Raw genomic sequence first — 72,089 nt, forward strand, 5'->3', positions numbered from 1 at the left:
CTGAAGATCTTAAGCCGTTTTGAGCCTGGGCTCCTAAACCACTGCGGAGCGTCGTCTTCCCCTGAACATTAACATGCAGCAGTGTCTTTATGACATCACATATAGGGCACATTTTCAAACGACTCAGTTCAGTGAGGGTGAATATTGTGAGAGGAGAATTGGAAGAATGCGCCAATATGAGAATTTTGAGACATAGATCATATTAATATAAGTTCACATAGCTAGGAAACAATGCTAAACACTCAAAAAGGCCATTTATAAGATAGTTCCCCTTTAATAATCGTGATTTCAATATCAATCGGAATAATCGTGATTATATGATTTTTGCCATAATGGAGCAGCCGTGTGTGTGTGCGTGTCTGTGTGTGCGTGTGTGTGTGTGTGAGAGCGTGTGTGTGCGTGTGTGTGTGTGTGTGTGCATGTCTGTCTGTGTGTGCATGTCTGTGTGCGTGTGTGTGTGTGTGAGAGCGTGTGTGTGCGTGTGTGTGTGTGTGCATGTCTGTCTGTGTGTGCATGTCTGTGTGTGTGTGTGTGTGTGTAACCCTCTCCTCTCTCCTCCCTGCAGGCTGTGCGAGGCGGACGCCAGGGGCTCCAGCGTGGTGGGTCTGAGTCCGAGCGGCTGGGGCTGCGTGTGGGAGCTGGGGGGTCGGCGGGGGGGGGGGGGCCGGGGCCGGGGCCGTCCGGGGCCCGGAGGGAGAGGGCTGGCAGCTGGCGCGCTGGGGGGGTCGGGACACCCTTCTCACGGGACACCACAACGGAGACCTCAGCTTGTACCACTACACACCGCCGTGACACACTGCACTCTATCGTGACACACTACACACTATCGTGACACACTGCACTCTCTAGCTCTCGGACACCCCAAGCCCCGGGTGGCAGTGAGGGTTGGGACGCGTGAACACTTTCGGCAACCAACATGCATGTAGTCACTGTGTGTTGTTGTAGCCACCGGGTAAATCGCGATTTTTTATTAGTTTGTCATGACAAACCAATTACATAATCCAACATATGTGTAAAGGCACAACATATTCCAGTTAATGGTATATTTTTTTAATGATTCGTTACGGCGCAATCACTTCCATACTTCCATGCGTTCGGGACCTCCATGTTTTGGGGGTATTCATCAGAAAAATCGGATCCGGGATTCGGCTCCCATCAGTCGAGCAAGAACTGCGGGTTTTCAGCCTCTCTCCTCTCTCCTGGAGCTTAAGGGGGAGCTTAGTATTCCTGCCTCTGAGGAGCGCGTCGCGGCTCATGCGCATGCGTGCGCTCGGCCAATCAGAGCAATTCAGAGCAACGCGGAAGTGCATGTTGGTTGCCTAAAGTGTTCACGCGGTTGGGACAGAGGGTCTTAAAGGAACAGGCCAATATTATAGGAAATGCGCTCACCGTCTTCTCCGGAGTCAGACAAGAAGATAGATACCAAATTTGCCTCTCGTTCATTAGAAAGCTATCCGGCTGCAAGTTAGCCTAGTTTAGCACAAATTAATGGATACGGACTAGCTAGCCTATAGCTTTTGGCCAAAAACACCCCTCCCGGAGTATTAAGCTAGGCTAGTTGTTGAGGCGGCTGGGTGGCGCAGCGGACATTGCGCTCGTCACCAACGCAAGAGACACCGGGTTTGACTCCGGCTGTCGGCGCTGCCTCCGGCTTGGGCCGGCCGTCATACTAACTCAATTGGCAGAGTTAGCGGGTGGAAGTCGATGGGGTGGTTGTGGACAGCGACTCCTACAGGTCGGTTGGGGGACGCCTGCACAGCAGAGACAGGAAATGGCGGGGGTAGTGTGAGCCTCCCACACGTTACACCTCGCCAATGAGAGTCCGCGCTGGCAGGTGAAAAGATGTGACAGGCTGCCTCCTCGTGTACCGGAGGGGACACGTGATGCAAGGCTTCTATCCTCCCTACAACCGGCCGGTGGGGGGCATATGCGAGCAACGTTCAAGACAGGGGAGGGAAGAATTGGCACAATGGAATTGGGATGGGAGAACAATTTTAAAAAGAGGAGAAAAAGTGGATAAAGAAAAAAGCTAGGCTAGTTGTCCGTATTCCGCTTCCGTCCATTTGTGCCGAGCTAGGCTAGCTTACAGCCGGATAGTTTTCTACTGAACCCACAGAGAGGAAACTGGTATCTATCTTCTTGTCTGACTCTGGAGAAGATGGTAAGAGCATTTCCCATCATGTTGACGCGTTCTTTTTAAGGCCAACGGTAGATCACCACAGAGGACTGTTCTACGCCTTCAGAAAGCTCCATGAAAGGCAGGTTTTATACGGTTCAGCTGAACATTTTAGCACACGATGCACATTTATGGAGCATTATTTATCAAAGTAAGTTAAAGTACTCAGGGATGCACCCACGCCACTTCTTAACTAGCGAAACAGATGCTGAGTAGTAACCTTTACGCACGGAGTACCACTCTGGTCCATCACTTCTACATCTAGCCTGTTATCTGATACCAGTAGCAACATGTTAGCCTGTTATCTGATACCAGTAGCAACATGTTAGCCTGTTATCTGATACCAGTATCATCATGTTAGCCTGATATCTGATACCAGTATCAACATGTTAGCCTGATATCTGATACCAGTAGCAACATGTTAGCCTGATATCTGATACCAGTAGCACCATGTTAGCCTGATATCTGATACCAGTAGCAACATGTTAGCCTGATATCTGATACCAGTAGCACCATGTTAGCCTGATATCTGATACCAGTAGCACCATGTTAGCCTGATATCTGATACCAGTATCATCATGTTAGCCTGATATCTGATACCAGTAGCAACATGTTAGCCTGTTATCTGATACCAGTAGCAGCATGTTAGCCTGATATCTGATACCAGTATCATCATGTTAGCCTGATATCTGATACCAGTAGCAACATGTTATCAGCTTGATATCTGATACCAGTATCATCATGTTATCAGCCTGATATCTGATACCAGTATCAACATGTTAGCCTGATATCTGATACCAGTATCATCATGTTAGCCTGATATCTGATACCAGTATCATCATGTTAGCCTGATATCTGATACCAGTATCATCATGTTAGCCTGATATCTGACACCAGTATCAACATGTTAGCAGCCTGATATCTGATACCAGTAGCAACATGTTAGCAGCCTGATATCTAATACCAGTATCATCATGTTAGCCTGATATCTGATACCAGTATCATCATGTTAGCCTGATATCTGATACCATTATCAACATGTTAGCCTGATATCTGATACCAGTATCATCATGTTAGCAGCCTGATATCTGATACCAGTATCATCATGTTAGCAGCCTGATATCTGATACCAGTAGCACCATGTTAGCCTGATATCTGATACCAGTAGCACCATGTTAGCAGCCTGATATTTGATACCAGAGAGCCCCTGCTGCCACAGACGGCACGGCAACAAACACTGCAGAGAAGTAGAACGAACACACGTAGGTTTGACTGAGTAGCACCTGGATGTTTTTAATGCTGCTGCTGCTTTTGTCTTTTTGAGTCTTGAACTGTTCAACCAAGACTTGAAGGGTTCCATTTGTTGAAAGACGTTTTCTAAAGTGTTATCAAATGTTTGTGTTGAATATTGATGTTCAAAATATATTAAATGTTTGTGTTGAATATACATGTTCAAAATATATTAAATGTGTGTGTATTTCTGTGAGTTTGTGGTGTTACCAGTATGTATTTTATTTTATTTATGTATTTATTGACAGATATTGTCCAGTGCAGTTTGTACAAATTGAGCAGTAATTGTGTGTGGGGGGTCTGTCCTCGACAAAATAAATTCTTAACTAATCGATTTGTTGATTCAATCGACAAATCTGTCAAATTGTATTTCCCCCACATACAATCATGCAGAAAGACCAGTTTAAATAATGTCATAGTTACCAGAGATAGCTTTTCAGAAAAATATATCATTCAGCTTGGGGAAAAAGCATAAAGATGGACTAACAAAGTCTTGGTCTAACAACAAGCTGAGCCATTAATGGAGCGGGCAAGTGTTTCTCCTCAGACAACCCACCTTGACTATATAAACACAGCCACTGTACAGGAAGACAACCCACCTCTGACTATATAAACACAGCCACTGTACAGGAAGACAACCCACCTCTGACTATATATATATTGGTCCACTCGCCGCTTACTTGAAGCCAAGCTCAAGAAATCTGGGGGTCATCTTTGATCAGTTTCTAAATTTTAACGAACACTTAAAGTCACCAACCCGGTCTTGTTTTTTCCAACTAAGAAATGTTGCAAAATTGTGCCCCAATATCCCATATCACTGTCTTGAACAGGTTATTCATGTTTTTATTTCCTCAAGAATTGACTATTGCAATTCTCTGTTCACTTGCCTTGACAAAGCAGCTTTGGCTAAACTTCAAATCATTCAGAATTCGGCCGCCAGATTGTTAACCAGAACCAAACGCAGAGAACACATTACCCCTGTATTAGCCACGCTACATTGGCTACCTGTAAAATACAGGATTGATTTAAAAATTGCGCTCACCACCTACAAGGCTTTAAAGGGTGAAGCCCCAAGCTACATTGCTGAGCTTATAACCCCTTACTGCCCTAATAGGGCTCTCCACTCCTCCGACCAAGGAGCGCTCGTCGTCCCCTGGACCAAACTAAAAACCAAGGGTGACCGGGCTTTTTCAGTCGTAGCACCCAAGCTATGGAATCAGCTACCTTATGAAATCAGGTCTGCTGTTAGTGTGGAGTCTTTCAAACAAGGTCTCAGAACCTTTTTATACAGTGAGGCTTTTAATTGATCATGTATGTGGTATAACATGTGTGTATGTGTGATTGTATTTTTATTTATCTATTTTTGAAGTATTCTACAATCTTGTATGTGATGTCACATTGTATGTATTCTATTCTGATTAACCTTTTACTGCCTGTAAAGCACTTTGTGATTTTAATCTGGAAAAGTGCTATATAATTTTTGTTTACCTTACCTTACCTTACCTATATAAACACAGCCACTGACTGTAGAGGAAGGTCACCTGTGTGTCCAGCAGTTCACACTGTTGATAATAGTCTTACTGGTAAATAACATGGCAGGCTTCATTGAAGCTGTCATGGCCAACTGTGTCCTGTAGGGGGAGCCAGAGGCTGCTGGTTGATATGGCAACATTCATTCAGTGGCTCTTTGGTTTAGTTATTAGTAGGTATTTTATGCACTGAAGGTTTTTTTTTTAAGTATAATTTGTCCCCTTAGCACACAGGCCTGGTGAGGTTACTGTGGTCATTTTGTTTGGTTTGCCGTGGACGGTGGTTGTGTTAAGACCCCCTAATTCAGGGAGGGGCAACTGGCGGCCCGCGGGCCGCATGCGGCCCTCACCGACGTTCCATGCGGCCCCAGGCCAATAAAAAAAAAAAAAGTATAATATTTTTTTTATTTTTTTGTATTGTATTCGACTAAGAAGAGTTGGCAGTCAACTATGGCTCCTTTCGATCGATTAGTCGACTATTTGACTAATAGGGGTCAGCCCTAGTGTGCACATATTCAACGCTGTTGAAAGTGCCGTGCAGCAATATGGGGGTTTTGATAAACTGTCGGCTGTTGTTACCGATGGATTCGCCGGGCTTCTAAGGCAGAGTGGCGTTGAGTGTCCAATACTGCACTGCATTATACATCAGGTAAGTTCGCTAACATAATTTCCATCTATTGTGCGTCACTATAATGACCAATGCGAGTCGAGTGTAGTCAAATTATATGCGAGAGTCGTTAAATCGTTTTTCTTTTTTTTTATCTGATATAGGAGGCTCTCTGTGCCAAGAAGCTTGAATACAGCCATGTTATGGATTTGGTTACCAAGGTTACCAATCTAATTCGTGGAGGCAACAGGTCACTAAACCATAGAAAGTTTGTCTCCTTTTTGGAAGAGATGGACACTGATTATGGCGACTTGCAGCTACACACAGAAATCCGATGGCTGAGCCGTCGGAAAGTACAGGAGCGACATTGAAACACTGCAAATGCAATTCAATGATCGGTTTGAAGATTTCAACGGCATGCAGTCACGGATAGCGCTGTTTGCCGGCCCCCTCACCGCTACGGTGTCAGAGCAGCCCCCACCGTTGCAGCTTGAACTGTGCGAGCTACAGTCAGATCCTTTTTTTCAAGCAAAGAGAAATGAGAGGGGAATTTCGTTTTGGAAACTGCTACCTGAGCCCCGCTTCCCACTCCTCAGGGACTTTGCCCTCTCTATGGCCAGTATGTTTGGGAGCACATACATACGTGAGAGCAATTTCTCAAACATGAAGCACATCAAGTCAAAGGAGAGAAACAGGCTGTCGGATGAAACATTATTTCATCTGATACAGATTGCATGCACAAACATTGAAGTTGACATTCCTGCTATTGTGCGCCAAATGGAGAGACCACAAGTGTCTCATTAAAGACAGGGGGGGGAGGAGATGATGAAGAGGTGTAGAGGGGGGGAAGGAGATGATGAAGAGGTGTAGAGAGGGGGGGGAGAGATGATGAAGAGGTGTAGAGAGGGGGGGGAGATGATGGAGAGGTGTAGAGAGGGGACCATTATTATTATTATAACCATTATTGACCCACTGTGGGGTGAGGGTGAATGTCATGCCAGTTTGATAAAGGGTCAATGGGAGGCATGTAGTATTGCACTTTACTTTACTTGCACTTTACTTGTTTACTTTTGTAGTGTTCAGATAACACTAATAACACAAACACAAAGCAGCATTCCTGCTGCATTTCACTACAACAGTAAATCAAAAGTGCAATAATAAATGATTTTGTTAAATGTATAAACTTGTATCCTGCTACTAAACAAAACATTCCTGAGTGCTTCATATCCATAACATGCATTTCAGTGTTATGTTTTGTTTAGTAGCAGGATAAAAGTTTATACATTTAACAAAATCATTTATTATTGCATTTTTGATTTACTGTTGTAGTGAAATGCAGCAGGAATGCTGCTTTGTGTTTGTTGAGCAGTGGGCTTTAAGTTCATACATTTATTTTAATAGAAGCCTTAATTATAATTGATCATTTTTGTATATATTTGGGGTTACAGCAATACTTTTAAATTCAGCTGTTTATAAATTCATAAAGTTGAAATTGCATTACTAAATGCATTTGAAATGGAATAAAAACAAAGTTACAACACATTATAATTGTTTATATACCTTATTTATCACATCTGTGACTATTATGGGCTATTTGAGTGATGGGGTACTACTGGCGGGACTGCCGATAAACAATGCGGCCCCCCAGATTGATTGTGGACATTTTGTGGCCCTCACCATATACAAAGTTGCCCACCCCTGCCCTAATTGATAAGATCTTGTCCCTGGGACCCCCATCTGAGATTTTCATTAATTTAATCCACAATTCTATAACTGTTGGTACTGTAGCTGAGATGACATGAGTGGTCAGAATAGTAATTCTTGTGTATTCTCTCATTGGTCAGAATAGTCATTGTATATTCTCTCATTGGTCAGAATAGTCATTCTTGTGTATTCTCTCATTGGTCAGAAGATTAGTTCCCTGGGATGTTAAGCTAAGAAGTCTGCTAAGAAGGATATATTATTTATTATTATTATTTTATTTCATTGTGTTTTCAGCCGTAGTTGCACTTTTGTTGCAACCCCAGTTATCCCATTAGTTCCCCCAAACTTACTGTAGGTCTGTTATGTTAAGCTAAGAAGTCTGCTAAGAAGCATAATTATTTATTATTATTATTTCATTGGGTTTTTAGCCCTAGCTGCACTTTTGTTGCAACCCGTTATCCCATTAGTTCCCCCAAACGTAGGTATGTTAGGAAGCATAATTATTTATTATTATTTTTATTTCATTGGGTTTTTAGCCCTAGTTGCACTTTTGTTGCAACCCCATTAGTTCCCCAAAAAATCTTCTAAGAAGCATATATTATTTATTATTATTTTATTTCATTGGGTTTTTAGCCCTAGTTGCACTTTGTTTATTTCATGTTTTTAACAGTGCATGAAAGATTGTGTATTAGTGCAATATATATTTTTTAATAAATCATAGTGGTTAAAAAATTTGGGTCACGACTTAATGACTAAGGAAAATGTTGGGTCCCGAGGCTAGACCAGTTGAGAACCACTGCTCCAAATGATCACACGCAAAAGGGCACACCAAGTGACTTACACACAAGTTTTTTTTAATTTTTTTACCATGTATGGTTTGTATATAGATAGTTGAATATAGTCTACAAATCTAGTATGGCTGGAGAAGCCAGGAAAAACAAGCATCTAACGTTTTTCTGAATGTATGTACATTTTAAAAAGCTGACAAGAATATGAATAAACGAGATGGGTTGATCCCATTCAACTCAATGTCGGCCGAACTTGAAAGTTTCCACACAGACGTGATGACCCTTGTGAGACATCAGGAAGTTGGCACGTTAAAACCCAGCCTTTGCCGTGGCAACACACCAGCTCTCTCGTCACCAAGCCAAAACTATTTCCAACGTAGTCAAACATTCTATGCACGCAGCCATTTAGAGGTATAAGCAGCCATGGTGGGGGGGGGGGGGTCGTCAAACATTCTGGGTGAACTCCTCCATCTCTAGCTGAAGTTACCGGTATATGGTCTCAGTCAGGTTAAGGTTATGAAACACCAGGAGGACACGGAAACAGGAAGTCCTGGGGACGCTCCCCTGCCAAGCCATCACTCAACAATGTAATTACAATAGAAATGTTTGACACAAGAGCCATCTACCAGCGGTGCCTGTCCTGCTCATCACAGATAATGACTCATCTTAAATCATCCATGACCACAGAAATGCCACACACCCTTGTTATTGTGCAACCTGGCAGACGCACAATGACCCAGTTGTTGTGAAGAGTGAAAACACCTGTGTATTTAATCAGCCTGGGAAGATTTGCCGTGTCCCTGCATGCTTTAATAAAACTAATAATGGGCCCTTTCGACACTACAGGGTAAACACAGGTGTAACTAATCACATTAATTATGGCTGTTGTCCTTCAGGCGAGGCAGGGCTCTGGTGTTGTGAATGCCATCTCACTGTAAATGGCTTTCGTTTCACCCGAGGCGACAGTGGCTTGGAGATGTTGAAGTGTGTGAGAATGAGAGTAACAAATTGGAAAGCGCTTTGGATAAATGCTGTCCATTATCTGAATGGAACCCCAATATGTTAATTACACACGCATTTACCCTGTGATGACATGTCAAATGGCCACTGTGAAAAGGGCCCATTAGTGATAAATAAAAAATGTAAAATGATCTCTTTTTCTGAACAAATCTTTATTCAAAACGTGACGGGAATTTAAAACATCTTTACAACATTTAAAAATGCACAAGTCAACTGTACAAGAAGAGTCTTCTCGTAAGACGAGGAACACAAAAAAACAAACATCTAAAACATTAAAATAGATAAACGTGAAAAAATAGAATAGGTAAAAAGGAACCAGAGAAGGAAACATGTACATGATGAGACCATCGTAAAAACATGGTCCGGTTCAGAAAGACAAGACGCGTCCTCCTGCAAAACCCCACGTCCACCAACGCACAACTGGCACGAGAAGTCCATCAGATGCCCGTTGCATGATGGGAGTGTCTGGTTCCATGGAGGCTTGAGAAACGGGACAAACTGAAGCTGCATCCTTCGCAGTTATTAAAAACCCACGGGTCCCCACCCTCTGTTACATCATCACCGCAGGGGAGAGGCGCTGGGTACGACTGCGAGGAGAGCCTTTTCCCAGGGGAGACCGTAGAGCGGTTATTTAATATTTAACATATATACAATATATGGAAAAGGATACATTTATTTGAGCACATTTACAGACGAAGATAAAACAATTCACAATTCACCCACATTCGCTCCGACGTTAAGACGCAGGGTGAGCTTCTCGGGTCTCCCCAGGAAGCAGGTGCTGATTTAGGCTAAAAGGCTTGGCGACACGGGGTGGGGCAGGGGGTCTCAGTGTGCCGCGGAGGGCTTGTCGGCCAGGACCCGCTCCACCATGAGCTTGGCGTAGCGCATGCGGCTCATCAGCTCCTTGCTGCAGCCGAACTCCTCCAGCAGGGACAGCTTGTAAGTGCGGAACTCTCGCTTCTCGTCGATGTAGGTCACCGCGGCCATCAGGGGGCACAGGATCAGCTTGGTGTGGTCCTGGAGAGAGGGGAGGATAAGAGAGGGGAAGATAAAGATCAGCATGGACGGAGCGGAGGAGGGGGAGGTAGTCTGGAGGTCTGGAAAACATTGAGTGAAGCCAGCGTCAGCATCAGGGTTTCCATTGTCCGGTAATTTGTTTTTTTTACCGGGGAAATCTGTTGAAGTCCGACATATTTAAATATCGCCGGTCATAATGTCCTGTGAAAATAATTCCCTCTAAGCACAATTTGAAATAGTATTAAAATAGTTACATTAGTTTCATTGTTGCTTCACCAAGCAGGTCTAATAATGACAACGATGTGTCAGCGGGAGCTTGGTGCTAGAAGCATGAAACTGCAGAGCCGCAGAGCTCACAGAGCTGTGCCCGCACAGTGCAATACTCCAATTCAGCCATTTGGCAATTCAGCTGTTGGGTGGGTGGCGCTGCCGAGCGGTCCCCAGACCAGACCTGAAAGCACCGCTGGCTCTGCAGCTCTGCAGTTGCTCGTTTATCGCTTCGTTGGGACTGGGAGGCGGAGATAGTCATCACGCAAACCCACGACAATGTTGCCGTCTCTCTCTCAGTAGTGCCAAATTTCTCAGTTGTTCGCTTGATATAATTAATACAAATGTCCAATATAACGGAATTCGTTAGCTCATAAAAATGTGATTACAACAGACTGCTGTTTATTAATGTCGGGCCGACTGCCCACAGACACCTATTTGATTTCAAGTCGGCAGCAGCACGGAGTCTCGACTTATTTTATTTGAAATATATTAATGACTGTATATACGAAAAAGTAGCCTAGTTTTAAGTTAAAATATTATAATGCCTTGAGGATGTCATTCTTTATATAGCCTGCCTATAAATTGTTTTTAAGCTCAATAAACTCTGACCGGAATTGATCCCATTTGTCCGGTAGATTGAAATCTTGTAGGGCACGGAGACCGGCAACAATTTTTTTCTAACGGAAACCCTGGTCAGCATGTCGGCCGCAGATGGTTTCGGTAATCGTCCAGTTCTGCCAATGCTAGTTCTTTTGCTGGAAAGAAAAAGTCTCTGCCCCCTTTTTAACCACAAGTTTTTCCAGTCTTTTTAAACAAAAAGAAAGGTTGACTTGACAGACCGCTGTTAAAAGGTCTTTCAGGAGAATGTGAGCTCCTGAACTTAAACGCATTGAGGCACCCAAGAACCTGTGTTCCTTTTCCAGTTTCGCAATTAGCTTTAATTTAGTTTTAGGAGATTAAATTGGGATTATTACCTGTAGCATATAATCCTAGGCTATAACCTGTAGCCTATAATCCTAGTATATGACATGTAGCCTATAACCCTCGGCTATGAAAAAGGAATAAAACAAGAGAAATCACGCTGAAAATCACTGAGGAACTGAAGGAAGGAGAGGGGGAGAGAGACTAAGTGAAAGGAGAGGGAGAGATGAGACAAAGTGATGGTTAAGGGATGTAGCGTGGTCTTATTCTCCACTGACCTGGAAGAAGTTGATCTGCACCGTGCCGTTGGTGAGGTACAGGACGATGGCGCTCTTGGTCCTGAACCAGCGGAACAGGTAAGGCAGCCTCGCCAGCTCGTCTCCGTCCCGACGTGCGATGTTGGCGCCGGCCTTCAGCAGGTGTTCACTCATGTAGTTACGGAAGTACTTCAGCAGCGTGATCTAAAGACAAGAGGACAAGACAATGTGACGAGAGGAGACAAGACAATGTGACCGAGAGACGACAAGACAATGTGACCGAGAGACGACAAGAAGACAATGTGACGAGAGGAGACAAGAGGGTCAAGACAATGTGACCGAGAGGAGACAAGACAATGTGACCGAGAGACGACAAGAGGGTCAAGACAATGTGACGAGAGGAGACAATAGGACCAAGACTGATCTAGAGAAGACAATAGGACAAGACTATGTGATCTAGAGGCACTAGAGAAGACGATAGGACAAGACTACGTGACCTAGAGAAGACGATAGGACAAGACTGTGACCTAGAGGGGCCAGAAGGAGGAGCGGGTCAAAGCGCACAGCGACGGTTGTGAGGATCCAGTTAATAGCACAGAATGTTAGGGGTGCACCGATATGAAAATTGGCCACCGATACCGATTGTTCAACTAACACAATCGGCCGATACCGATAATTGTGGCAAAAAATAAGTATTTTTAATTTTTTTTTAATTTTTTTTAATTTTTTTAATGAAACTACTGTATATTTGTATGTGTGTTTGTATTTGTAGGCCTCTTTACTTACTTAAAAAAGGAAACATCAAGAAATATGTTTATGGTATCACTGATCCCTCTCCCAGTATCGTCTGGCGGCCTGCAGAGGGATACTATTTTCTCAACCAGAGCTTTCAACCAATGCAATGGAACCATTCTGGCGGCCTGCAGCAGGATACTATTCTCTCAACCAGAGCTTTCAACCAATGCAATGGAACCATTTTGATTGACAGTCGATTCGGCCAATTACGCCACACCGCTAGCACCCACCTCCTGCTTACCACCAAGCGTTTATTCATTTTTCTACTTCGGGGCATGCCGCCATTGATCTGCTTGCGAGAATGCGAGTCAAACTTAGAACCACAACAAGCTAATACGTTAGCTGCCCGGCAGTGCCCGCCGACCAGCGCGCTCCACAGGATGGCCAAACGAGACACAATGATTTTACTGCAACAAATTTTATAATAAAACAAAGCCTTTCTATACATTTGTCTGGTTGAAAACTTTATTAACAGATTGCAGAATGTGTAGTTGGGTACGGAATGAGCAACGGAATGTAACCGAGCTATGCACGGCTTGCTTGCTATCTTCGGGTAAATACTATGCTGATGTAATTGAACGTGTAACTAACTATAATAACGTTAATGCCACAAAACGAATGTTTGTGTCATTTTAACAGCAGATACTTTCTTAAATGCCATCCTCCCGACAGAGCGGTGTTGATGGGGAGCTCTGATGGATTCGCTTGGTTGTGTTATTAACATTGAACAGCTAACCGAAAGCTAGGGTTAACTAATGTTAAAGGTTTAGCCATAACGTTACGTTGGCTAAAGTTGGGGCTATTCTTAATCCAGTAATAATGGCTGCAGACCTGCAAGCAAAGTACAGCAAGTTGGCAAAGGAGTATTCCAACGTAAATCACATTTTCACCAGTAACGTTAGTCTTCTGCCTCCCGGCTATGAACGGACTCGGAGTAATGCCTTGCTGCTATGGGTAATAATAATATGCTGATGTTATTGTCCGTGTAACACTAACTATATAACGTTAATGCCACAAAACGAATGCCTTGTTAATCATAAATAGTAACTTTGATGCAGTAGCTTGTGTGTGTGTGGGGGGGACGGCGGGCGTTGTGCAGGTAGGTCGCGAGTGAATTTTTTTTTTTTGCCTTTTGACGCTACACAAATGGATGGTTAGTTATCGGCGACTGCTATCGGCACATTTGAGCTTATCGGCCGATACCGATACCCGACCGATATATCGGTGCACCCCTACAGAATGTAGACAGGCAGGCAACTCTGCAAGCAACACATCTACTAAAATGGGGGTTCCTGGGACTCTCAAAGCAGGGGTTACCGACTGATGACAGTGTATTTTAATTTAACAGTATTGGGTACCGTAATTCCTCTAATAGTAACCCCGGCTTGTATTTGTTTCAACTGTAGCGGGTACCAGGCTTGTATTAGGAGGAGGCCTGTATAAGAGGGAGGCCTATATTTCAAATTTTCAAACGGATCATAATGAATAAATCAACATTTTGTGTCAGTTTGAACCCAGTAAAATGTACTGGGTTCATTTATTGAAACCAAATACTGTATGAAATAGTAAACAGTGCAATTACAGGTGGTCACTGGTCATTTCAACGTTTTCAAAGTGAAATCAAGTAACTTTACCTTAGCAGCTCAGTATGCAGCTCAGTATATTAGTAACCCGGCTTGTATTAGGAGGCCGGCTTATAATTGCTTAGCTCAAGAGCGCACCCGGCCATTAATAGAGACCCGGCTTGTATTTGAGACCCGGTTACTATTAGAGGAATTACGGTATATTAAAATAGATATTTATGAAAACCGTTAAGGGAAAGGTGTGACGCAGGCTATTTTTGTTTTCTTCAAGCAGAATTACCAAGCATATCTTACCTACATTGAAATGTACTTGAAGTGTGCTGCTGTATTATGTAGTCAGATACACAATTAAATGACTCAGATCGGGGGGGAAACTTGATCGTGACATCCCTAGTTACTGATCTAGAATCAGCTTCAGCGTTTTATTTTTAGGGGAATAAGGTCGAGAACAAGTGTTCCTGGGTCACTGACCCAAGATCAGCCCTGCGTACTCTGGGAAGCTTTGTGACTATGGGGCTCCAGGGGGTAACAACTAGGGGTGGGAATCAGATACGATATTATCCTCATAAGCCTCACGATACGATATAATCACGATACGTTAGTTTTGCGATTGAAAATAAATTGCGATATGCCGAGTATTGTGATATTAATATTGCGATATATTGGCTTTTTTCAACTGCAAAGTAAAACGTTGTCAACATGTTAAAGTGTTCAGTCTGTTCATCTCACTTCAATCATTTCTACTGCAGCAAATTTTCTCAAGCAGACAGATGTCAACACTGTAATCGGTGTTAACTGAACCGTTTGTATTACAGTCATATTCCAACTTAACTGAATGCACAGTTGCACACGTGTGCGTGGACTACTGTACTATTACAGGTATTGAAATGAACAATACAACTTCCTTATTCATATTCCAACTTAACTGAATGCACACGTGTGTGTGCGTGGACTACTGTACTATTACAGGTATTGAAATAAACAATGCAACTTCCTTAAAAAAATTAAATAAAAGTGCATAATAAAATATCAATACTTGGCGTCCTTGTATTGATAACAGTATCGTCACGCAAAGTAACGCAATACTGTATCGATATTAACGACAATATTAACTCCACCACTAGTAACAACGGCCCAGTGCAGGGGGTGCAACAACCCACCTTCTTGGCCAGGGTGGAGGGGTAGGTGCGCACGCTGAAGTAGGACTCGGCCGCCACCTTGTCGATGTACTGCAGGCTGTCGCCGTCGGCGTACATGATGAGACGCGTGAAGTCATTGTACAGAACGCCCACGCTGTTGTCACACAGCTGGTAACCTGAAACACACGCCGGGCAAACATCAGAACACAGCAGGTAACCTGAAACACACGACGTCAGAACACAACAGGTAACCTGAAACGCAAGCCGTCAGACATCAAGACTCTTAACACTTTTGAGTGCCAGCCACGAGAAATCTCGTTATTTCATGCCATGCGTTGAGTGCCAAGGACAAGAAATCTTGTTATTTAATCGTTATTGCTTTGCTTTCATTAGCGATAACTAGGGCTGGGCGATATAACGATAAATATCGCGATATATTTTAATAATCGATGTCGAATATCGAAATAATTTTTTTTTTTTTTTTTTTACCTGCAACAGGGCGGTTTTAAAACCAGAGACAGTGGACAGACTTGTCTTTCTTGCCTGCAACTTAAAGTAATGGCTTTGCTTGTCCAAATGACAATACTGACCAAATTCAGATTTCTTTTTCTCTTGTCCATTTATTTTGTTTGCTTTCTAATTTAAAATACATTTTGAAACCGTCTGTACACAGTAGGCTATGTGTGCTAGCAGAACTAGACTCCAGTCACGAGTCACGGTGCACATGTGCGGTGGTTTGTCCACCAAAAAAGCGCCAAAAGATCGAAAATAAACTAGCAGAGCCAGAACTGTTCAACTCCTCTGGAGCCACAGCCAGCAGAGAAGCCGGTTTACTTTAGCTTTTAAACCAGCTGCAGCCTGAGAACTGGAGTGTGAGGGGATGTAACACTAAAGATGGCGGCAATGACAAAGAATTGCTGCAAAATAAACATACATCTGTTGTTAAAAAAAAAAAAAAAAAAAAAAAATATACTTATAACAATTCGATAATTATCGATATCGAGAAATAAAATAAAATTATCATATCGTTATCGCGATATGATTTTTTTCCATATCGCCCAGCCCTAGCGATAACTATTCATTTTTCATCATTCTAGCCTCACGTTATCATTGGGACTGTCTCTGAGCTCGAACAGGGAAAATACCGCCCCCTATCGTCTCCCGGATGGTAATGCACCCATTGGATTGGACTGAATGAAAATGCATGAGAAAAGAAAACTCCAGAATCCACATTTTACTTCTCAGGCATGTAACCCGAGCCGATCGGATTCATTGTGAACCCTCAGAACGCGTGGAATGTGTTTCGGGTACCCAGCGGTGAATCAATAAACGCGATCGATATTTGGAATGGCGATCAGGAATTGGAATAAATTTTTTGCACAACATCTGATGTGAGCAGAGGTGCGTTCCTCATATCAACTCTGATTGCATGCACGCTAATGAGGCCACGTGCACGCGCATAAATGTTCCCTCGCTTAAGCACAGACTAAAGACAATGCCTAATTGCCTCTACGAATGGAATGCAACACATTTCATTCACAAGTTAGGTGTGAATGTATCTGAGAACGTATTTAACACATCTGACGACCGGCGCTATTGATATGCAAAGTAGCCCAGGTGGGTACTTATAGAGAGTGCAGCGCATGCCATCTAGCGTTTATTTGAAAACGATTCATAAATAGGCCGAAAAATGACAACGTGTTTTTTGTGTATTCCACTAAAGGGAGATTATCACAGAATCTTTTTTTTCTGAAAATTTCAAAAACGTTTTTTTCCAAAACGGTATAAAACGAAAATGTACCGATGAAAACATTATTAAGAGACTTTCTAAAAAGCTAACAGGGAAATAAATCCCACATGTTGTAAACAATATTTATAATATTATTCAATAATAAAGTATGTAAAGTAGGGCGTTCTTACCTAATCCATATTTATCAGAGTAGTCCACCCACTTGCTGATCCAGAAGATGGGGATGCAGGCAGGATCCTCGGCCTCCTCTGGAGACGGACAAAACGAGGGAACGTTACACCATGTCAACATGAGGGACTGTTACACCAAGTCAACATGAGGGAACGTTACACTATGTACCACGTCAACATGAGGGAACGTTACACCAAGTCAACATGAGGGAACTTTACACTATGTACCACGTCAACATGAGGGAACGTTACACCAAGTCAACATGAGGGAACGTTACACTATGTACCACGTCAACATGAGGGAACGTTACACTAAGTCAACATGAGGGAACGTTACACCAAGTCAACACCGTGTAGTCAACACGAGGGAACGTTAACACTGTGTAACACGTCAACACACTCCTCTGCAGAGCATCAGCAGTGCACAGATTTATATATCGATTCACAAGGTCCGGATTTGATTTCAATAATTACATTACGCGTTTAACCCTTTCACTGCCGCACTACCAAACGGTTAACCCTTTCACTGCGACAATACACAGAAGGTTAACCCTTTTGTTACAAAGGGTCAGATTAAACCGAATATATATATTTATTGCTTGAGATCCCTTGTATAATATTTGTATATCGTTTGATATCCCTTGTATATTATTTGTATATATATACACGGAATATCCCTTTACCTGGGTACAAACCAGACCATAATATTCGCTCTCCTATTGGACAGCGACCCCTAGGCGCCATCGGCCAAGCCCCCAACGGCAAGTTCAAAGGCAACTCCGTGCATGTCTCAACATGTCCAGGGTCTGCGCAGTAATACGAGACAGAACTGAGGTTGGCACTAGATAATTCACCTTACGTATAAATACGGCGCAGGTGTAAACAGCAGCAATTCGTTCATTACTAGTAAAGCCTTCACCACGAGACAACGTGCAGTGAAGTGAGCAACTTTGCCTCTGAATAGAGCCTTGAGAACCGCGTGCGAATAGATTGCTAAAGTGTCAAGAGTTTAACGCAGTACCGTTGAGTTCGACTTATTCTAATGTGAAGTAATAGTCTATCATTTATAGTGTATCGTGCGGCTACCGTTCTTAAGTGACCAGCATTACCACCGGTTCGTCGTGTATATAGCTAGTGCACTCATCCAGGCTGGGCGGCCTAAACTCGTCCCCCACCCGAGGAGTCCTAGACGAGAACCGTTGGATATGTACACCGGAGAACCTACACCGGCGACTGCAGAACCTTTTCTGGTTGGATTATATTGCTTTGGTACCGTGACTGCTGGAGCAGAGAACCGTCGACCCCACTATCGTTTGGGATCTACCCCCCGTGAGGACCACACTCGAGCCCGCCTCTAGGAAGAGGCTGGCTAGCTGTCTTCCATGCTGTCGAGCATACTGGATTATAGCTGTTGCTTTGTCTACTGATCAAGGGAGTACTGCACTGGCTCCTGTATCTGGAACCTCGTTATTCCTCGTTGACCCAGACTTTGTACCCGAACATTCCTCTACCCCGGCCGGCCTTACACCCGGAGGGAACCCCCCAGTGTCTCCAGCTGGTACTAGTGTGCCCTATGTAATTGCTATACCACAGGTGGCGTCAGTTTAGACCCATCTTAGTATTCATACTATTCTCATTGACTTACGCTCTTGACTTACTTTAAGTGTGTTCTTCGCCATACAAGCGCGAGCATAATTCTCAATCTGTAACCTAACGTTGCTTGCTTGATAATAATAAATACCCTCTAAATAGAACTTTATGTGTCATTGCCGTATTCTTGTGTGGGTGTTCACCATATATATTCATGTACTGTATGGCCAGTAATTAAAGTACATAACTAGTAGTGGTTTAATATACCATACTCTTCAATACAGTCAGGGAATTGTACCCCTCAGTTACACCTTTCACTTCCACATGGCAGCAGGTTAACCCCTTCACTGCCACACTACCAACGGTAACAGTCATATTTGTACAGTGTGTGTAATGAGCTGCTCTAGTATTTGGACTAGTGCAGTCAGGCGATTTTAATCTAATTAATTACACGATTTGTAATTAATTAATCTCATAACCATTTTAGGCCCGATTCTATAATCATATTTCAAATTGCATGTGTCGGGATGGCAGAATTCAGTACTGCATCTACAAAACCTTCCGTTTAATAATCTTCCATTTATTAATTTGCTTCGATTTTTCAGGTCGGTCAATTTTAGCATGGTGTTATTCAGTCAAAGATAAAAAAAATTAATTGATACTCATTTGGTTCATTACAATTTACTCAAGCCTAGTAACAGCAGTATTTCTGACACTGGGAATACATTTCCTGAGATCCATAGAATCGGATACCAAAAAAGTCTGTAAATGTATATTCTACGTTCTTATGGAAAAATATTTAAAAAAGAAATTGAATTTTGAGTTTATTTTCATAACACGATAATTTGCTGTGTACGGTAATTAATCAATCTAATTAACGCGATAAACTGACAGCCCTAATTTGTACAGTATGTGTAATGAGATCCTCTAGTATTTGTACAGTATGTGTAATGAGCTGCTCTAGTATTTGTACAGTATGTGTAATGAGTTCCTCTAGTATTTGTACAGTAGGTGTAATGAGCTCCTCTAGTATTTGTACAGTATGTGTAATGAGTTCCTCTAGTATTTGTACAGTACGTGTAATGAGCTGCTCTAGTATTTGTACAGTATGTGTAATGAGCTGCTCTAGTATTTGTACAGTATGTGTAATGAGCTCCTCTAGTATTTGTACAGTATGCGTAATGAGTTCCTCTAGTATTTGTACAGTAGGTGTAATGAGCGCTCCTCTAGTAGTTGTACAGTATGTGTAATGAGCTCCTAGTATTTGTACAGCATGTGTAATGAGCTCCTCTAGTAGTTGTACAGTATGTGTAATGAGCTCCTCTAGTAGTTGTACAGTATGTGTAATGAGCTCCTCTAGTAGTTGTACAGTATGTGTAATGAGCGCTCCTCTAGTATTTTTACAGTATGTGTAATGAGTTCGTCTAGTTTCCACAAAAAGATATTGGCATTAAAATGTGATATCGGAAATTATCGGTATCGGTTTTCAAAAAAAGAATATATATATATATTTTTTTTTTTTCTTTATTTCTATAACCTTTATTTACCCAGGCAAGCAAGTAAGAACAAATTCTGATTTTATTTATTGTCAAAAGTATGCATAATGTTGTGTTAATTCCAAAACAAGAGATATGTAATGTTAATTACCTGAAATTATTCCGTTTTTTGGGGGGGAAACCCTGCATATATCGGTATCGGAAATTAAGAGTTGGACAATATCGATAAAAAAGCCAATATTTACCATGAAATATCTACAGCAAGAATTCTGGGTCTCAATGAATCCAAAATGTCAATGTGGTTAGAAGTGGTGGAGAGAATAAAAGCTAGCTTATAATGGTAGTGTCTGGTTAGGTGCGAGGGATAGTGGAGGTACTTCTCAAGGTGGGGTCCGGGAGGGGGGGGTTCGAGCTGAGCATATGTGTGTAGTTTTTTTTAGATAACAGGTATTAGGGGTATATCTTATATAAGACAACTAACTAAAATGTGATCTCATTGGATGTGCCCTGACAATTAATGCTTGTATATCTTATCGTGTGTTGTCATGTTTGTTTATATGTTTGTTTAAAAAATAATAAAATAAAATACAAAAAAAAAAGAGCCAATATCGAGCATCCCTACTTTGTACCAATGGGAGATTTTTTTGGGATGTTATTTCTTCTTCCTGTCAAAACGACTCAGATTACACAGATGTTATCCTCAAGGTGCAGGTTTGTTCTCACCTTGGCGAATGAGCGGCTTATCCGACGGCTTGGCGGCCATGAAGGTGTTGAGCTGCTGGAGCATGTCAGTCAGGTGCCAGTCTGTCGACTCTGCCACCTCCCTGCACACACACACCATGTCAACCCACATTACCACTGTGTCATTTCTCACTTCTGTAGAACTGAAGCAAATGGGATGTAAAGGTTTAACAGGGAATGAGTTGTTCACTCAAAAACCCTCCTTCGACGAGGCGTTTATCCTTCATTGTGTTTTTGGGTTGATATTTAGATATCGACAGATCATACAACACAAGTACAGTACAACGAAAAGAAGTTCGGCATCCAACCAGAATGCAAATGTAACAGTAAAGTGCAATAGTAATATACAGGTGATTAAACTCACTGGGTATAAAATATATAAATTAGTACTAGCGAGTAATGGTGCTAAACAGATGTATGTACAGAGTTGTATTATTATTAACACTTTCAATGCTGGAGATCGGTGCACGATTTAGTGCTTCCTTGCCACCACCCACTTCAATGATAGCTCTCATATTTGCAAACGCATAAACTACGTCTAAAATTATGGCTAAAATCTGGCCGTCGCTCATCAATGACTTGTTTGCAGTCAACATTGTCGAAACGGATTCTTTTTTTAATAATCGGTTCATTTCCGTTTTATACCATTTTGAAAAACGCTCGTATTTTTTTTTACAGAAAATATAAAGACTCTGATAATCGCAATAAACAAATACAATGGTATGTTAACCACTAACGACATCCCACCGGGGGCTGTTTTTTTTCACAATCTAATACAATTTTTTTTTTTTTTTTACAAGTCGATTATTAATTTCAATATCGAATATTCGTTGAAAGCTCTACAAGTACAATTAGTTACTGACTACATCACCCCTGAGTGGAACATGGAAAGCCAAACTTTCCCCCAGTGTACCGAAAACCCGTACCGAACGGTGATTTGTATGTACCGTTACACCCCTACTATTTACTGTAGGGATCATTTCTTTGAGGCAGAACAGATTTCCCCTAACCGATACACAAAAACATTTACTGAATTAAATTAGTCACTGAATAAGCAAAACTACTGGTATAAAAAAAAAAAAAAGGTAACAATGGCCAAAAATGTTTTTGGACCGACAATATTGTCTGCAGATATATCGTTGCATCACTAATTTACAATTAGGATAATCCAATGAAGTGTGCGTCAGTGTCTTCACTCACCTTTGTAAAGGCTCTTCTTTCATGTCCATTTTATCAGAGTCTGTTGAAAGAGAAGCACAGTTAAGTCAGGGCACCTCTTCTAGACCCTGTACAGCTAGTCAGGACACAACATGTAGTTTAGTCCATTAGGCACATGTGTTGTAGAACAGAACATCTTTATTGTCAAGCACGTGTTAGATGTACAAGAAACCCAGTGTAGTACAGTGTAGTTTCCCCGTCAGTGTAATACAGTGTAGTTTCCCCATCAGTGTAAGTGTAGTACAGTGTAGTTTCCCGTCAGTCTAATACAGTATAGTTTCCCCATCAGTGAAGTACAGTGTAGTTTCCCCATCAGTGAAGTACAGTATAGTTTCCCCATCAGTGAAGTACAGTGTAGTTTCCCCATCAGTGAAGTACAGTATAGTTTCCCCATCAGTGAAGTACAGTGTAGTTTCCCCATCAGTCTAGTTCAGTGTAGTTTCCCCATCAGTGAAGTACAGTGTAGTTTCCCCATCAGTGTAGTTTCCCCATCAGTGAAGTACAGTGTAGTTTCCCCATCAGTGAAGTACAGTGTAGTTTCCCCATCAGTGTAGTTTGCCCATCAGTGTAGTACAGTGTAGTTTCCCCATCAGTGCAGTACAGTGTAGTTTCCCCATCAGTCTAGTACAGTGTAGTTTCCCCGTCAGTGTAATTTCCCCATCAGTGTAGTCCAGTAGATATCCCTGGCTGGGACCTGGGTCTCTATGCATCACTGGGGGTGTTACTCAGCACCAGTACCTTTGTTGTTGAGTGCTGTGAGAGGGCGCCGCTGGCCGGCCTCCAGGGAGGAGGGTGCGATGGAGAAGCGGGGGGGCACGGTGAGGCAGGTGGTGGGCAGGCGGGTGGGGATGTAGCCGCTGGTGAAGAAGGCGTCTCCCCCCAGCTCGGTGATGGTGGGCCGCTGGGCGGGGTCCGCGTGCAGCATGCGCTTGATCAGGGTGGAGGCGGCGGGGTTGATGTGCTGCAGGGAGGAGGGTTCAGGGGAGGTGGTCGAGAAGGAAAGAATAGAGATGAGACACAAAACAACAAGATTAGATTCAAATGTATTGCCACGGTTACACAGCATAAACTAAAAGAAGCGGGCCAGAGTGCAAATCTAACAGTAAAGTGCATTAACAATATACAAGTGATATCAAGCTACTGGTAATATTTGTACAGTATAATCATGCTATACAGTGAAACAGGTATAAATATACAAGGGCAGTAAACCATACTGGACAGTAGGGGTGTAACGATGCGACTCGATTATTCAGGCAACGATTCAATGCATCATGAAATCCCTTAATTTTACCACGATTTGATGAATTTTCTATTAGTTAATTCCCAAAAAAAAATTGATTACACATGAATGGACTATAGGTCAATAAAAACAATACACAAAAAACATTGAAACAAATTTCATTAGAATCAATGCATTTCGGTTAATCGATGCATCGTTACACCCCTACTGGACAGTGGTATAACTTTTAGGTATGGCATATATACAGGTTATGTGAACAGGGATATATACAGATATATCCTACAATTATAGATAAATGTATAATAGTATTATTGTACATGGCTATAATATATGGTCGGTCGACTATAGGATGTGGTAGGTAGTTGTGATTACAGTGCAAGACTGTTGTACTGTGAAAGCAGTAGATGAGTATAGTAAACAGTAGTAGTGTGTTAAAACTTAAGTTTTACTTTATATAAACCCGCCCTGAAAGTCAAAAAGCAGATTTCAGTCGATATGGATATAATAATCAAATCTTAGGGTGATATAAGTTTTAAAATTGAAGAGGCTGGAGCCAACACACCCATCCCAACTGTTTTCACTTCTCTAAAGTAAATAGCCAGAGGGCAACAACAATCTAATGCAGTGAATCCAGACTTCAGAAAGCAGGGAAAATATGAACCAGCGTATTATTTCCAATATGTAGTGTAAATGTGTAGCTTAGCCTAAGGTTATACTAAATGTATGGTTGTTCTTAAGTTTTTTGTGCGCATAGCAACGTACCCATGGGATGGTGTAATTGTTTTTCTTGATGCGGTTGTAAGTCTCCTTCAGGCACGACGTCTCAAATGGAGGCTTCCCCACCAACAGGGTGTAGCTAAGGAGGAGAGAGCCTGGTTAACATGGTGTGTATGAGGAGAGAGCCTGGTTAACATGGTGTATATGAGGAGAGAGCCTGGTTAACATGGTGTATATGAGGAGAGAGCCTGGTTAACATGGTGTATAGGAGGAGAGAGCCTGGTTAACATGGTGTATAGGAGGAGAGAGCCTGGTTAACATGGTGTGTATGAGGAGAGAGCCTGGTTAACATGGTGTGTATGAGGAGAGACCCTGGTTAACATGGTGTGTATGAGGAGAGAGCCTGGTTAACATGGTGTATATGAGGAGAGTCTGGTTAACATGGTGTACAGGAGGAGATAGCCTGGTTAACATGGTGTGTATGAGGAGAGAGCCTGGTTAACATGGTGTATATGAGGAGAGACCCTGGTTAACATGGTGTATATGAGGAGAGACCCTGGTTAACATGGTGTGTATGAGGAGAGAGTCTGGTTAACATGGTGTACAGGAGGAGAGAGCCTGGTTAACATGGTGTATATGAGGAGAGACCCTGGTTAACATAGTGTACAGGAGGAGAGAGCCTGGTTAACATGGTGTACAGGAGGAGAGCCTGGTTAACATGGTGTACAGGAGGAGAGAGCCTGGTTAACATGGTGTATATGAGGAGAGAGCCTGGTTAACATGGTGTATATATGAGGAGAGAGCCTGGTTAACATGGTGTGTATGAGGAGAGAGCCTGGTTAACATGGTGTGTATGAAGAGAGAGCCTGGTTAACATGGTGTGTATGAAGAGAGAGCCTGGTTAACATGGTGTGTATGAGGAGAGAGCCTGGTTAACATGGTGTGTATGAGGAGAGAGCCTGGTTAACATGGTGTATATATATGAGGAGAGAGCCTGGTTAACATGGTGTATATGAGGAGAGAGCCTGGTTAACATGGTGTGTATGAGGAGAGAGCCTGGTTAACATGGTGTGTATGAGGAGAGAGCCTGGTTAACATGGTGTATATATATGAGGAGAGAGTCTGGTTAACATGGTGTGTATGAGAGCCTGGTCTAGCCTGGTCTAGCACAGTCTCTGGAGCGTAACAGTAAGAAGCATTTTGTATGAAAGTATTCTGTACTTCTGTATGACAACTATTAAAGAAACTTGAAACTTAACATGGTGTATCTGAGGAGAAAGCCTGGTTAACATGGTGTATATGAGGAGAGAGCCTGGTTAACATGGTGTATAGGAGAGAGCCTGGTTAACATGGTGTGTATGAGGAGAGAGCCTGGTTAACATGGTGTGTATGAGGAGAGAGCCTGGTTAACATGGTGTATAGGAGGAGAGAGCCTGGTTAACATGGTGTATATGAGGAGAGAGCCTGGTTAACATGGTGTGTATGAGGAGAGAGCCTGGTTAACATGGTGTATATGAGGAGAGAGCCTGGTTAACAGTGTATATATGAGGAGAGAGCCTGGTTAACATGGTGTATATGAGGAGAGAGCCTGGTTAACATGGTGTGTATGAGGAGAGAGCCTGGTTAACATGGTGTGTATATGAGAGAGCCTGGTTAACATGGTGTGTATATGAGAGAGCCTGGTTAACATGGTGTGTATGAGGAGAGAGCCTGGTTAACATGGTGTGTATATGAGGAGAGAGCCTGGTTAACATGGTGTGTATGAGGAGAGCCTGGTTAACATGGTGTATATGAGGAGAGAGCCCGGATAACTGGTGTGTTGACAACTTACAGGATGCATCCGAGGGACCAGATGTCCACCTCGTAGCTGTGGCCCTTCTTACAGAGGACTTCCGGGGCGATGTAGTTGGGCGTTCCACACAGAGTCTTCTTCCGCTCGCCATCAAACTCAATCTTGGTGGCCAAACCAAAGTCCCCTGCAAGGAACACGTTGATGGTTACCAAGTTCAATAATTGGATATGGGCGACATGGGTGCCTATTTGTTCTAATTGGTTAGGACTTGCAAACACCACATTTCCTATATATATATATATAAGCAGACCTCTGAGACAATAATTTGATATTTCCCATCTGGCAACGCTGATGGTTACAGACAGGCATCCAGCACACATCTGACAAACGGTCATACATTCAGTGTTTCTGACAAACGGCGTAGGTTATATATGTTGTGGTAGAAAGCAAGGGACATGGAGCAGAGCAGCAGAAAGAGATGACAGGAAGGGGTAACCGTGCTGCAATATTCTGCCCACTATAGCCCAGACGGAAACGTTAAACCCCTTAGGGAAAGCAGTGTAGGAATAGGAACTGTTCCATAGTTCTAATGACTATTGGAGGAAGTAACCCCCCACCCTTGTTTTGTGTCTGCACTGCAGGAAATGAGGACGATCACATTTCTTAGAGCGCCATTTTGAGCTACTTTTAATTTAGCTCGTACTTCAGGGTAGGTACTCTGCTCACAGCACAGGAGGAACCCGGGTGATACAAGTATACAGTGATTGGTCCAGACGTAGGGGTGGACGGTATATAGTGTTGTAAAAAAAAAATACACACATATCGATTCTGAATATTTAAAACGGTTTCAATACTCATTTCCCAAAATATCGATATTCAATTATTCATAACACATTTTGTATAAGGAAGTTGCATTGTTCATTTCAATACCTGTAATAGTACAGTAGTCCACACACGTGCATTCAGTTAAGTCTGAATACGACTGTAATACAAACAGTTCAGTTTGCCAGGTACATGCAACACAGATTCCAGTGTTTACATCTGTCTGCTTGAGAAAATACCATGTTCTGCAATAAAAATGAAGTGAGATGGCCAGTTATTTTTAAATGTGTGATCTAAAGAAACAAAGGGTTTTAAACATGTTGTATCTTATCTTATAGTACCAGAGAGAAGCTGAGGAGAATCAACCAGCAAAAGCAAAATTTATTAAAAAAATAAAATAAATCCATTTTAAGATTGAACCTTTTTCCCCGTGGTATCGAATATCGATACTTTAAGGTATCGTATCAAAGTTCGAAATTCCAGTATCGTGACAACATTAGTATAAACGGTACCTTGTGACCGATAAGACTAGAGCAGGCGCAGCTAGTCACAGCAGTAGCAATGACGTTAACGTTACTTGACGATTCACTCTACATTTGCAGTGGTCGTTGCATAGTGTTTAATTGTACTGAGTTTTCTCCACTTGCTCACGGACCTTGCCATATAGTTACATTTCAATTTGGCTAAGGAGGCTGAGAGGAGACTTGCTTTAGCGCAGCAACGGGCTAACGTTAGCCACTAAGCTAACATACTATGGTGACTCCGTGGCACCAGTTTCATTAGTGAGGAAAGGGGATATATTGGGGGGGGGGGGGGGGGGGTATATTGACGAGGCTTGACAACAGAGGTTCAAAGATAACTTGACGTTTCTTTATATCGCTTTATCCATCGGGCTGCTCTTGTTTCCAACTCTGTGTGTTGACAATGACATCCTGGTGTGACATCAACTACGACAACTTAGGAGGCTCAAACCCATTACATCACGCTCCCTCTCTACGTTGTCAAACATGTACACGAGGGGTCAGCAACCTTTTTGACATGGAGTGCCTGTTTGAAATATAGTTGTAACTAGTGTGCCTCAACAATATTCCATGCATCGTAAATTATTTCTCATAATCAGGTATTTTTTATGATAATTTTTACATTATTACATCATTGTTATTATTAACAATATTATTATGATGGTTGTATCAACCCTAAATCTGAGTTGGGGGGGGAGGGGATGCAATGCAGATAGGCCTGCCACGATAACACATTTTGCTGGGCGATTAATTGCCCCCGAAAATATCACGATAAGCGATATTATTGCGACCGGTTAGAGAATTTTTTTTGAGAAATTTATTTCCCAAAACTTTTATTTTGAAGCCCACCGCTCCGTCTTTTCCGGTTTTAGACTTTTATTTTGAAGCCCACCGACCGGACCGGAAGTATTGTTGTGATTATCCTAAGCAGAACATATGAGCCGACAACTTGTCTCGTCCGGTTGTTTTTGAGCTAATAACAAATGTTGAGATTGTTGGTGAACAACTAACTTTAGGTTAGTTTTAACGTTAGCTACTAACGTTAGATGCAGCTACTACAGGCAATCAACGATGAGGAGGAAGCGTCAAAGCAGTATATAATAGAATAGCTGTGGTGCGTAAGCACTGCAGCACGACTCGAAATTACCGGAGTGTTATAATAAATTAATTCATGTTTAACTTGTCCCCGTGTCCAGTCCTTTGACTAGCCCCACCCGTTCATTGTAAACAATGATGCATGTAATTGTATTAACGTTATTCTGTGTTGTACTTGTAGCTATGCTATACGTTGTATTTCGTTTGTTAACTATTTAGCTAATGTTGTTAGCATGGAATGAGAATCAAAGCTCTATCTTTCATCTTTATTTAGCAGTCCAGTTTCTCCGGGCAGTAGCGAGTAACTACTTGGGTCTAAAAATAGCTAACGTTACACTACAAATAATGCTACTTGGTTAAAAGGAGCAACACTATTGAGAAATGTAGTTAAGCTGTGGCGTTGCCCCACGGAGCTCCCGTGCTGTATTCTAGTACCGTCAACGGCCCGCCTCCCAACACGGACAGTGACTGACAAGCGGCACTGGTTCCGCCTCATTAAAACAAACGCGCAAATAGCAATTAATCGCGCCCGTCAAAATCATTGCATTCATTTTAATTATCGCAGCAATTAATCGATTTATTGCTTATCGCGGCAGGCCTAAATGCAGACAAACAGCTGCATACAGTGCGACCATTTCACTCACATTTACCCATTCATTTTTGGACACATCACACACCATCGGTGTGTGTACTGTACGTGTGCTGTCATAGCTCCACCTACAGGCCTAATGGAGAACACCAGGGTGTGAATGGAGGGTGAATGTGAGGTATATCGTGTAAATAAGTTTTGATTGATCGCAAGACTACACTGTAAAAAAAAAATAATAATAATAAGTTACCAGAACTTAAAAATATTGAGTTCAGTTACTGTGTATTAAGGTTCAGTTTTCAATCCATAATAAGTTAACAGAAAAATAAGTACACAACCACATTATTTCAACCTAATAAAACTATGTTTGTCATTCTTTTAAGAACACAAGTTGACTTGGTAATACTCACATTTTGAGTAAAAAAAATGGCTTTTAACATGTGCAATGTTCAATGAAATAGAAAAATAAATAATAAAGTGTTGATTAATCCCACTGGTCACAATGGTGACCGTAATAATATTTTTGTTATAAGGCTCTGCAAATGTTACTGAATGATGTAGCAATGTATTTCCAGCTAAATTGAAATAATAAACAAAAAAGGGTCTCAATTAAATATGTGGTAGTAAAAATAACCTGTGGGAGGATTTCAACAAGATAAATGAGACAACAGTGCAAAATATTTCACTATAATATTTCGGAGCAAAAAAAAAAAATATATATATATATATATTTTTTTTTTTATATACTGCTGCCCCCTGTGCCTATGCAAATGCAGGCATGCCTAGGGTTGCCTACCCCTGATGTACACTAAAGTTAAGTTATGTTTTATTGAGTTTGAGGGAAAGAAACCTCCTGTCCTGCAGTCGTTTTTATTTTCACTTTGTGCCGCTTGATTTTATTGTATTTCATGAAAAAAGTGTTTTTCAGAGATGGAAGTAACTTGAGAAAAGGTTTTGCATTTTTCTATTGCAGTTTTGCACAATACATGTTCTTAAAATACCTCTGTACTATGTGAAATATGTCCTAGTAATACAAGAGTACAGTAATAGCTGCCAGTGTTTTACACCTTCAGAAGCATTTATATAGACATTTTAAGATAAATGAATATACCCGATATATACCGTTACCGACCGTCTATGCTTCAAATTATACCACGATATAAATTTTAGACCATACCGTCCAGCCCTATCCAGACATCATCCCACGTTGACAGAATGAGCTCTGCGCCAACACTTTACAACATGGAAATGGTGGGGGAGACAGTCTGGTAATCGGGAGGTACCCGGTTCGATTCCCGCTCCTCCCGGGCAGCGTGTCAAAGTGTCGTTGAGCAAGACACTTAACCTCTAATTTCTCCCGATGAGCAGGTTGGCACCTTGTATGGCCGCCTACGCCGTCGGTGTGTGAATGTAAGGAACAAATTGTAAAGTTATGCTTTGGATCAAAGCGCTATATAAATGCTGCCATTTAAATGCCTGAGTCAACCTCGTCTTGTTGTTGAAATGAATAAGTATGCATTTAAATTATTTTTTTATTTTTCTAGTGATATATGCATGATCTCTCACCCCCACGAATCTCAAAGATTGCATAAGTTAAGCAGTGTTGTTGTCTTTATAGGTTAGGAAGTAACATTATTTCCAATTTCACCAAGCTGCAAGACGAGGCTGGAATGTAGCAAGCTTTCTCACTACTGACCCACTACTGACCCACCACTGTACCGTCTCTGGAGTAGACAACATGGCTAACGTAGCCACTTCAGCTTTCCTATTGGTGGTGCGAATGCAAACAGAAAAACAGCCCTTGAGGGTATACATTATTTATACAGCTCTTGGGGAAACTCACCAGTGAGCGAGCCCACAGAATTGTTTGGTCCGAAAGCGCATTTGACTTGGATTAAGCTGATGCTTTTATCCAAAGCAGCTTACAAATAGTCTACAAGTTAACAGGAGGGGTACACAATACATCTGGCAACTATAAGGGCAAGTGGTATTGTTCAGTGCAATTAACTCACCACTACCTAGTCTATGGGGAACTCCTCCCACTCTGAGTGTGTCATGCCCCTTAATAATGGACAAACAGCTTGTGTGCAGGACTAAATTTGTGTTTTTTGTAATTCTTTTGCCTGGGTTGACAAGAACATATGTGCGTATTTAATACCAGGCTATGCGACCCAGCCGCCTAAATTCTTATCCCAACGCATGTTTGCTTCCGCGTTCGTGTGACGGCAAGTTCTTTCGCCGGTTAAGCTTAGGCACTCTTTCGAAGTTGGTTACGGTTAGAGTTTGGATCGTAGGCGTTAGGTAGTTTGCTGCTGGTCGAGGCGGAAATGGGCGCGTCACGCGATTGGACGCACATGTCACATGACCAGAAACGTCAGTGGCCAATTTGATAAACGCAGAAGCAAACATGCGTTGGGTTAAGAATAGACGCGACCCAGCCAGATGTGTTTAACAGTGTATGAGAAGTTGTACCTATTTTGACGTCCATGTCCTCATTGAGGAAGATGTTGCCCAGCTTCAGGTCTCTGTGGATGACCCTGTTGCTGTGCAGGTACTGGCAGCCCTTTATCAGCTGCATCATGTAGTAGCGCGCCTCTGGCTCAGTCACTGCCTTGCGCCGCTTGTGAAGCTCCAGCAGAGACTGAGATGAACCAAGAGGGAAAATACACAAAGACAGCAACAACACGATTAACTAATTGGCTCATTTATGAGAGAGACAAAACAGAAATGACAAGTCCTGCACTTCCTAGTTATGATTGTCACATAAGGTACATGTACATTACAGTGAAATGCTTGGTTCTGTATGACCCTCCCAAGATTGTGCTTCATACAGTGAAAAGTAGAGGGCCAAACACTACAAAATAATTACAAAAAAAAAATGCAAACAAGTATACTTTTTTTGTGCACAAATGTTAAGTTTTTTAATACATTGATATTTTATCAAAATGCAAAAATGTTCAAGCATAATGCACTAACGTATTTCACTTTATATGCTTCGTTGCATCTAAAACAGTGAATGTTATTTACCATGCCATTATTGTTGGTTAAGAGTCGAGGGATTTCAGACAAGTCACTTGTCACAACTGTGGTGCTTTGACCGTTGAGGCCTCGGAGGAGGGCCTTGTCAGTCTAACAGCAATCATAGTAGGGGACTGAAAAGTAAAAGCTAGTAACTCCATGTGTTGCACATCGAGATATTTGAATATTATGCACTCTTACCCTCCGTCTGCAGATCTCCAACACGACAAACACGAAGTCGTCGTCCTCGAAGAAGCCGTGGAAGCCCACAATGTGCGGGCTGTCGAGGCTCTTGTGGATGGCGATCTCAGACGTCATCTTCTCCCGCTGGTGCTGCTTCTGGATCATGGTCTTGGGCACGATCTTGCCGGCGAACACCTGCTTGGTGTCCATGTCGGTGATCTCGAAGCATTTGGCGAAGCCGCCCTTTCCCAGGAATCGGCCCCTGATGTACTTCTTGTTGGTCCGGGAGTCGACCAGAATATCTGGGATCTCTTTCAGGGGCAGAGGCTTCGGATCGACCTTCGCTGGGGCTGCACTCATTTTGATATTCTGCGTTGACAGCAAACGAAAGGAAAAGTTAAAAACCTAGTTAAAAGTGAAATCAGATAAGCTGGTTGGAAACGTTTGTGTTGCCCTACCTCGTTCGACGTAGACGTTAAGTTGTTAGCTCATATATGTTGTTGGCTCAAACCTCTCTGGATTAAAAATTTGCAGCTACAAACATTTGCCAAGGCTTCGATTAAATGCACAAATCCGTGACGTGTAAAGTGCATGCAATTCGAACACGTTAGCGAGAGAGAAAATGAGAATAAAACAGCTATATCTTTTGAGAACCCCGGAGCACACGATGTCCTCCCTCCTGACAACACAGTGCAGCTACTAAGTTTAAATGCTGCCTCGCTCGTAATGCGGCTCTCTGATTGGCTCTCTCGATTTGAATTCGAGGCAACTGTAAGGCAAAGCATCCTGGGAAGTTCGACACAAAAAGAGCCAATCGTTGACCTGGATATGGCATGTTCGTCACGATGATTGGTTGTCAGTGTCAAGTCGCACCCGCCCACTGTTCCCTCCCCCTGCGTCCCCACTGTGTTTGTCGCCGGATGTGACGTACAGACGCGGAGACATTTATTATTTTGTATTTTGTATTTATTTATTAACACATAATAAGTTATAACCATTTTGAAGGAGAAGTTAGAAGCCTAGAGGTTTGTTGGTTTTTCTTTATTATTTTCTTTTCTTTTACTTCGTCAAATGTATACTCTCTTTTTTAGACTATTTTTGTATCACAAACAGTACTGTATTTGTAAATCTGGTATGTCATAAATGTATCGATGTAGCAGTAGCCTACTGTCTATCTGTATGTCATGTATGTCATATATGTTATGATGAATTGAAAATGGGGGACCCTGATGTAAACAAGACGAAAGTATTTATCTGGTCTGCATCCTCTTAACAATTGTTTTGTATTGAGCTGTACTGTATTGTACCCATTCTGCAATCTGTTAATAAACTTTTCAATCAATCAATCAAGGGTTCGAACTTCTTACCTTATCCAATCCAGTTGCTGGGTTGTACAGTAGGTGGCGCGCCTTTCTGTGGTTGCGACCCGCCATTAACTCCAAAGAAGAAGAAGAAGAAGAAGAAGAGTTTGGATATACACACGCCATGTTGTGGCCAGTGCCACTGACATGCTTATAACTATTTTTGAAATCTCGCTGCTCTGGTAGAGACGGCTCTGCGCAGGGAGTAGGGTGTATCTGCAGAACTACAGGGAACGGGGCTTATAGTTTGCTGGGCTGGGCTTGAGGGGCTTCTAGTTTGCTGGGCTTGAGGGGCTAAGTTATAGCTTGCTGGGCTGGGCTTGAGGGGCTTACAGTTTGCTGGGCTGGGCTTGTTGAGGGGTTTAAGTTTAATAAGCACTAATATCATGCATGCGGATGGACCGAATTTGGGTTGCCAGAACTTAAGCAGACACTAGTTTATATGAGAGAGTCTTTCTAGCTCTGGTTTATAACGTTAATTCAAGTATTCATTCAATTGAAGAAGAACCAAATATGGCTTTCAGTGAAAAGGTAAGTACCTTAACACTTTGGGTGCCGGGAAACGCTTTACAGCGTCTTTCCCGGCCATGCTCAAGGTGCCGAGGACGCTGTACAGCGTCTTTGATCTGTTTACATCTTTTTTCGATTTTCCCCGTCTGAACTTCACCGCCGAGCTTTTGGAAGAAAATTTTAACCGGAAACTGCATTTCCTCTCAAATTTCACTAGGTGGCAGTGTCCCCCTATTTTCTAACACTATCACAATAGGGGGAATATTGTACCCCACAATGAATCTGGCATTTGATTGGCCAGCATACCTGGCCAATGTAACCACAGGTATAAAACGTTAGCGCGATCCCAGAATCTACGAGGTTTTGGAGGAGAGAGAGAGAGAGAGATAGATAGAGCGATAGAGAGAGAGAGAGAGAGATTGAGAGAGAGATTTGAATTGAGATCAGCCTATAGTCTATATTTATAGTGTTATACAGTATAGTGGTAGTATCAGACTAATTGTAAGGTTTCAGCTGTGCTTTAGAAAGTACTTAGTCGTGCTAAGTAGTAGTACTATTCGAGGGATTAGTGTGTAGTCTAGGTAGTATATTTCAGTAGTAGTAATAGTAGTTTGATCAGTTAGTAGTTTCATTTAGATCAGTATGAAGAGACGTAGTGTAGGAAAGCGAGGGGACAATCCGGCGGCGGGTCGCTTTGTTCAGACGAAGCTGGCGTTTGGACCCGCGGTTGTTCAAGCAGCAGCAGCACCAACAGCACCAACGTCTTTGGTAGCTCCGATCGGAGAGAGCCGTGAGACCGTTGCTGGGCCCAGTAACGCGTCTCTCCCCGGGACCGGGAGCGGCTCTACCCGACGCAGTTCGAGGAAGAGGAAGGCTGCCGCTGTGGTCATAGCTTCTTCATGCGAGTCAGGGGACAGCGATTCGACCGCCCACGAATCTGATGGGAGCGCCGATTGGGAACCACCAGGTAATTACACGGTCTTATATATATATATATATATATGTGTGTGTGTGAAACGTGTATTTGATGATTTACATACTGTGACTATGTAACGTTAGTTCGACAAACCAACGGCGATATGCATGTGATTGTGTGTGTGTGTGAAACGTGTATTTGATGATTTACATACTGTGACTGTCTATGTAACGTTAGTTCGACAAACCAACGCCGGCGATATGCATGTGATTGTGTGTGTGTGAAACGTGTATTTGATGATTTACCTACCGCTTATTCTGTGACTATGTAACGTTAGTTTGCCAAACCTAACGCTGATATGCATTTATTATATTCTAGCTCCGGAATCATCTGACGATGATCTCGGCTTGGGTCGGAGGTATGAGTCTGATTCATCGCACGATTCAGACGTGGGAGTCGGACACGGTGGTGGTCGACGGGGCAACGGTACGTCATGTTTACTAATGCAATGTGAATATTGTTTTGTGCATGTTCAAATCGATAGTTGAATGATATAGGATATAGTAGGGATGTAGAGTACAGGCCACGCGACCATGTGCTACAGTTAGGTTGTCTTGTGTGCGTGTGTGTGTGTGTGTGTGTGCATGTGCACGCCCTTTGAAGTGGCTCTTTGAAGTGTGTAGCTATCATGTAAGTGATAATAGTTGCATGCTGGGCATGATACGACGTGGTGGTGGTGGTCGACGTGGTAATTGGTATGTTGCAATGTGAATATTGTTTTGTGCATGTTCAAATCAATAGTTGAATGATATAGGATATAGTAGGCATGCAGTACAGGCCACGCTACCATGTGCTACAGTTAGGTTGTCTTGTGTGCGTGTGTGTGTGTGTGTGTGCATGTGCACGCCCTTTGAAGTGGCTCTTTGAAGTGTGTAGCTATCATGTAAGTGATAATAGTTGCATGCTGGGCATGATACGACGTGGTGGTGGTGGTCGACGTGGTAATTGGTATGTTGCAATGTGAATATTGTTTTGTGCATGTTCAAATCGATAGTTGAATGATATAGGATATAGTAGGCATGCAGTACAGGCCACGCTACCATGTGCTACAGTTAGGTTGTCTTGTGTGCGTGTGTGTGTGTGTGTGTGCATGTGCACGCCCTTTGAAGTGGCTCTTTGAAGTGTGTAGCTATCATGTAAGTGATAATAGTTGCATGCTGGGCATGATACGACGTGGTGGTGGTGGTCGACGTGGTAATTGGTATGTTGCAATGTGAATATTGTTTTGTGCATGTTCAAATCAAGATATAGTAGGCATGTACAGGCCACTACATTTAGTTACATGGATGTGTGTGTGTGTGTGTGTGTAGATGCCTCACCCCATGCCATTTGATGTGTGTGTGTATGTGTGTGTGTGTGTGTGCAGTGTGTGTACACACACACACACACAAGATCAAAAGACATGCATCCTCTCCAACACCTTTGAACTTCGCAGTACATGGTGAGGCCTCTATATGCAAATTCCATTGATTACAGCACACACATACACAATGGCATGGACACATGGCGAGGCCTATATTTAAATGCATGGTTGTGTAGCATATGTAAAATTCCATTGATTACAACACACACACATGTACATGCTTTGATGGCCGCTGATTTATTTTGTGTTCACACAGCAGAACACTCCGAAACCGAATCCGGGGCCAATACACCAACATGCTTGGGTATGTACTAACTACATTTATGTATGTGTAAATGTATTACTATTGTGTTTTGTGAGACTTACTTACTGAATGAATTTAATCCAATTCAGATTCTGGCGCAGACCCTGCAGATAGTGACGCTGAGACTGGCAACGACATAGGATCACATTCTACTCCTGCAGGTAATTGTACATGGTGGTGACTGGCTGCTGCTAGAGCCTGGGCCTGGTGGTAGCTGGCTGCTGCTAGAGCCTGGGCCTGGTGGTGACTGGCTGCTGCTAGAGCCTGGGCCTGGTGGTGACTGGCTGCTGCAGGGCCTGGGCCTGGTGGTGACTGGCTGCTGCAGGGCCTGGGCCTGGTGGTGACTGGCTGCTGCAGGGCCTGGTCTGGTGGTGATGGTGGTAAATACAATGACAATGCGTTGCCCTAGTGTAATGTATTACATCATGTGATTCTAGAACTGGATGCTAGTCTGGACATGCCGGAACCTGTTGCAGGGCGGAAACGCACATCTAAGAGCGGTAAGTTGGCCTCACTCTGCACACCACTTCCAGCTCTGACCTCTGACCCCCACACCACGTCCAGCTCTGACATCTGAACCCCACACACACTCACTCATTCACTCACACAGTTTGTAACTACGTGGCATATGAATGTCTACAGTAGGGGTGTTATAGTATATTTGTATAATTGACAGGTCGTGGAGGAGCGAAGAGCAGGGCTGCGATCCGTCAGGAAGAGGAGAATGCCTGGTCTCGTGAGGGCTGGGTGCCTCAAAGGATCCCCTTCACAGCCCAACCGGGGTTGCTCCAGGACGCCAAGGCACTCAGATCTTACCGGCCTGCGAAATGGATGGATCTGTTCCTGACAGATGCTTTTCTGAACTCTATTGTTGCCCAGTCCAACCTCTACGCTGAGCAGTCCATTGCCCGGCTGGACCCCACGCTAACCAGTAGCAGGGCACTGCTTTGGAAGCCCCTCACATTGAAGGAGCTGAAGAAGTTCCTCGGACTCCATTTCCTTAGCAGTGTCCTGCGGAAGCCTCGCGTGGACCAGATGTGGACCACTGACGACATGATGTACACACCGTACTACTCTGATACCATGCCACGCAACAGGTTCCAATTGATCTGGCGATTCCTCCACTTTGCGGACAATACTTCCCTGGAGGTTAGAGACAAATTGTGCAAAGTACGCCCTGTAGTCGACCATGTAAACACGAGGTGCAAGGAGCTGTACCAGCCTGAACGCGAGCTCGCCATTGACGAGGGGGTGATGGCATGGCGAGGCCGCCTGACCTTCCGGGTCTACAACCCCAACAAGCCCACCCGCTATGGCATCAAGTCCTACTTCCTGTGCGAATCACGCACAGGATATTGCTTTTCATTTAAGCCATATTGTCGGGAAGGCTCGATCCTGGGGGACACGGTCGTCGGTCTGCTTGGACGTCTGTCTGGGGCCGGCTATACGCTCTACATGGACAACTTCTACAACTCGGTACGTATGTCAGCCAGGCTCCGACAGTTGAGGACCGACGTCTGTGGTACCCTCAGGAAGCACCGGGGCGAGCCAGCCATCATCAAGAACATTACCAAACGTGACATCGGTGTGGGGGAGCGCATTGCGGTCAACAACAAGGAGGTCCTGATCGTGGCATGGCGCGATAAGAGAATCGTGAAGACCATCAGCAGCTTCCACGAGGACACTATGGAAAAGGCGATGGTGTGGAAGAAGCAGAAGAAGGGCAAAGCGCTGAGGGTGGAGATGCTCAAGCCAACATCAATCATGGAGTACAATAAATTCATGAACGGCGTCGATCAGCTGGATCAAAATATATCGTACTATCCGGTTACACGTAAGACTGGAAAGTGGACCAAAAAGTTTGTGATGTATCTGATCCAAATATGTATCTTCAACGCGTTTGTCTTGTACAAAAAAAAGCACCCACAAGGGCATTACTCCAACCTCTTCCGGTTCACCAGGGCTGTGGCGCGGACCTACACAGACGGTAAGGAGAAGAAGATTCCTGGGGTGACAGCGGAGATGGAGGCGGAGGCGGAGGCAGGGGAGGAGGCAGGGGAGGAGGCAGGGGGTGGGGATGAGGAGGAGGCAGGGGCTGAGCAGGTGGGGCGTGTCGACCCTAGGGCCCCACTGGGGGACCCGCAGAGCAGATTAGTGGGTGGCTTTGTGAAGCATGTAATGGTTGCATACAAAGCCACCCCGAAGAGAAAGCTACCGTGTAGGAAATGTCGTGTCTGCAGTAGGCGTGGCATCAGGAGTGAGACCAGATATTTTTGCACATCGTGCAAAGTCCCCCTGCATCGTGACAAATGCTTCGCTCTGTACCACACAAAGAGGGATTTCTCTAAATAGTTTCTTTATTAGTTGTCATACAGAAGTACAGACTACTTCTAAATAATCCGGCACACAGAAGTACAGATTACTTCTAAATAATCCATCATTGTGTGATACAGACAGAACCATGTGTACCGGTACATAGTATAGCTAGCTGAGTGTAGTATAGTATAGTGTAGTATAGTATAGTATAGTATATTGTAGTATAGTATAGTATAGTATAGTGTATGGGTAGTTGCACTGTTTTCTGTACAAGACAAATGCGTTGAACACATGTATTTGGGCCACGGTTGTCGATATTGCATAGGCATGTTTGGACCACTTGCAGATGAGACGTTATGTTAGCGATCTAGCTGTATCGACTCCATTCATAATTTGCATTGTGTGTGTATATAGTTTTTTTTTATTTATCTTTTTCCCCCCTCATTTTTACCGTTTGCACAGAACCAATGGTTGCTGACAGTCACCCAGTTTAAAAAAGTATATACTGTAGGTAACATACCACACTTTTCTAATGCAGTCCATTGGCCTATTATTTATATACTTTGGAAGCATGTATTGGATATTTTTTGGTCCACAGATCATCTGGCGCTTCATCCATTTATCAATGGACAATGCAGTCATCGATGCGAGAGACCAAGTAAGATATGCCCTGTAGTTCATGTGACGTGAATGTTACCAGCAAACTTCTAAATGCACTGAAACAATGGTTGGTTATCCTCCAGTGTTCACTTTTTATAAGGTATTGTCTTTGTAAATTACCATAATCCTATACTGTGAATGTTACCAACAAACTCCTAAATGCACTGACACAATGGTTGGTTATCATCAGCCAGTGTTCACTTTTTATAAGGTATTGTCTTGGTAAATTACCATAATCCTATACTGTGAATGTTACCAACAAACTCCTAAATGCACTGAAACAATGGTTGGTTATCATCACAGTGTTCACTTTTTATAAGGTATTGTCTTGGTAAATTACCATAATCCTATACTGTGAATGTTACCAACAAACTCCTAAATGCACTGAAACAATGGTTGGTTATCATCACAGTGTTCACTTTTTATAAGGTATTGTCTTGGTAAATTACCATAATCCTATACTGTGAATGTTACCAACAAACTCCTAAATGCACTGAAACAATGGTTGGTTATCATCACAGTGTTCACTTTTTATAAGGTATTGTCTTGGTAAATTACCATAATCCTATACTGTGAATGTTACCAACAAACTCCTAAATGCACTGAAACAATGGTTGATTATCCTCCAGTGTTCACTTTTTATAAGGTATTGTCTTGGTAAATTACCATAATCCTATACTGTGAATGTTACCAACAAACTCCTAAATGCACTGAAACAATGGTTGATTATCCTCCAGTGTTCACTTTTTATAAGGTATTGTCTTGGTAAATTACCATAATCCTATACTGTGAATGTTACCAACAAACTCCTAAATGCACTGAAACAATGGTTGGTTATCCTCCAGTGTTCACTTTTTATAAGGTATTGTCTTTGTAAATTACCATAATCCTATACTGTGAATGTTACCAACAAACTCCTAAATGCACTGACACAATGGTTGGTTATCATCAGCCAGTGTTCACTTTTTATAAGGTATTGTCTTGGTAAATTACCATAATCCTATACTGTGAATGTTACCAACAAACTCCTAAATGCACTGAAACAATGGTTGATTATCCTCCAGTGTTCACTTTTTATAAGGTATTGTATTGGTAAATTACCATAATCCTATACTGTGAATGTTACCAACAAACTCCTAAATGCACTGAAACAATGGTTGATTATCCTCCAGTGTTCACTTTTTATAAGGTATTGTCTTGGTAAATTACCATAATCCTATACTGTGAATGTTACCAACAAACTCCTAAATGCACTGAAACAATGGTTGATTATCCTCCAGTGTTCACTTTTTATAAGGTATTGTCTTGGTAAATTACCATAATCCTATACTGTGAATGTTACCAACAAACTCCTAAATGCACTGAAACAATGGTTGGTTATCATCACAGTGTTCACTTTTTATAAGGTATTGTCTTGGTAAATTACCATAATCCTATACTGTGAATGTTACCAACAAACTCCTAAATGCACTGAAACAATGGTTGATTATCCTCCAGTGTTCACTTTTTATAAGGTATTGTATTGGTAAATTACCATAATCCTATACTGTGAATGTTACCAACAAACTCCTAAATGCACTGAAACAATGGTTGATTATCCTCCAGTGTTCACTTTTTATAAGGTATTGTCTTGGTAAATTACCATAATCCTATACTGTGAATGTTACCAGCATATAATGCACAGCAACAATGGTTGGTACTGATGACTTGTCACCCAGTTTATTGAACATATTTTACAATAAAAATGTTCATGGCATCAAAGTTTCAAGTTTTTTGCATTGTAAAGTATTCTGTATTTTATAATAATGTTGTCTGGACCTACACCAGTAGTTATAAAACTTACTTGTTCATTAGCGCCAGGCATATCAATCAAATGACCAACAAAGTAATCAATCAATCAAACAAATCAATCTATGAATCAAACTATCAACAAAACAATCAAACATTCTATCAAGCAAATGACCAACAAAGTAATCAATCAAACAAATCAATCTATGAATCAAACTATCAACAAAACAATCAAACATTCTATCAATCAAATGACCAACAAAGTAATCAATCAATCAAACCAATCAATCTATGAATCAAACTATCAACAAAACAATAAAACATTCTATCAAGCAAATTACCAACAAAACAATCAAACATTCTATCAATCAAATGACCAACAAAGTAATCAATCAATCAAACAAATCAATCTATGAATCAAACTATCAACAAAACAATCAAACATTCTATCAATCAAATGACCAACAAAGTAATCAATCAATCAAACCAATCAATCTATGAATCAAACTATCAACAAAACAATCAAACATTCTATCAATCAAATGACCAACAAAGTAATCAATCAATCAAACCAATCAATCTATGAATCAAACTATCAACAAAACAATCAAACATTCTATCAAGCAAACTATCAACAAAACAATCAAACATTCTATCAATCAAATGACCAACAAAGTAATCAATCAATCAAACAAATCAATCTATGAATCAAACTATCAACAAAACAATCAAACATTCTATCAATCAAATGACCAACAAAGTAATCAATCAATCAAACCAATCAATCTATGAATCAAACTATCAACAAAACAATCAAACATTCTATCAAGCAAATTACCAACAAAGTAATCAATCAATCAAACAAATCAATCTATGAATCAAACTATCAACAAAACAATCAAACATTCTATCAAGCAAACTATCAACAAAACAATCAAACATTCTATCAATCAAATGACCAACAAAGTAATCAATCAATCAAACAAATCAATCTATGAATCAAACTATCAACAAAACAATCAAACATTCTATCAATCAAATGACCAACAAAGTAATCAATCAATCAAACAAATCAATCTATGAATCAAACTATCAACAAAACAATCAAACATTCTATCAATCAAATGACCAACAAAGTAATCAATCAATCAAACAAATCAATCTATGAATCAAACTATCAACAAAACAATAAAACATTCTATCAATCAAACCAATAAAACAATCTGTCAAACAATCAATCAATCAAACCATCCATCCATCCATCCCAGTCTAAATTGCTTTATAACACGTTCAGTACCTATTATCACCCCGCCGGCACACCTTTCATAAAAGTGCCTGTAACTTCTGTTCTAAATAATTTACCTCCACTTTTATCTTTTGTTGACGTTTTTTAACTTGTAATTGTGAACGAACGAAGACATGCAGAAACAAACGGTTTTTTGCATTGTGTACATCAACTTGTCGTCTTCAAATGAGCCCAACCATTTCCCCATAGTTATAATATAAAATATAGAAATAGCTCCGCTAAGATCATGAGATATGCTAGAATCGTCCAGGAATCCTGGCAACCCACAGTCATTTTCCGGATTTTTGGCCGGCACCCAAAGTGTTAAGGGGCACCTCTGTTAAACAGTACTGTATATTTGTATATCTTGTATGTCATAAATGTAACAGTACTGTATCTGTATGTCATAAATGTCATTATGAATTGAAAATGGGGGACCCTGATGTAAACAAGACGAAAGTCTTTCTCTGGTCTGCATCCCCTTAACAATTGTGTGTATTGAGCTGTACTGTATTGTACCCATTCTGCAATCTGTTAATAAAATGTTCAATCAATCAACATTTAAACAATCTATTGTTTTTAATACAAATAGACCTCCTGTTCACTGTAAAGTGACACATTTTGATATATTGAGCTTTAAACTTTAAGTTCCATTTTTTGGAACTAAAAACACACAACCTAAAACCCCTCCTTACCTCCCTCTCCCAAACCGTTCCTACAACAATTTGTTAATGTTGCATGATCATGTATACATTTATTATTAGGGTGTAACGATGCGACCTCACAATGATTAATTTCGATTACGATTATTCAGGCAACGATTCAATGCATCATGAAATCTCTTAATTTGACCACGATTCGATTAGATTAATTTTCGATTAATTTTCTCAGTTAATTCCCACAAAAATGTTGAATACACAAATGTGGCTGGGGGAACTGATTCACTCAGCATGAATGGACTATAGGTCAATAAAAACAATACAAAAAAAAACATAAAAAAAAATGTTTTTATTTTTTTTAATTTAGATTATAATCGAGTCTAACATTTTCAAATCGATGCAGTTGAATCGTCACATTAGAATCTATGCATTTCAATTAATCGATGCATCGTTACACCCCTATTTATTATGTATTATATTTTTTATGTTTAAATAACATTATCCATCCATCTTCAGTAAATACTATCAACCTCCTCTGACCTCATCTGGTCTTTTGGCTGGGCGCACCACCCATGTCACAAATGCAATCACAGCATAGGCACACCAGGCAGCCATTTTGAAGCAAAGCAGATTTTGGTGATGTTGACAAGTTTATTTAAAATGTTTATTAGCAACGCCGAGCTTTCAAACCCTAGCGTTTGTCTGTCCGAAACCCTTGTGCAACTGTGAGTACCAGGGTTCAAAATTAAGGGGGGCTTGGGGCAAAATGCCCTCGAAAATTGACCAAATGGCCTCGAAAATCAGTTAAGGGGGGCAATAAAAGCCCCAGACAGTTTACTAATTATATATAATTATATATATGCTCTACAGTGCGAGCATTTCACTCGTATTTGCCCCTAATAATTAGGGATGGGTACCTTTCACATTTGAACCGATACCGGTACCGGTACCTGTGAATCGATACCGGTACCCAACGGTACCTTTTTTCGGTACTTTAGTCTCAAGAAATTTAATTTACCTACCTCAGTCGTAAAAGAAAAAATCCAAACTTCAAATAACTACAATTTCGACAGTTTTCGGCTTGTCATTGCTCCGACTGCTTTGTTGTTGAATCAAGTCAAATCCTAGGTAAGCATATATTGTGCGTGTGAACGTTGACATGAAAAGAAAAAAGTAAAAAAAAAAAAAAAAAAAAAATTTTTTTTTTTTTTTTTTTTTTTGTTTTTTTTTCACTTGATTCGATACTCGGTAGTACCGACGTGTTTCGGTTCGGTACCTCAAAAGTACCGAATTCGGTACCCATCCCTACTAATAATATGTGTGTGCGAACCGGAAAAATCATTTACAGTGTGTGCGAGTGAAGATTACAAACAGCTCCGCTGTTAATAGTTCAGAAACTACAAGTCCCACATTCCACAAGGCGCATAAATGTCCAATCACAGTAGAGTTGCTTGCGGTGACGCAGCTGGTTTAATGTGAGTGAAAGGAAATGAGAACACAGTACATGCTGGAAAACAAAGTCACAGTACCGGCATAGGCAAGTTATACATTCAGAATCAGACAACGCAAACAATTCAGCCAGCCATGAAACCCATTCATTTTTATTTTGAGCAAAAGAGAGACAAGGAGAAAGAGGAATCCGGCAAGGCAGCTAATGGTACTGAGGCGGATAACGTTAGTGAAGTTAGCACACGCACATACACGCACACTGTGGGCCAGCCAGTGACTTTGGTGGTGTGTGCTATTGCACAGATGTGTGTCCCGTTTGCACACGCACATACACACACACGCACATAGTAAGCCATCACTGGGAACACTCAGAGGAAAGGGGGGCTGAGAATATCTGTGTCTATCTGTGTGTGTGTCTCGCTCTCTCTCCCTCTCCCTCTCTACATCTCTTTCCTGAACCTATTTCATTCAAAAGGAAGACATTGATGGACAGTAGCTATACGAGTATACGTATAAATTATAGCTCAGTTGACATTACACACACTTCTGCAGTCCCTCCCGCCGTCCCTCTCTCTCTCTCTCTCTCTCTATCTATCTCCCCCCTTCTCTCTCCCTCCCTTCTCCTCGCTAGTTCTCTGCCTGTCAAACCCCGTTGAGGAAGTGTCGGGTTACACTATGCCTACGTCCCCGACACACACACAGTCAAGTTTGTGTACGTGTGTGTCCCCGACGAGGGAGAGATGGCGCACACACATTACACACACTTCTGCAGTCCCTCCCGCCGTCCCTCTCTCTCTCACTCTCCCTCTCGCTCGTTTGTGAAAACCCGTTTGAGGAAGTGTCGGGTTACACTGCACTACAACCATAGAGGGGGCGTTACTGCAGATCAATGCTATGTCGACGTCCATACATATTATTTATATTATTCAAATGGAACTCAAACATGTTCCGTTGTGATGTCACAGTATGATGTCATAATAGAACATTCTAGAACATGTGTGATGTCACAGTATGATCTGTCAAATCAGAACAGTTTAGTTGAGTGAGGGAAGATCTCGTGAACTCGAGACTAGACTGATGAGTCAATATGGTAATTAGAGACACAGACCCATTGGGTCTCATTCTCCAAGGACTTACGACAAAAAGGGCTTTCTCTTAGGGCCATTTGAGACCCTTTCGGGCCGATTTTGGGATTCACCAACCGTCCCAATAAAACATATAATTAATATTATATTATAATATATTGTATATATTTATGTCTGGCCCGAAAAGGTCTCAAATGGCCCTAAGAGAAAGCCCTTTTTGTCGTAAGTCCGTTGGAGAATGAGACCCATTGATACTAACCTGTATTACTATAAAACCATGCTAAACACAGGAAAAAGGCATTTATAATGCATGTCCCCTTTAAATCAACTTTCCAGCCCCCTGTCAACTGTCAAATGATGTCAACTGTCAACCTGAATTAACATTCAGTATTCAATATGGTCTGATATTAACATTCAGTATTCAATATGGTCTGATTCAATATTAACATTCAGTATTCAATATGGTCTGATATTAACATTCAGTATTCAATATTGTCTGATTCAATATTAACATTCAGTATTCAAGTAGAACAGATAGCTAGCTGTTGTGGACACTCACCATTTCACAGCAAAACGGTAGGCAAGGCACCTTGGTAGAGAAATGCAGGTTTCAGTCTATGTGTTGTTTAGTTCAGTCCTGTCTCAAGATGCACAATGAGATCTTGAGAGAATTGTTGAATAATATATAGAACACAAATATTCTAGAATGATCTATTATGACATCATACTGTGACATCACAAATGTTCTAGAATGTTCTATTATGACATCATACTGTGACACCACAATGGAACATGTTTGAGTCCATTTGAATAATATAAATAATATGTATGGTAAGGCTGTCCCTGAAGCCTGTTTTTGGGATTCAAACTTCGTCAGGGTTCTTCGAACGGACGTTCGAACCTTCGTTTTTAATAAAAAAAAATATGATTTTGTTAGTGATGTAATCAAAAATAACACTTGAAAAAAAAAACTAATATACGATTGGTAAACACTATGATTAACCAAAACACTTAAAAGAAAACTGGATGAATTATTATAATAATATGTGGTTGGCACTTCTTTATCGTTGCTATTGTTGTAGATAACTGTGGCAATTCTAGAGTTAATACATGTAATTTTTTTTATTAATTGATAACCCAAAAAAAAACATTATCTACTTGAGGAGAGAATGTGTATCTGTGTTTTAACTTTGTACACACTTACCGCCCATAATGGGAGTAGGTATGCGTTACTCATAAATTGTTTCTGCTTGGGGAGAAGTCTTGGTTTTGGGGAGAGTAATACTTTGGGTTTCCAACCTGCTCTACTTCTAGAAACAAAACAGTGAACAAAATGTGTATTTTAGCAGCTTTAGGGGCTACAGGCGTGTAGTTCACCAGTTTGATAAGAATCTATTATTTGGGAAACAGAAAATACTCTGTTACACTATAACCACTTGTAGGGCTGGGCGATATGGCCAAAAATGATATCGCGATAACGATATCGATAACAATATCATATCACGTGATATCCATAATTATCGATATTGTTATAAGTATTAAAAAAAAAATATATATATATATATATTTTTTTTAAACAACAGATGTATGTTTATTTTGCAGCAATTCTTTGTCGTTGCCGCAATCTTTAGTGTTACAGCCCCTCACACTCCAGTTCTCAGGCTGCAGCTGGTTTAAAAGCGAAAGTAAACAGGCTTCTCTGCTGGCTGTGGCACCAGGGGAGTTGAACAGTTCTGGCTCTGCTAGTTTCTTTTCTATCCTTTGGCGCTTTTTTGGTGGACAAACCACCGCACATGTGCACCGTGACTCGTGACTGGAGACTAGCTCTGCTAGCACACATAGCCTACTGTGTACAGACGGTTTCAAACTGTATTTTACATAAAGCAAACAAAATAAATGGACAAGAGAAAAATAAATCTCAATTTGGTCAGTATTGTCATTTGGACAAGCAAAGCCATTACTTTAAGTTGCAGGCAAGAAAGACAAGTCTGTCCACTGTCTCTGGGTTTAACAAAAAAAGAAAAGAAAAAAACGATATTTTTTTCTTACGATATCGATTATTAAAATATATTGCGATAATTATCGTTATATCGCCCAGCCCTAACCACTTGAATGTGTAAACGCCATGTCTTATGCCTCACCATAGTGTGAACAATATGTATATATATATATATACCATCTTATATATCTTCTTTACATATTGTTTTCAAAGGCATTTTTTTTGGTCTCATGAGTGTTTTACAAAGGTGAGAGAGAGTCAAGTCAAGTCAAGTCAAGAGTTTTAATTGTCACGGCATACAGGTATACAATGAAATGCGGGTGGTCTTGCCCGCAACGATGTGCAATACAGTGGTACCAGGGGAGGAAACTAACTGTTTGGCTTACCAGCCAACTGGCGAGTATCTGATTTTTTTTACCAGCCAAACAGATTTTTTACCAGACAAAGAAAATCGCTAATTGTGATAATTACTTCTTTGTATGTCAAGCCGTGTCAATGTTGTGTATGCATCTGGGTAGGCACACTGTGCCTTTAAGACAGCACGGTGGTCTTACGACAGTGCTGTGAAGTACCGTCAAGTGTTGTGGTAACGTCAGTTGGGTTGGTGTGCTGTTGTGCACAGTGCACTGGTTGAGCTAGCCCCTTTCGTGACTGCGATGTGCAAGCCAGGGGCTTTTGAGCATGAAATAAAATGTCTAACCTTACGTCGTAGTCCGGTGCTTTTTTGGAAACATTATAGTCATAACAGATACACCTAGCTGGCTGCTTTGAGCACACGGGGCTAACGTTAGCTAGCAAGCAGCTATAGCTAAAACGCTAACTAGAAGCTAACCACTGTATACAGTTCCAGTAGACTAACATTACACCTCTGTGATTTAAATGTGTCCTTAGTAACTTATACTCGAGGGTTGTACTAGGGTTGGATGCAGTTCCCCGTTGGTCAGTCTGTCTGTTTTCCATCTTCTGCTGTGTTTAACGTTATCTGTTTGCGAGTGCTCCTGATGGCTAGCCTAGTACCGCGGGACTTTTATTATTATATGTCCGCGGGTTGGCCAGTACTGCGCAAACGTTTATTAAACATTATGTCCGCGGGTGGTCTTGTGCAGTGCTCTCGTGGCACTGTCAACTAAAGCGAACACTCAGAAGACGCGCACCGTTTGCCAGTGCAGTGATTGCAGAATGTTTTATTTTTTTGTATACTCGCCAGCAGGGGAGGAAACTAACTTTTTGGCTTACCAGCCAACTGGCGGGTATCTGATTTTTTTTACCAGCCAAACGTAAAAAATACCAGCATTTGGCCAGTAAAGTGGCCTAATTTCCTCCCCTGAGTGGTACATATAATAGAATCAAAAGAAGAAAACAACATTGTGCAGTAACAGGTAGCAGGTAACATGGAGTGACATCTCGGTATCTGTACATAGTTATTTACAGAGCATGTGTGACATGCTAGTTAGCTTTGGTAGTGCAATACACTGTTCCTGTTATTCTAATTTAAAGTGTCCTTTCCTTTGGCCATAAGTGTGCGTGTGTGCGACATGAGTGTGTGTCCGCTCATGTTAAAGTGTTAAGTGGCTGCTCGTGTGTGAGCGTGCACAGTGTGCGTGTCGTGTGTGTGTTCATGTGTGCTTGTGTGTGGACAGTTCAATGTTCTGAGCACTCAATGTTCATTGTTCATGGCTCTGATGGCCTGGGGGAAGAAGCTGAGCCTAAGCCGCTCTGTCCTAGTAGCTGGGGTTCGCAGGCGTCTGCCTGACCTCAGCAGCTGAAACAGGCTGTTATTGGGGTGGTGAGGGTCTTTCATTATCCTGCAGGCTCTGGATTTGCACCTCTTGTTGTATAGAACCTGCAGGGGGGGTAGTGCAATACCCGTGGTACACTCGGCTGAGCGCACCACTTTCTGTAGGGCCTTCTTGTCCTGTGCCGTGCTGTTTCCATACCAGGCAGTGATGTTTCCGGTCAGGATGCTCTCTACAGCTCCTGAGTAGAAGGACTGGAGTATCTTCCCCGATACTCTGAACTTCCTTAACTGTCTCAGGTGGTAGAGACGCTGTTTCGCCTTCTTTACTACTGTGTCTATGTGTGTTGACCATGTCAGGTCCTCTGAGATGTGGACCCCCAGGTACTTGAAGCTGCTCACCCTGTCCACGGTAGCCCCGTTTATCATCAGTGGTGTGTGTGTCTCCTGCTGTCCTCTCCTATAATCCACGATCAGTTCCTTGGTTTTGCCAATGTTCAGGAGCAGGCTGTTGTCCTGGCACCAGCGTTCCAGTACCTCAACCTCCTCCCGGTAGGCCTTCTCGTCGTTGTCCGAGATCAGCCCCACCACCACCGTGTCATCTGCGAACTTCACTATGGAGTTGGAGCTGAACTTGGCCACACAGTCGTGTGTGTAGAGTGAGTACAGCAGGGGGCTCAGAACACAGCCCTGGGGGGACCCGATGCTCAGGGTGATGGTGTTGGAGGTCTGACCCCCCACCCTGACCGCCTGGGGTCTTTCGCTCAGAAAGTCCAGTACCCAGGCGCTCAGGGCGGAGCTCAGACCTAGCTCGATCAGCTTGTCCACCAGTCTGGTGGGGACTATGGTGTTGAACGCTGAGCTGTAGTCAATGAACAACAGTCTCACATAGCCCCCCTTCTGACGGTCAAGGTGCGAGAGGGTGCTGTGCAGTACCTGGGAGACCGCGTCGTCGGTGGACCTGTTTGTCCTGTATGCAAATTGCATAGGGTCCATATCACTGGGGAGGGAGGCACAAATGTGGTCCTTGAGCAGCCTCTCGAAACATTTCATGACCACAGAGGTGAGTGCCACCGGTCTGTAGTCATTTGGACATGCTGGGGAGGGTTTCTTCGGCACAGGGATGATGGTAGACATCTTGAAGCAGGCAGGGACCACTGACTCCGCCAGTGATTGATTAAATATGGCGGTGAACACAGGGGCCAGCTGGTTGGCACAGGTCTTGAGTATACGTCCTGTTATGCCATCTGGGCCAGCAGCCTTCCTGGTGTTCACCTGCATAAAGAGAGAGAGAGAGAGAGAGAGAGAGATTGATCGCATGTAGTGATGCACCGATGTGAAAATTGTGGCCGATACCGATAACCGATATTAATATTGCTGTTCTGGCCGATACCGATATTTACCGATGTCGATATCTCTGTATAGAAAACACTTTTTTATGATAATCAAATAAAGAGCTATTTTCCAAAACGCATAATTTTTTTTACTTTTGTAACTTATTTTCAGAAATGACTGATATTTTGAAACTATTTAAGGCCAAAACATGTAAAAAGAAGAAAAAAAAGATTAAAAAAAATAAAAAATTTTTTTTTTTTTTTTTATTTTTTTATAATTAATATCGGCCCTATCTTGATATCGGACCGATACCGATGTGTAAAAAAACGGCCATATCGGCCGATATTATATCGGCGGCCGATATATCGTGCATCACTAATCGCATGCTATAATACTCGAGTGATCATGTATTACTCGAAAAGGGAAATTTTTGCTTAATTTTGTTCATTCACGTATATGTTTAAGGAAACCAACAAACAGTATAATCTTACACATACATGTGAAACAAATATGTAAAAAATAATAATAATAATAATTTAAATATTTTTTTTTTCATAAGAATTATTAATAATTTAAGATCGATTTTTCTCATAGCTACGAGTTACTCACGCCTATCCCTAATATAGTGTAAGAAGATATGCTTATTTGGTCAGATCTTCACAGCTGTATATAAATACCCCCCCCCCCAGACACCACCCATGCCATTCCCACCCTCACATCATGCCTTACTGACATCAAACACTGGATTAACCAAAACCTTCTTCAATTTAACTCCAACGAAACAGAAATCATTTTACTTGGCTCCACACATCTCCGTAAATCCATCTCATGCCACCTCAACATTGATAATCAAATCATCACCTGGGGCCTCCCATCTAAATGTCCACCCTCCCGTTTTTCATTACGGGACTCATTGACTCTCCTTATGTATTTTCTTATTTCTCTGGATTGTATATATTGTTATTAACATTATTGTTGTTATTGTTATTATTTCCCCCCCTCCCCAACTATTGTAATGCGCTTTGAGATACTGTATGAAAAGTGTTTCTTAACACTTTGAGCGCCGGCTATTATCCTCATCCTGTAGTAAATGCGCCACGCTTTAAAATATAGGCATTTTCACTGTGCGTCGCAGTGTTTGCAGGGCTATATCTATATTCTATATTATAGCTATGGAGACGATACTATGGCTCATTTGACAGTAACTATCCCTCGTCCAACATGTAAACATTTTAAAAATAATGAATTTTTTCATGTATACGTTCGCGTGTTATCCCGTGGTGAATATTGTATAGTTCTGACATAATCTGGCACAACACATGCATCGAGTGTCCTGGACGCGTTTCAAAGTGCTCGCATGAAGCGATTCACTTGGTTTGGTCTAAATTCTCCGCCCGGACGACATTAGATGTGACACACAGTCTGGAACAGGGTTTCAAAGGGTAGGCGATACTGCCACCTAGCAGGATCTGGCCGGTATTGCACTCGGGGTCTCGGTATGGCTTTCAACGGTAACATAGAGGTCCGTGAGACAGAATAGAATATTAACACTTTGGCTGCCATGGGTTAAATTCATTATCAACCGTAGGTTGCCGGCTCTATTTGTCTATAGAGAAAGTCCCCTTCTTTGCAGGGCTATAACTTTTTAAATTCTATTGCTACATTGCCATTATTAGGGCCCATTCAAAGTCCATGTATTGTTCATTGTGTAGCAACGTTAAACTTTTTCATTCACATATTCATAGTAAAGTATGGTCTAATGTATAAGTATGTTTTCATCTCTTTCTGCAGCTTTCTCCAGAACGTGATCTATAGCCCCAAATACATTATATTGATGATGCAATACAGTTTTATGGCAATCAGCGCGATATAAAAAATTCCAACTAGACGTACTTCTAGAAGTTACTACACGTCATCTGATGTTGACCGGATGGGCTAGGGGGCGTTTATAATTCCGTGGGCAGCGTTATACCAATCATCTAATGTGGGTCAAATGTTGATAATAGCAGTTAGTATCGAAGACGGTAACTTTACACGCTAAAACTCACCCCAGTCTCCGCACGCCGTTGGGCGATCATCGTAGAGTAGAAATTTTATCATTATGGGATGTAGATTTACCCGGTCCATCTCCAGCTTGTATAATGGTATATACGTCCAAATCATGTTGTTTATCGAGTTATTGGCAATCGATCGCTATGTAGTGTGTCGAGATCGAGTCCCGGGACCTATTAGCGAGTGCCCGGAAGTAATACGGCCGTCCAGCACAACCTCTACAGCACTTCCTGTTAAGCGATTGCGCCGATCGGCCACCAGATGGCGCTCCTGAACCGCCAGAGAGCTCAGTGGGTCCTCCTGGTGGATCTCAGGCCAGCGGAGGGGACATATGAATCCGATCCCAGATTTTTGAAATATTGATATTAAAGACGCTGTAAGGCGTCTTCGGCAACTTGAGCATGGCCGGGAATGACGTGTTTAGGCGTTTCCCGGCACCCAAAGTGTTAAAATCGAAAAAAGGCAAACAGACCAAATAACGTAAAGGAACATGCCAAATCTTTGGGAAATTAGCTTACACTTTCGGGGCCATTCACGTATGGCCAAAAACATATATATACATTTTTGGATTGTTTTCCCTTTTTTTGATTTTAATATCCTATTTAATGTCAGGGACCTGTATGTTGCCGTTAAAAGGCATACTGGGACTCCGAAGGTGCAGTACCGGCCAGATCCTGCTAGTAGGCAGTATCGAGAGTGCAGTAAACCCTGTTCCAGACCGGGTGTAACACTCAAATGTCTCCGGACGGACTTTTCTAGTAATGGGAAACCTAGGGCTTCACTCGATCGCATTGAATCGTTTTCGGGGACCCCCGATCCATATGTTGTGGTGGGTTATGTCGTGGACCAGATGGGCATAGGATGGACCAAATGGCGATCAAATAATTGGAATATTATATTTGGAATGCCACCGACCACAGGTAAGGACAATCTGACGTCAATTTCAGCTTGATCGTGCATGGTTTTCATACCCATCCCCCTGATCGGCGTGTGTTGTGGTAATAACGAATGCCGTTATTGGCAATCAATTAATCAGAAATGCCCCCCCCCCTTTCATGCATTCATGATGAAACATAATACCTATCATATGGATTTGATTTGAAAATAATGGCGTGTCCAGGGACGAAACGCCAATGGTTTTACTAGAATTCATGTTGCGCCCTATAGCCAGCCTCCCAGGAATTACCCCGGATCATTCCGAAATTATACTCTTATTCATCACGGAACAACGCGTGAACGTATTCATGAAAAAAAAATCTTTTTTGCATCTAGAACGGAAGATAGTTACTGTCAAAAGACCATGGTATTGTATCCATAGCTATAATATAAAATATAGATTTAGCTCTACAAACAACGTGACGCACAGTGAAACTATGTAATGAAAACCTGGCCGTGCTATAGCTAGATGGGGAAATCGAATGGCCCCGAATGTGTTAATATTTGCCATCTACCCTTGGAGTTAGACAAGCAGATACATACCCTTTGCTTCTCTGTGCATGCATTAGGCTTAGGGAACAGCTGCACCGTTAGCCTAGCTTAGCGTCATTCACTGGAAGTAGGTGTGCCAGTGTAGCCTAGTTCCCAACAGTCACTCCAAATACAACTCAAAAACCTTCCCGTAAACATGTTGTGACCTGTGTATTTACCACGTGGAGAGGAATTATATTTTTTGGAAATTGTATTTTTTCTAAGCAGATACTCAGAACTTTTTTTTTGCCAAACCACTGCTGCCTGGGCGCAGTGATTTCATCACCTCAAAAGCCCTGTTGCTTTTTTTGAGGTGATGAAATCACTGCGGCCAGGCAGCAGTGGTTCGGCAAAAAAATTGTTCCGAGTATATATCTGCTTAGAAAACGAAAATGCCAAATTTTTCATTTTTATTTCTCCATGTGGTAAATACACAGTTCACAGCATGTTTACAGGAACGTTTGAGTTGTATTTGGAGTGTATTTCGTAACTGTTGGGAACTAGGCTACCTACTACCAGTGAATGCCGCTAAGCTAGGCTAACGGCACGGCTGTTCCCTAAGCCTAGAGGAAAAAAAGGTTATGTACTGCTTGTCTAACTCCAGGGTAGATGGCAAATAAGCGGATTTCCCAAAAGATTGCTGTGTTCCTTTAAATTAAATGTATTATTATTATTATTGAATGTTGGGACACCTGACCTTGACATTTTGAAAGTAATTATCTTCTCTTTTTCCAGGACCACATAACAATACAGAGAGGCCGTTCACTTCCACCACTAGTGAATTGCACATCCTGTTGCAGAAACTATCACTGCCCGTTTTGTGGGCCTTCCGTTTTCAAACCTACCAAACCCCACAGAGTGCAGAGCCATTTGGATAGCCATTTTTCAAGAGCAGTTATCCATCAAGGTAAAGTTAGAAATGTTTTCAAAATATTTTAAATATAAATGTGTGGGTGTTGTGCAAAATGTAACATGTCTATATGAAACATTGTCTATAGCCTGTTATGATGTTACAGGAAAGCATGCATAATATATCGCCGACCATATGAGCATCCAATATCGACATTGGTCCAATGAGCATAACTGTATATGGTCACATTATGATTTTATTATTTCTTGTGATGTTTGTGTTACAGAATACACTATACACAGATGTGGATTGGGCTGCAGACCAGTCTTGCATTACCACTGCCTCTACTGCCAGTCAACAATTACTACAAAAATAAATTTTGAGTTCCATCTATTATCATGCAAGAGCCGGCCAACCACGGCCAACTTGAAACTTGAAACTCAAGCAGCTCTGCCATCTCAGGACCCGACTCCGCCCTCCCCTCAACCAAGTCTGCCATCTCAGGACCTGACTCTGCCCTGCCCTCAACCAAGTCTGCCATCTCAGGACCTGACTCTGCCCTCCCCTCAACCAAGTCTGCCATCTGACGAACCAACTCTGCCATCTCCTCAACCAACTCTGCCATCTCAGGTCCCGACTCTGCCCTCCCCTCAACCAAGTCTGCCATCTGAGGAACCAACTCTGCCATCTCCTCAACCGACTCTGCCTCTGGCTGCAGAAACATCCGGAAGTCAGGCCGAAAGGCGCCCAGTCGTTAAAAGAAAAAAAGAAGCGTGTCCAATTTGTAAACTTACCATGAACTCCAAAAATCTAAAGAAACACAGTGAAAAGGTAAGTACCTTAACTCATTGACCGCCGGAGGTCGCTGTGGGCGTATGGCCGCTTATGCCAGAACTGTAATGAAATGGGGGTACATGCCGGTGTTTGTAGTGCTGAAACTATATTAAATATTATAGCTATGGATCTAATGACATAGTCGATTGTCATTGAGTTTCTTCCGGTCAAGTTGCAAAAAACAGATAATTCTTTCATCAATACATTCCCGTTTTATACCGTGGTGAATATGAGTATAGTTTTAGGGTAGTTCTGTGTAATCCCGGGCAACGCTGCTAAACAGCGTTTTAGTGCAATTCACTAAACACGTTGCCATTCCTCGCTTGGATCAGCAATCAATCTGAAATCAACGCTAGGTTATCGGTATTATGTTTCATCATGCATGCATAAAAGGGGGGGGGGGGTGACAGGGCACCCCTCCGTGCTTTGATCGCTACTAACGGGATACGTTACACCACACACACACACTCCGATCGCGGGGAAATAATTATCGGATCAACGCAAGATTGATAACATATAGTCCTTACCTTGTCTATGATGTACTGCAAAAACATTTCCACAGCACAGCAGGAGGAATTATGAATGGAAATAACGAATAAAAGAAATAACTATAAAATAACGAGTATACTCGTTGGCAGAATTCGATTGGCGGGCTATAACGAGTTGACTCGTTGTTGTCGGCCATTGTGTTAAGGGGCACCGTCGATATTTTGGACATTATGGTTTATTTTCCGTCTGTCATTTGCTTTAGTGTTGAGCTAACATTAGCTAACTTTAGCTAGCTTGTTAGCATGCTTCACTAGCTAGCTAACGCACGTTAGCTAATATTCCCTCTACACCCAACCCACTCAACTATGTGAATGTGACGTTGCCATCATTTTTGGCCGCCAAGTTTTGAGGAAGACTACTTATCAATGCTGAACTCATGTTAAATCTATGTTAAACACTAACCATTTTCACAAGGTGGTCAACTTCACATTCTCTATTAACTCATTCAGCGCCAGATGGCGCTGTTTACTGTTACTGTTGAAAGGCCAGCGCCTTTTAACATGGGGATACGTGGCTGTGTTTGCAGGCCTAAAGCTATATTATATATTATAACTATGGATCTAATAATATAGTCAAAGTCGATTGTCATTGAGTTTCTTCCAGTCAAGATGCAAAAAAACGATAATTTTTCCATCCATACATTCCCGTTTTATACCGTCGTGAATATGAGTGTAATTTCAGGGCGGTCTGGTGTAATTTCCAAAATGCTTCGTAATGGCCGGCAACGTGTATTCTAGTAAAAGCGTTATCGTTTCTTCCCTGGACTAGCTACTGTTCTCAAATCAAATTTAGATTATCGGTATTATGTTTCATCATGGATGCATGAAAGGGGGGAGGGGCGCCCCTCCGTGCTTTGATCGCTACCAACGGAACACGCCACACACACACCACACACACACGCTCCCGATCGCATGAAGGATTTTTTGGATCAACGCAATATTGATACCATTTAGCCCTTACCTTGACCAGGATCTGTCCCGAAAAGAGTATTCCAATTATCTGATCGCCATTCCAAGTACTGATCTCGATCGTGTTTCCAACGTAATCCAGCAATGAACATGAACCCGGGGGGCCCGACCCTTGTCGATGCATGCATTATAAGCGTTTGGCTTGCCCGACTAGTTAGACCCAGGCCGCACACACCAAACCACATCGTTTCAAATGGCGTGCAGACCCAGGCCGCACACACCAAACCACATCGTTTCAAATGGCGTGCAATAGCGGCGGCAGGCGGCGGTATTGGACTTTTGCGATCTCAGACCCATCCCCAGTGATAACACAAGCTGCCTGTATGTTTTATTAATGGAAATATCGAATAAAAGAAATAACGACCAAAACCCGAGATATCTTGGGTCTGGCGCCCAGTGCATGGCGACTTAACCAGACTTATCTCGGGTTTGGCCCCGAATGAGTTAATGTCCATTTATAATACACATTGTCAACGTCGTTTTAAAAAACACATACGTTGGAATTAGTTGCTTATTTAATCACCAAAGCCACCTTGAAAATAGTGCACACAACTGCGTTTTATAAGCTTCAGTAACATTCCTCTATTTTAATCCAAAATGAGAAACATGACTTGATGCTCATAGTGAAAACAGCAGAATCAGTTAGATAGAGGTCGCTTGTTGTTACATTTGTGATCGCAGCTGGTGTTTTGGTCCTTAAGTCGATAGGTCATTTTTCAGTTGTTTTACAGATTATGAAAATGCAGATCCTAAACTTTCAAATGATGTGTCATGCATTGAAATCTGAATATAGTGTAAGAAGATAATGCTTATTTGGTCAGATCTTCACAGCTGTATATAAAGACCCCCCCCCCCCCCCAGACACCACTCATGCCATTCCCAACCTCACATCATGCCTTACTGACATCAAACACTGGATTAACCAAAACCTTCTTCAATTCAACTCCAATAAGACAGAAATAATTTTACTTGGATCCACACATCTCCGTAAATCCATCTCACGCCACCTCAACATTGATAATCAAATCATCACCCGGGGCCTCCCATCTAAATGTCCACCCTCCCGTTTTTCATTACTGGACTCATTGACTCTCCTTATGTATTTTCTTATTTCTCTGGATTGTATGTATTGTTATTAACATTATTGTTGTTATTATCATTTTTTCCCCTCCCCAACTATTGTAATGCACTTTGAGATACTGTATGAAAAGCGTTTCTTAAAGGGTCACGCCAACTTTTTGGGTAATATTACGTGTTTGCTCGCCAGCGGTTGGGTGACAGACACGTAATATAACATTTTGGTTTTTACGTTTTTTTCCTTCTTTTTTTCGATTTTAATATCCTATTCAATGCCAGGGACCCGTATGTTGCCGTTAGAAGGTCTACTGCGACACCGAGGGTGCAGTACCGGCTAGATTCTCCCAGGTGGCGGTATCGAGAGTGCAGTAAACCCTGTTCTAGCCCTTATGCCCCCCTAACAACTTAGCAGAGTTGTATTCGTAAGCATGAAATGTTTGCATCAAGTTCAAGGCCATATAATTCTTAATCTTTAATATTAAAAAAAAAATCTTTTCAAGAAGCTCATTAACACTTTGGTTGCCTAAGGTTAAATTAATGATATACCATAGATTGCCAGCGCTATTTGTCTATGGAGAAAGTCCCCTTCTTTGCAGGGCTATAACTTTTTAAATTCTATTGCTACATTGCCATTATTAGGGCCCATTCAAAGTCCTATATGTATTGTTCATTGTGTAGCAACGTTAAACTTTTTCATTCACATATTCATAGTAAAGTATGGTCTAATGTATAAGTATGTTTTCATCTCTTTCTGCAGCTTTCTCCAGAACATGATATATAGCCCCAAATGCATTATATTGATGATGAAATACAGTTTGATGGCAATCAGCGCGATATAAAAAATTCCTATTACTACACGTCATCTGATGTTGACCGGATGGGCGAGGGGGCGTTTATAATTCCGTGGGCAGCGTTATACCAATCATCTAATGTGGGTCAAATGTTGATAATATCAGTTATTATCGAAGACGGTAACGTTACACACTGAAACTCACCCCAGTCTCCGCGCGCCGTTGGGCGATCATCGTCGAGTAGAAATTTTATCATTATGGGATATATTATTACCCGGTCCATCTCCAGCTTGTATAATGGTATATACGTCCAAATCATGTTGTTTATCGAGTTATTGGCAATCGATCGCTATGTAGTGTGACGAGCTAGAGTGCCGGAACCTATCCAGAGTGCCTGGAAGTAGGGCTGGGCGATATAACGATAACGATAAATATCGCGATATATTGTAATAATCGATATCGAATATCGAAATAAAAAGAAATCGAAAAATCGTTTTTTTTTTTTTTTTTTTTTTTTTTAATTTTTAATTTTTTTTTACCTGCAACAGGGCAGTTTTAAAACCAGAGACAGTGGACAGACTTGTCTTTCTTGCCTGCAACTTAAAGTAATGGCTTTGCTTGTCCAAATGACAATACTGACCAAATTCAGATTTCTTTTTCTCTTGTCCATTTATTTTGTTTGCTTTCTAATTTAAAATACATTTTGAAACCGTCTGTACACAGTAGGCTATGTGTGCTAGCAGAACTAGACTCCAGTCACGAGTCACAGTGCACATGTGCGGTGGTTTGTCCACCAAAAAAGCGCCAAAAGATCGAAAATTAACGAGCAGAGCCAGAACTGTTCAACTCCTCTGGAGCCACAGCCAGCAGAGAAGCCGGTTTACTTTAGCTTTTAAACCAGCTGCAGCCTGAGAACTGGAGTGTGAGGGGATGTAACACTAAAGATGGCGGCAATGACAAAGAATTGCTGCAAAATAAACATACATCTGTTGTTAAAAAAAAAAAAAAAAAAAAAAAATGTTTTTTTTTTTTTTTTTTTATATACTTATAACAATTCGATAATTATCGATATCGAGAAATAAAATAAAATTATCATATCGTTATCGCGATATGATTTTTTTCCATATCGCCCAGCCCTACCTGGAAGTAATATGGCCGACCAGCAAAACCTCTACTGCGCTTCCTGTTAAGCGGTTGCGCCGATCGGCCACCAGATGGCGCTCCTGAACCGCCAGAGAGCTCAGTGGGTCCTGCTGGTGGATCTCAGGCCAGCGGAGGGACATTATGAATCCGATCGCAGATTTTTGAAATATTGATATAAGGACGCTGTACAGCGTCCCCCGGCAACTTTAGCATGGCCAGGAAAGACGTCTAAAGACGGGTCCCGGCAGTCAAAGTGTTAACATCCTAACCTCAATATATATGTAAACGATTACAACTATTTCCAAATCTTAACCACTTATATTCCCGTTTGTTTGATATTAAATCCCTTTTATGACAAAAAAAACGCAGACATCTGCATTCAGTTCACATTTATACACGTTTTCAACGCCAGAGTTCAGCGTCGAAAACATGCACAGAGTCCGTGTGAAAAAGAATATGTATTCATATTTACAAATGAATGACTAATTCGGTAGTTATTAGCGTTATTAGTAACGTTAGTAAGCACTGCTGTTTGGCTATTATACTCGCGGGGATACAGTATATGAACCCCCCGATACATTCTGGAAAGCTCATCGCTGATTGTGGAAGAGCCAGCCCCCTTCTGCGTTTCTGCCATCTGGCTCATCAGAGCGAAGCCGGCCAGGGAGCTTTCAAAGCGGCGGAAGCGCTGAGAGATGGGTACTCCACCAGCCCAGAGCTGGTTGCACCAACCATAGTGCAACTGCGCCACTGTGTGTCATAAACGGTAACGGACACACTGACATAGTGCAAAGGGCTCCCGGTGGTACTAAAACAGCGTGTATTTGATAATCACAGCGGCAATTGAATGAATTAGTGCAGATAAAAAATCAGCGTTTTAACATTGGAGTCAATGGGAACACGAAGAAATTGCCAAGGTTTGTCCAAGGTTTTTTAGAGTCATTCTAATGATGATCCTTTGATATATTGAATAAATATCAAAGATGACCAATCTGACCCAATTTCATGACATAATAATCAACACAGCCATCGTTGTACACAGAAACACAAATACATATAGGCAAAAAACACAAAATCGTTGCTAAGGGGGCAGAAGGGCTAGACCCTGTGTTACACTGAAAGGTCTCCGGATGCAGATTTTCAGTAGACTGCAAGGCTAGAAGTTCAATCGGTCCCATCCAAACTTCTACGGGACATCCGATGCATATGCTGTGGTGGGTTATGTCATGGGCCAAATGGACATCAGATGGAGCAGATATCGATCAAACAATTGGAATATTATTTTTGGAATACTCCCGATCAAAGGTAAGGATCATCTGACGTAAATTCTGGCTTGATTGTGCAAGGTTTTCATACCGATCCAGCTGATCAGCGTTTTTAGCGTTCATGCCGTTACTAGTAATCAATAATCAGAAACGACCCCCCCCCCCCCCCTTTCATGCATTCATGATGAAACATAATACCTACTGTATAGATTTTATTCGGGAATACTAGCGTGTATAGGCAAGAAACGCCAACGCAAATTGTAGAATTTACCTATAGGCTATTACGCAGCCTTCCAGGAATTACCCCATACCGCTGTAAAACCATACTTATATTCACCACGGTATAACACTGGAATGTATGCATGGAAAATGTATCTCTTTTTTGCATCTTGAGCGGAAGAAACACAGTGTCAAATGACTATAATATTGTATCCATGGCTATAATATAGAATATAGATTTAGCTCTACAAACAAGGTCACTCAGTCGTATCTTTTAACCCTTGGCCCAGCTACAGCGGTCAGCGTCTAATCCCCGGCATCCAATGTGTTAATATTTGCCATCTACCCTGGAGTTAGACAAGCAGATACATAACCTTTTCTTCTCTGTGCATGCATTAGGCTTAGGGAACAGCCAAGCTGTTAGCCTAGCTTAGCGTCATTCACTGGAAGTAGGTGTGCCAGTGTAGCCTAGTTCCCAACAGTCACTCCAAATACAACTTAAAACCTTCCTGTAAACATGTTTAGACATTTTAGACATTTTAGTTTTCTAAGCAGATATATACTCAGACAGGGCTTTTGAGGTGATGGAATCACTGCGGCCAGGCAGCAGTGGTTCGGCAAAAAATAGTAGGCTTATATATCTGCTTAGTAAAAACGGACATGTCTAATTTTTCATTTTATTTCACCACCGTGTAAATACACAGTTCACAACATGTTTACAGGAACATTTTGGAGTTGTATTTGGAGTATATTTCTTGACTGTTGGGAACTAGGCTACACTGGCACACCTACTTCCAGTGAATGACGCTAAGCTAGGCTAACGGCGTGGCCTTTCCCTAAGCCTAATGCATGCACAGAGGAAAAAAATGGTATGTATCTGCTTGTCTAACTCCAGGGTAGATGGCAAATAAGAAAATGTCCCCCAAAATTGGCCGTGTTCTAAATGTATTATTATTATTATTATTTAATGTTGGGACACCTGACCTTGACATTTTGAAAGTAATTATCTTCTCTTTTTCCAGGACCACATAACAATACAGAGAGGCCGTTCACTTCCACTACTAGGGAATCGCACATCCTGTTGCAGAAACTATCACTGCCCGTTTTGTGGGCCTTCCGTTTTCAAACCTACCAAACCCTACAGAGTGCAGAGCCATTTGGATAGCCATTTGTCAAGAGCAGTTATCCATCAAGGTAAAGTTAGAAAATTTTCCCAAATATTTTAAATATAAATGTGGGTGTTGTGCAAAATGTAATATGTCTATATGAAACATTGTCTATAGCCTGTTATGATGTTACAGGAACGGATGCACAATATATCGCCCACCATATGAGCATCCAATATCGGCATTGGTCCAATGAGCATAACTGTATATGGTCACACTATGATTTGATTATTTCTTGTGATGTTTATGTTACAGAATACACTATACACAGATGTGGATTGGGCTGCAGACCAGGCTTTCATTACCACTGCCTCTACTGCCAGTCAACAATTACTACAAAAGTTAATTTTGAAATCCATCTATTATCATGCAAGAGCCGACCAACCACGGGCAACTTGAACTTGAAACTTGAAACTCGAGCAACTCTACCATCTCGGGTCCCGACTCTGCCCTCCCCTCAACCAAGTCTGCCATCTGAGGACCTGACTCTGCCCTCCCCTCAACCAACTCTGCCTCTGGCTGCAGAAACATCCGGAAGTCATGCCAAAAGGCGCCCAGTCTTAAAAAATAAAGAAGCGTGTCCAATTTGTAAACTTACCATGAACTCCAAAAATCTAAAGAAACACAGTGAAAAGGTAAGTACCTTAAGGGGCACTGTCGATGTTTTGGACATTATGACCTATTTTCATTTGCTTTAGTGTTGAGCTAATGTTAGCTAACTTTAGCTAGCTTGTTAGCATGCTGCACTAGCTAGCTAACACACGTTAGCTAATATTCACTGTAAACATCCAACCCACCCAACTGTGAATGTGAAGTTGCCATAATTTTGGCCGCCAAGTTTTGAGGAAGACTACCTTATCAATGCTGAACTAATGTTAAAGCTATGTTAAACACTACCCATTTTCACAAGGTGGTCAACTTCACATTCTCTATTAATGTCCATAGCAATACACATTGTCAACGTCGTTTTAAAAAACGCATACGTTGGAATTAGTTGCTTATTCAATCACCAAAGCCACCTGCGTTTTATAAGCTTCAGTAACATTCCTCTATTTTAATCCAAAATGAGAAACATGACTTGAGTTGATGCTCATAGTGAAAACAGCAGATTCAGTTAGATAGAGGTCGCTTGTTGTTACATTTGTGATCGCAGCTGGTGTTTTGGTCCTTAAGTCGATAGGTCATTTTTCAGTTGTTTTACAGATTATGAAAATGCAGATCCTAAACTTTCAAATGATGTGTCATGCATTGAAATATGAATATAGTGTAAGAAGATATGCTTATTTGGTCAGATCTTCACAGCTGTATATAAAGACCCCCCTTCCCCCCAGACACCACTCATGCCATTCCCACCCTCACATCATGCCTTACTGACATCAAACACTGGATTAACCAAAACCTTCTTCAATTTAACTCCAATAAAACAGAAATAATTGTACTTGGATCCACACATCTCCGTAAATCTATCGGCACCTCAACGCCACCTCAACATTGATAATCAAATCATCACCCGGGGCCTCCCATCTAAATTACCACCCTCCCGTTTTTCATTACGGGACTCAATGGGCCTCATTCAACAATACTCTCTTAATATTTTTCTTATATTCTTGCTTACCTGTCTGTTAAGAGAACAATAAGAAAAGCCACCGCCACGTTCATTAAGCCGTTCTTAACGTCGAAATCGGTTCTTACCCAGGTCGGTTGCATGGTGAATTCCACTCATTCTTAAATTCAAATGCTCGTTCGCGCTAAAATCATTTGCATGCATACCTTATAAGGTGAATGAGGCGTGTGTAAAACAGCCGAGTTTCAGCTCTGATCGCTGTCTGATCCGCGTCTATACTTTCCGTAGCCGCATTTCTGGCAGACGCTCTCTGAATAGATGACGCCAGTTTCTACACTGGTTAAGCTTAGGCAATCTTAGAAGTTGGTTAAGGTTAGGCAAGTTCTTTCGACAGTTAAGCTTAGGCACTCTTTCGAAGTTGGTTACGGTTAGAGTTTGTCTTAGAGCATGGCGATAGAACGCCAGGTAGTTTGCAGGCTGTTTGACGTGGAAATGGGCAAAGACACAGCTCGTCACGCTATTGGGCGCACATGTCACATGACCATAAACGTCTGCCAAAAATGCGGCTACGGAAAGTATAGACGCGTCTGATCCATTCAACAGGAAGCGATTTGCGACAGATCTCAAAATGACACACACACGACTTGCAATTCAGTGCATGTGTGTGTTCTTGTGGGTCGCTCATCGCATGTGTGTGTGTGTGTTAATCTGATGACAAATAAAGACTTATACTTGTACTTATACGTATACCGCATACTGTATAGTGCGAAATAAATCGCTCCAGCGAAGTAAGCTTTGTCAATAATGAACGACTTGACGACGCTTGTCAAGAACCAATCGCACAGTAGGTTGGGAAATACTGGAATGCGCTCAGAACTATAGGAGCAGAGAAGAGAGGAGAGGAGATGTTGTATGCGTTGCGTTCTATGCGTACGGCCTGGGTAGCCAGCATCTAACTGTTCTAACAGCAATCCATATCCAAGTTATAATAATAATAATTATTGAAAGGTTCTGGGTTTATAAAGTCGTATTTGGGGGCAATTGACCAATGGTGTTATGGTTTGTAACCGACCCCAATCGCACAACACAAGACAGGTATGAAAGTAAGCCAAGAACTGGGCATTTATTGAAACACACAGAAAACGGCACTGTCCCTTTAAGGGAGAACACAAAATACTAGAAAACAAGAAAGGGGAAAATAGGCACAGTGCCTTTAAGAGGCGAGCTGGCCAAGGGGAAGGCTAAGGGAAGGCTAACGGAACAGGGCCGGGGCAAGGGACAAGGCAGGAACAGGGAGGACTAGGAGGACAGGACAGGGAGGACTAGGAGGAGAAAACAGGGACAGAGGCCCACGGAGGCAGGCTGGGGACAGGGAGGACTAGAGTGGGGAAACAGGGACAGAGGCCCGCGGAGGCGGGCTGGGGACAGGGAGGACTAGGAGGACTAGAGTGGGGAAACAGGGACAGAGGCCCGCGGAGGCGGGCTGGGGACAGGGAGGACTAGGAAAACAGGGTAAGGCCTTGGAACAGGGCGAGGGCTGGAGCTGCTTACAGGGACAGAGAAAACAGACAACGCCTGGGATAAGAGCATTAATGAATGTTGCTGCTCTGCAGCTTCTCCCGGGATGGTTCGTCTGGGGAAGCAGACGGTGACGTCAGAGCCGCTCAGCAGATCTCTCTCGGCAGATCTCCGAGGTGGTAAACGGGACCGAGAGGGAGAGAGGGAGCGGGTTAGCTCAGAGTACAGTTGGGAACAGAGCAGGTGACAGGAGAGGTGACTTGTCCCAAAAACAGAGTAATCCAAGTGACAGAATCTTCGGTGTATATACACACTGTGAGTAACGTCCCAAACACAAATCCACGTGATAGAATCTTCGGTGCAAAAACACTGTGAGCGAAGTCCCAAATACAAATCCAAGTGATAATATCTTCGGTGTGTATACACACAGTGAGCGATGTTAAGGCCAAATATTATCCCAATGAACAATCCAAAAAGCTGAACGCTGGGTGAGTGACAGTCTGACAAAAAGCAGGATATCTTCAGTGTCATTAAACACACGAAAAACGAATAGGATCAAAGACAGTCATGAAAACTCACCAAGGCGCTGTGCATAAAGAGAGTTGGATCAAAACGGGGCGAGCGCGTCGCCACGGGGAACGGGTAGGCCAAGCGGAGGTCTGAGTGGTGCGCGACTGCTTGGAGTACGCGCCGGTACGGAGGGCGCATCTGGCGCGGAGGTATGAGTGGTGCGCGACTGCTTGGAGTACGCGCCGGTACGGAGGGCGCATCAGGCGCGGAGGTCTGAGTGGTGCGCGTCTGCTTGGAGTACGCGCCGGTACGAAGGACGCATCTGGAGTGCGTCTGAATGCGCGTCTGGAGTGAAGAGCGCGTCTGCGCGGAAGAGCGCGCCGGCTCGGAGAGACGCATCCTCCCGTAGAGTATTAGGAAGCGATACGCGTCTGGAGTGAAGAGCGCGTCTGCTGCGCGGAGGTCTGGATGCGCGTCTGCACGGAAGAGCGCGCCTGGCTCGGAGAGACGCATCCTCCCGTAGAGTATTAGGAAGCGATGCGCGTCTGGAGTGAAGAGCGCGTCTGCTGCGCGGAGGTCTGGATGCGCGTCTGGGCGTCTGCTGCGCGGAGGTCTGAATGCGCGTCTGGGCGTCTGCTTCAGGCAAACGGAGACAGGAGGCGAAGGCTAGAGTGCATCTCACGCCGGAGATGAAAGCAGCATAACAGACAGAGAACCTCCCGAAGGAGTCCTGGTGATAGAGATATGATACGGAATGATACGGGACGACCCGACAAGGGACAGAGGGGAAGAGCGAGGTACTTAAAGCCCACAGGGGAACTAATTAGGATAAACAACAGGTGCGTGAAGGTAATTGATACTTGAACCTAGAAGTGTGTGTTCGGCACCAGACCAATCAAACACATAATGACAGGTAGTCCAAGGGTGTGGTTGCTGAAGAGCAAACGAACGCGAGGGTGGGGGCTAGTGAGGTGAGGAGAATGCAATTGATTAAACAGAAAACTAAAGGAACAGAGCGAGTAGGCTTAAAGGAACAGAGCGAGTAGGCTTAAAGGAACAGAGCGAGTAGGTGAGCAGCGGACAAAACCTCACAGTACCCCCCCCTCCACGGGAGCCACCCGGCGACCCAAAAATACAGACAGAGTGGCAGGGGAAGCCACAAACAAAAGTGGGGCTAGCAAAAGAACAGGGTAGCTGAGCGGTAACCAGGGTAGCTGAAGGGTAACTAAAGGAGCTGAGGGGTAACTAGAGGAGCAGAGGGGTCACCATGGTAGCTGAGGGGTAACAAGAGTAGCTGAGGGGTAACCAAGGTAGCTGAGGGGTAGCTGGAGGAGCTGAGGGGTAACCAGAGGAGCTGAGGGGTAACTAGAGGAGCAGAGGGGTAACCAAGGTAGCTGAGGGGTAACTAGAGGAGCTGAGGGGTAACAGCCAGGGCACTGATAGCCACAGGGCCTAAGCTAGCTGTACTGCTACATTAACATAGAGGCTGCGCTAGCTGCCGGAGCTAGGCTGGCAGACAGGGCTGGACCAGCATGAGAGAACAAGCTAGCTGGAAGGACAGTCCTAGCTGTGGGGAACTGACCTTGCTAGCTGAAGGGGCAGTCCTAGCAGTGAGAGAAAACTGACCTTGCTAGCTGAATGGGCAGTCCTAGCAGTGGGAGCAACCTGACCTTGCTAGCTGAAGGGGCAGTCCTAGCAGTGGGGCAAACTGACCTTGCTAGCTGAAGCGGCAGTCCTAGCAGTGGGAGAAAACTGACCTTGCTAGCTGAAAGGGCAGTCCTAGCAGTGGGAGAAAACTGACCTTGCTAGCTGAAAGGGCAGTCCTAGCAGTGGGAAAAACTGACCTTGCTAGCTGAAGGAGCAGTCCTAGCAGTGGGAAGGCTACACAAAGGTGGAGGCCATGCAGAGGGACCGGGTTAGCCGCCTGGGCATGGCTAGCTACAGGGCCTAAGCTAGCTGCAAGGGCTGCACTAAGCTAGAGGCTGTGCTAACAGCCGGGGCTAAGCTAGCAGACTGGGGCCATGCAGAGGGACTGGGTTAGCTGCCTGGGCATGGCTAGCTACAGGGCCCAAGCCAGCAGCAAGGGCTGCATTAACATAGAGGCTGTGCTAGCAGCCGGGGCTAAGCTAGCAGACTGGGGCCATGCTGAGGGACTGGGTTAGCTGCCTGGGCATGGCTAGCTACAGGGCCTATGCCAGCAGCAAGGGCTGCATTAACATAGAGGCTGTGCTAGCAGCCGGGGCTAAGCTAGCAGACTGGGGCCATGCAGAGGGACTGAGTTAGCTGCCTGGGCATGGCTAGCTACAGGGCCTACTCCAGCAGCAAGGGCTGCATTAACATAGAGGCTGTGCTAGCAGCCGGGGCAAAGCTAGCAGACAGGGGCCATGCTGGTAGTAGAGGCCTAACAAGCTGCAGGGGAGCTAACGAGGCTAACAGGGAAGCAAACAGGGGAGACTAACAAGCTAACAGGGGAGCTAACCAAGCTAACAGGGGAGCTAACTGGGGAGACTAACAAGCTAACAAGGAACAAAAAAAAAGTCAAACTCAACATACACTGTCTGTGCTGGCTGGGGTCGTCGATTGGTCGGGTCGTACTGTTATGGTTTGTAACCGACCCCAATCGCACAACACAAGACAGGTATGAGAGTAAGCCAAGAACTGGGCATTTATTGAAACACACAGAAAACGGCACTGTCCCTTTAAGGGAGAACACAAAATACTAGAAAACAAGAAAGGGGAAAATAGGCACAGTGCCTTTAAGAGGCGAGCTGGCCAAGGGGAAGGCTAAGGGAAGGCTAACGGAACAGGGCCGGGGCAAGGGACAAGGCAGGAACAGGGAGGACTAGGAGGACAGGACAGGGAGGACCAGTGGTGCAGTGGCAAATTGACAGTAGGTCAAACGCTCTACGCGCATGCGCGTGCGCGCGCATGCACAGTTTTTTTTGGCTGCTCTCGTCCTGCAGCTGGATACTATTGCCTCACAGCGCGGCCGTCAGCGCGCGGCCCAGAGAGCGCCGCTGGCTCTGCGGCTCTGCAGCTGCATGCTTCTCCGGGAGTCCGGTTGGATAATGCCATGTAAAAAGCGATTGCGCGTACTTCAGCCTCAGTGACCGAGGTATAACGCCGTTATACCGAGTTATACCAGCACTGCACCACTGGGGAGGACTAGGAGGACTAGGAGGAGAAAACAGGGACAGAGGCCCGCGGAGGCGGGCTGGGGACAGGGAGGACTAGGAGGACTAGAGTGGGGAAAACAGGGACAGAGGCCCGCGGAGGCGGGCTGGGGACAGGGAGGACTAGGAAAACAGGGTAAGGCCTTGGAACAGGGCGAGGGCTGGAGCTGCTTACAGGGACAGAGAAAACAGACAACGCCTGGGATAAGAGCATTAATGAATGTTGCTGCTCTGCAGCTTCTCCCGGGATGGTTTGTCTGGGGAAGCAGACGGTGACGTCAGAGCCGCTCAGCAGATCTCTCTCGGCAGATCTCCGAGGTGGTAAACGGGACCGAGAGGGAGAGAGGGAGCGGGTTAGCTCAGAGTACAGTTGGGAACAGAGCAGGTGACAGGAGAGGTGACTTGTCCCAAAAACAGAGTAATCCAAGTGACAGAATCTTCGGTGTATATACTGTGAGTAACGTCCCAAACACAAATCCACGTGATAGAATCTTCGGTGCAAAAACACTGTGAGCGAAGTCCCAAATACAAATCCAAGTTATAATATCTTCGGTGTGTATACACACAGTGAGCGATGTTAAGGCCAAATATTATCCCAATGAACAATCCAAAAAGCTGAACGCTGGGTGAGTGACAGTCTGACAAAAAGCAGGATATCTTCAGTGTCATTAAACACACGAAAAACGAATAGGATCAAAGACAGTCATGAAAACTCACCCAGGCGCTGTGCATAAAGAGAGTTGGATCAAAACGGGGCGAGCGCGTCGCCACGGGGAACGGGTAGGCCAAGCGGAGGTCTGAGTGGTGCGCGACTGCTTGGAGTACGCGCCGGTACGGAGGGCGCATCTGGCGCGGAGGTCTGAGTGGTGCGCGACTGCTTGGAGTACGCGCCGGTACGGAGGGCGCATCAGGCGCGGAGGTCTGAGTGGTGCGCGTCTGCTTGGAGTACGCGCCGGTACGGAGGACGCATCTGGAGTGCGTCTGAATGCGCGTCTGGAGTGAAGAGCGCGTCTGCGCGGAAGAGCGCGCCGGCTCGGAGAGACGCATCCTCCCGTAGAGTATTAGGAAGCGATGCGCGTCTGGAGTGAAGAGCGCGTCTGCTGCGCGGAGGTCTGGATGCGCGTCTGCGCGGAAGAGCGCGCCTGGCTCGGAGAGACGCATCCTCCCGTAGAGTATTAGGAAGCGATGCGCGTCTGGAGTGAAGAGCGCGTCTGCTGCGCGGAGGTCTGGATGCGCGTCTGGGCGTCTGCTGCGCGGAGGTCTGAATGCGCGTCTGGGCGTCTGCTTCAGGCAAACGGAGACAGGAGGCGAAGGCTAGAGTGCATCTCACGCCGGAGATGAAAGCAGCATAACAGACAGAGAACCTCCCGAAGGAGTCCTGGTGATAGAGATATGATACGGAATGATACGGGACGACCCGACAAGGGACAGAGGGGAAGAGCGAGGTACTTAAAGCCCACAGGGGAACTAATTAGGATAAACAACAGGTGCGTGAAGGTAATTGATACTTGAACCTAGAAGTGTGTGTTCGGCACCAGACCAATCAAACACATAATGACAGGTAGTCCAAGGGTGTGGTTGCTGAAGAGCAAACGAACGCGAGGGTGGGGGCTAGTGAGGTGAGGAGAATGCAATTGATTAAACAGAAAACTAAAGGAACAGAGCGAGTAGGCTTAAAGGAACAGAGCGAGTAGGCTTAAAGGAACAGAGCGAGTAGGTGAGCAGCGGACAAAACCTCACAAATGGTTTGCTTTCAACCCATGAACTCCTTCCTCTCTCACCTTTTTATATATATATTTTTTATTGTATCTATCTACTAAAACTGTATTGTATTGTTTGTTTTGTAAAGTGTCTTTGAGCATTAGGAAAAGCGCTATATAAATCTGATGTATTATTATTATTAGGAATGGTAGGCTTTTTTAATGTTTCTCATCTGGGTAAGAGTTTCTTATCTGGGTTAGAGTGCTCTTGACCACTCTTAGAATTTGGTCTTGCCTGCGAGAAAAGCAACAATGAGAAAACATTGCTGAATCCCAGGTAAGAACAAAACAAGAGGAAATGCTAGTTAAGAACGAAA

At 43.0% G+C, this 72,089-nt stretch overlaps 1 protein-coding gene across 1 annotated transcript; it reads right to left on the reverse strand.

Annotated features, from left to right (window-relative positions):
• Window positions 1-9,247: 9,247 nt before the first annotated feature.
• On the reverse strand, window positions 9,248-32,722 carry plk1 (polo-like kinase 1). Its single transcript, XM_084318804.1, has 12 exons — window positions 32,500-32,722; window positions 32,060-32,410; window positions 31,313-31,481; window positions 25,853-25,997; window positions 24,067-24,160; window positions 22,803-23,025; window positions 22,047-22,086; window positions 20,829-20,929; window positions 17,020-17,097; window positions 15,121-15,275; window positions 11,604-11,786; window positions 9,248-10,134 (listed from the first exon to the last, which is right to left on the reverse strand). Exons 2-12 carry the CDS (start codon window positions 32,399-32,401, stop codon window positions 9,943-9,945), a joined length of 1,722 nt encoding a protein of 573 aa, XP_084174930.1. The 5' UTR covers window positions 32,402-32,410; window positions 32,500-32,722; the 3' UTR covers window positions 9,248-9,942.
• Window positions 32,723-72,089: the final 39,367 nt, after the last annotated feature.

Source organism: Notolepis coatsorum (assembly GCF_963971535.1).
Source record: "Notolepis coatsorum genome assembly, chromosome: 7".
Lineage (NCBI taxonomy): Eukaryota > Metazoa > Chordata > Actinopteri > Aulopiformes > Paralepididae > Notolepis > Notolepis coatsorum.

What these genes read in the sequence shown, in the direction of transcription:
- plk1 (XM_084318804.1), bottom strand. Translation starts at nt 32,401, where the DNA reads ATGAGTGCAGCCCCAGCGAAGGTCGATCCGAAGCCTCTGCCCCTGAAA. An exon ending in CACAGCACTCAACAACAAAG is followed by an intron (nt 22,087 to 22,802) that starts GTACTGGTGCTG and finishes CTCTTTCAACAG; the next exon opens with ACTCTGATAAAATGGACATG. An exon ending in AAAGAAGAGCCTTTACAAAG is followed by an intron (nt 20,930 to 22,046) that starts GTGAGTGAAGAC and finishes GTGTGTGTGCAG; the next exon opens with GGAGGTGGCAGAGTCGACAG.